The 71,512-nt window shown below is 47.5% G+C and overlaps 1 protein-coding gene across 3 annotated transcripts; it reads right to left on the reverse strand.

The window, feature by feature from the left end:
* Positions 1-8,330: 8,330 nt before the first annotated feature.
* Positions 8,331-32,672, reverse strand: OLFM3 (olfactomedin 3). Of its 3 annotated transcripts, XM_054711991.1 has the most exons (9): positions 32,563-32,672; positions 31,352-31,364; positions 28,492-28,510; positions 26,234-26,255; positions 24,122-24,257; positions 19,948-20,103; positions 16,156-16,375; positions 10,156-10,262; positions 8,331-9,008 (listed from the first exon to the last, which is right to left on the reverse strand). In XM_054711991.1, exons 1-9 carry the CDS (start codon positions 32,670-32,672, stop codon positions 8,331-8,333), a joined length of 1,461 nt encoding a protein of 486 aa, XP_054567966.1. The 3 variants fall into 3 exon arrangements, with proteins under 3 accessions (XP_054567966.1, XP_054567965.1, XP_054567964.1); XM_054711990.1 differs by lacking the exons at positions 26,234-26,255; positions 28,492-28,510; positions 31,352-31,364 and adding an exon at positions 30,037-30,075; XM_054711989.1 differs by lacking the exons at positions 26,234-26,255; positions 28,492-28,510; positions 31,352-31,364 and having other exon boundaries at positions 24,122-24,268; positions 32,544-32,672.
* Positions 32,673-71,512: the final 38,840 nt, after the last annotated feature.

Genomic DNA, 71,512 nt, shown 5'->3' on the forward strand with positions numbered 1-71,512 from the left:
TCTCTCTCTCTCTCTCTCTCTCTCTCTCTCTCTCTCTCTCTCTCTTTCTCTATCTATCTATCTATCTATCTATCTATCTATAGACACACACACACACACACACACACACACACACTGAGTGGCCAGATTATTATGCGTTCAGAGATCATAATAATCTGGCCACTCAGTGTATATACAGGGTGTCCCCAAAATGTATGCACACTTTGAATAATTATGAATTCAAATGGAAAGATGAAAAGAAAGAAACATCAATTGAGTTATCAGCTGTGAAGCGTGTATACAATTTTGGGGGATACTATATATATATATGTGTGTATGTATATATATGTATGTATGTGTGTATGTATATGTGTGTGTGTGTATGTGTGTTTGTATGTGTGTGTGTATATATCTATATCTATATCTATATCTATATCTATATCTATATCTATATCTATATCTATATATCTATTCTTCCTGTTTTAGGGTTATCCCTGTGTCTGTGTGAGGGTGAGCTGGAGGGGTGGGCAGGTTCCTGGACATAGCAATGGGTCTTTTCTTCTGTGTCATTGGCTAAAATGGAAATTGCTTGTTGTGGACTGAATTTTGTCCCCCCTCCAAATTTGTGGATTGAAGCCCGAACCTCTAATCCTCTAAGGAAACTATTTGGATATAGAGTCTTTGCAGTTAAATGAGGGCATGAGGTTGGGCGCTAATCTCATAAAGAGGAAGAGATTGCTCTCTTTTCCTGTGTGTGCACAGAGAAAAGGGCACGGGAAAACACAGCGAGAAGGCGGCCATCTGCAAGCCCAGGAGCGAGGCCTCACCAGCAACCAACCCTGCGGGCACCTTGGTCTTGCACTTCTCGTCTCCAGAATTGGAGAAAATAAGCTCCTGTTCTTTAACTCGCCCAGGCCTTGGTATTCCGTTATGGCAGCCAGAGCCGACCAGTACATTCCTTAACAGAAGGAAATAGCACATCCGGAGTTTACCCATTTGACCTTATTGGTCTCAGCATCTATACATGATGTGCCTAGATAAGACTGGAAGTTACTTTTCTCCAAATAGATGTTTCTAAAGATGCTATTTTTTGAAAGGGCTTATAGGCCCCTTGGTTGAAAGGTTAGCAAACAGTGGTAAAAAACCACCTTTGACAAAGATGGGCCGATTCCGTGTAGTAACTTAATATGACGAAGGCCTTTTCGCCCTTGAAAATGTCTAAATATTTATCCCCTGGATGATGACTACTTCCTGGGGTCTTTTTAACGTTGTTTGCTCGGTACACTTCTTAAGCCATGGGCGGCATGTGCTGTGGCTAACGCAAACAGAGCAGCCATCAGATTCCTTCCATTAAGGAGAGATTAGAGGAAGATCCTGCAGAATTTCCCATGAAACTTTGATGCACAAATTCAGTCCTTAATTAAAAGCAAACAGCCTTGCTTTCTGAGATTAAGCCACCTAATTATGAGAGAGAGAGAGAGAGAGAGAGAGAGAGAGAGAGAGAGAGAGAGAGAGAATGAATATGTTGGCAAAGGGAAGAAAACACCACCAGCATTTGCTCCAAGTGAGCGCCACCCATAAGGCGGGCTACAAGAATAAGCATCAGAAGCATGTTTGAATAATCTGTGCTTCCCTTTCCCCAGCTTTTAAAGGAATAAGCGCGTCAGTGGCCCAGCTCTAGGCAGGAGCTGAGGTGATGAGACTTGGGAAAAAGTGCAGGTAGCGAGAGAGACCATTGATCTGGGCTGCAGAGAACCATCTGCCCCAGGTCTCAGATTTATTCTGACCTCCTCCACCAGCTCACTGTGTCACCCCTGGCAAGTGAGTTAATCTTTCTGTGACTCCATTTAGGCCTTTGTCAAAAGGATATAATCACACCTACTTCTCCGGAGTTTAATTAAATTAGCGCTTTGAGCTTCTTAGATGGAAGTTACTGTAGAAATGCAAAGTGCAACGATTGAAGTCATTTTTCCTTCTCCTGTGTGCAATGTGATGACTGAAACACATTTATTTTAATTGGAAAATTGACTAATTGCCTTCCTGGTGGCATGCGATTCCTGGGACAGTCGGCCAAACCTCTTTATAATAAATTGGCTCGTAGTCTAATGCTTTATTTAGCAACAAGAGAAATCTGATCTGTGGCAAAATTTTAATTATTTCAGGAATCATTCAATATGTGAACATTCTAGTACCTGGAGATAAAAGCAATGGAATCTGATTCAGAAATGTGGTGTCTCCGTAGCCTCATCTGTAGGGTTGATTCAGTTCTCACGCTCTTCTTCTGGAGAATTTATTCCTTTTTGCTTTTTTTTGGGGGGGGGGTGGCAGGGAAGAGGAGGTTGGGGAAAGCAGTGCTGTTTAATCAGGAGGATACCATCTCCCTGAAGAGAGAAAGTTTCCACTAGAGCAGCATTTTGCGTGCGTGCACCGTATGGCCACGTGAGCCGGTTGCTCAGGATGAAGTCACGGGGGAGAGGAGGTCAAGGACAAAGCCCACACGCAATGGGGACATGGGCCCAGGGCCCAGGACACGAGATTGAATGAGAATCGATGCTGATGCCACATAGAGCCCTGCGAGCCGGTGCCTTCTTCACTCAGAGGTGTTCTGCCCCCTGAACCCCCTTAACCGAGGTATGGCCCTCGCAGTCCCTCCCTTTTCCGGCCGAAGCGGGATGTGGGCACCATCCCGGGATGTTCCGAGCAGCCTCCGAAGGCAGGTCCCTTAGGACGGCAGCAGATGGTGCTGGCTTTTAGGGAAATGCTAACTGGATGCCGTGAGTCTCGGTCTCTCTCAGGGAAAAACAGGGACTTCCAATAGCCTGCTAGCGAGGAGAACAGAAGGACTAAACAGCCTCCAAGAACACGTGAGCACGAAAGCTCTGACAAGAAAAAAGAGGAATGAGGCTATTTCAGTTCCTATTGGAAAGCAGATCCTCTCTCAGGACTTCATCGTGTGGGGAGGGCTCCACAGATGTGCTTAAAGGAAGAGAGACAAATTTTAACCCCAAAGCCCCCAAATACGCTGTCTCTGTTAGCTTAGTAAAAGAAAGGCTGAGTACAGAAGGGCAACGAGACACTATGAATCCATCTTCCCTACTGCTGCTGGTCTAGCATGGCTAGTAGTAGTATCGGCAGTAGTAAGAGTAGTTATAGGAAGTCATAATGAGCACACTTCAACTGGCACCTCTCGGCAGGCAAGAAAGTCAAGGTTTTAGCTTGGGTTACTACAGACTTAAGACTTGAAGTTTCTCTTAAATTCATCACTGTGTTTAAACAAACAACTAGTTAGTCCTATTACGAAGACAAATGCAAAAATAACTAAAGCAATTTAAAAGCCAGTGAGGAATGAATGACTTAGTAACATCAGAGGTTGAGCTATTCACTCGGGAGTTCTGGCTGAGATCATTGCTGAGTTTTTAACAATTGGTTGCTTTGTTCGTTCGTTCGTTCGGTCAGCAGTTCTTAGGGAAACTGCTCTCTGCCAGGCAGGCGCTCACGTGGGCAGCGCAGGCACAAACAAGAGAAAGGCAGCGTGGTCCCCGTCGGGATGGGGCTTACCTGCTGTTTGGCATGAGTAAGCAGGTTCAAGGGCATGACATTGAATCTTGCCTGAGCTCCATCAAGAAGCGTTTAAGGAAGGGGTCAGTGCCTACTCCCCACTCTTACCAAACTCCCAGCAAGGCTTGTTAAGTGCTGGGATGGCAGAGTTCCCCGCAGTCCTCAAGTCGAGTTACTTTCTGTCCGCAGCAGACAGCCCAGTTGATAAACAGGCCCGCCTGGTATTTCATAGGCACACTGTAAATATTTGCCAAACTAAGGAACGGGTCGTCTCCGCTCAGGATGAACTCCTCCCTGCATGCCACATTCTGACCTCAACTGGCCTCCCTCGTTTTGGTGGAACTGCAATGCGAGGTTTCCAGGGGACCTAGACGCTTTGAAATCGGCTGGAGAAAGCCCTGGGGAGGTTGTGGTGCGCGAGGAGGAATGTCAGCGTCGTCCAGGCCTGTTTCTACCGGGATACACGCTCCACTTTCCTTCGGGGATTCGTTAGTCCCGCTGTTTCTCAGAACCACTAGAAATGGTGTGGTTCCCCAGAGAAGCACTCAGTGGGAGCTGATGCAGTGAAACGCTGGTCCAAATGTGGGGTTCATTTGAGAGGGTTTTAGCATCATTCGTTAGCTGCTGACAGGAGTGTAAAGAGGAAGAAACCATGGATTTTGAACTGAGTTATGCGAACGGAATATCCCTAGTGAGGCAGCGGGGTTCAGTTCAGTGATAGGACAATATGAACTGTTCGTCTTAGCTCAAGCCAATTAGTAAGCTCACTTTCCCTTCTCCTTTCCCTGCGGTGTCTTCCCTTCATTCGGAGTGACACAAGCATCTGAGTTCCCATGCATGCACGTCCTTTATTGACCTTCCCGAATCACAGCTCAGGAGAAGTTAGAGCCGAACCCTGGGGACCACCTAGATAAGTAGTTTCTATACTTACAACAACAGAAACGCTTTCTGACAATGAAAGCGTGTAACAGAAACGTTCTAGAAAGTAGATAAAAGGGAGGAGGTTGCTCTCGTGGGAGGTGGTGAGGGACAGTTGGAGGCCCTTGCCCCACCTCTGTTAAGTTCTGCTGTCCCTCTGGTGACTCTGAGGGGACCCTAGAATGACCTCAAGCTCTAGAGGGGACTGTTGGGTTACTACCCATCCAGCCAACACTCTCATCTACAGAAACCGAGAAACGTTCCCCAAGACGGATAGTTAGACCTAATTTTAGAAACTAGACACTGCCTTGCGGAAGAGTTGCTTGCGCTCCTATGTATGAAGATAGGGTCCTCACTAGTGCTAGTTAGAAGGCGTTACAAGATGCATTTACTTAGGGAAAAAGGTTGACGAGCATCACATTGCTTATGGACGCACCCCTTGCAAACCCGGGATCAGGGAGGAGGATGACAGGTGAGAGGCCCACTTTAGCACATGCCCCTTGGGTAAAACCCAGTCTGATCTACCAAAGACAGAGTATATATCTACGCAAGTCTTTACTTACAGGGATAAAAAGGCAAAATAAGGAACCAAGAGTTGGGTGGGCAAAAATGTAGATTTTTTTCTTTTCTTTTTTTAAATATATTTTTATTAATTTTTTACAGAGAGGAAGGGAGAGGGATAGATAGCTAGAAACATCGATGAGAGAAACATCGATCAGCTGCCTCCTGCACACCTCCCACTGGGGATGTGCCCGCAACCAAGGTACATGCCCTTGACCAGAATCAAACCTGGGACCCTTCAGTCTACAGGCTAACGCTCTAGCCACTGAGCCAAACCGGTTTCGGCAAGATTTTTTTCTTTAAAAAATGGGTGTCAAGGAGAGAAATAATGCAAATAAGGACGGTAGCCCCTTTCAGCTACTCTGTTCTGCAATGAAATGGACCACATCTCCAAGGAACAACTGACCCAAGAGAGCAAAGGAAGCCCATTTCTATCTGCTTGACAGTCCCGGTCCGTGCATTAGGAGTGTTACCTTAGGACCTGATGGACATCTATTCCCAATAAAATACATTGGGAAAGTTAATTTCTCATGACCTCCAAGTGGAACAAAGTTTGTTTAGACATGGGAAGGTGGTGACTCTGCGACTCAGTCTTATGCTTCTTCGGTTATTGGACTTTGCTGTGGGATGATTCTGTGTCAGACCCTGTGCCAGGATATCTGAGGACAGTAACTCAGAGTGCAGGTGGACAGCTCCGGTGGGGGCTGGGTTGGGGTGGTGGTGGAGGAACTGAGCTAAAGAGAGAGAGAGAGAACTCATGGATGTGGACAACGGTGTGGTGATTGCGGAGTGAGAAGGGGAGTGGGAGGTGGAAGAAGGCAGAGGAGGGATAAATAGTGATGGGAAAAACAAAAGAATTTTTAAAAAAAGGCTTTCTGAGTTTGGATTTCTTTACTGATTGGATTATGTGAGCAATTGATAAATGCTCATCATTTCCCTCATAACATTTATTTTATTTTGAGATTTAAAAATAAAACAGTGATTAGAGTAAGTTCTTATTTATTTCAGGCACAAAACTGATAATTTATGAAGAAAAATGCTTCTGAACTGTGAGTGTTTAATGCAGATCACATTTTCACGCTCACGGTCCCGGTCCCAGCGACAGTCCCCGCGCCTGCTCGTCCCCTGGCTGTGCGCGCACTGCGGGTCCGAGAAGGTGACGGAGCCGCACGCGGCAGGTGAAGGGCTTTACAAGCCGCGTGTCTCACAAAAGGCTGCGGCAGTCCAGGGTGGGCATGTACGTGACACCATATCCATCTTTTTAAAAAATAAAAGCGAGGAATGACAACCCGGCTGTTCGGTAGAGGCCCTCGACTTCAAAGTTCGTTCATCTCTGCAGTTGACTTTCTTTTCTTCATACGAACTCTTGATGTTCAAAGTATTGGCTGATTATTCTTGTGGCGAGTGTATAACGACAAGCAGATCCCCTAAACTTTCTAACGCCCCAAAGCAGAGGAGAAATTAGATAAATGTTTTCAAAGAGAAGGACAATATCACCAAAGGACCACAGGAGGCAGGCAGACAGAGAGAGGGAGGGAGGAGGGAGGGAAAGAGAGGGAGGGAAGAGAGAGAAAGAGAGGAAGAGAGGGAGGGAGAGAGAGAGAGAGAAAGAGAGAGAGAGAGAGAGAGAGAAAGCTTTGCTAAACTTGGACACTTTCAAGATTGGGTTATTTTATCCTGCGTGTTTGACAGTGAGCTATTTGAGGATGATGGCTTACCTGTGACAATGGAAATGAATTTCTTAAGCATTAGCATTTCTTTACACAATGCTTCATCTGAATGGTTATATCCTTACTTTACGAAGGAAATTACAGTAGGATTTATGTGCGAAACTAAACATTTACAACCATTTAAGTTATATCTTATTTATTATACTCTATACTTTTTAAATTTTAAAACCAACCCATCCTAGTTTCTGTAAAATGGCGTTAGGTAAGGATGTTTGATATACGGAAAGTCCATCCAAACTCAACGACGTGCTCGATATAGTATATTGAGTATATGTTTTGGGAGTTAGTGACACCAAATCTGATTCAAGCTGTCTTTTTTGGCTGCATTGTTTCTGCACACAAAGAATCTGGGTAACCAGGGGTTGCCTTGCAAATTGGTCGTTTGCACATTTAAACGGCACAGACAACTCCCAAGTCTTCCCATCATTCTCTTTTGCACAAATCTTGCCAATAACCGCTCCCGAGTTTATCATGGGAATCTAGATGATATTACAGGATTCTTTTAACGACTTTTTATATGTGCTTCATGTACTTTTCTAGTGCTGGCACAAGGAATTACATTATTGCAAGTTGTGTGTGAAATATAAGTTAAAACACTGAGATATTTAATCACGAAGAACAAAATTTGTTTGGTCGTATCATAACTGATATAGTCAACTCAAGTTCAATTTGTGTGACTAAGGGTTGCGTTCAGCAGGGCGAGCAGACTGAGTCGCCCGTGCCGAGTCTGTGTGGCATTGCGTGTCCGTGGTCCAGTGTGTGTCAGGGGTCAAATAAAGACCAGATGGAAGGGGGCTGGTTTGCTTTCCTGTTGAGCTTACACTACCATGGGAAGGGGAAGCCGGGAAGATACTTCCTCTGGACCACACTTGGACATGGACCCAGGAGGATCACTGAGATTGAACTTCAGTGTAGTTTATAAAAAACATCACTTACTGTCACAGAAGTGAAGAGATACAATTGCACAATGGTGGTCACAATGGTAGAAATACAGGTTGCCCATCAAATGTTAGCAAGAGATTTAAAAATGGCTGTACAGCACCGCGTCGGAGGGCCGGGGAACAGCGAGATGGCGTGTTCTCTCCCGTGTAAAGCGAATCCTGACGTCTGTTTTAGAAATGAGTGGGGAGAAAGTGCTTTTTTTTTTTCCCTTTTTCTTCCTTTTTTCTTCTGATTCCTACCAGAATGTTTTCTGATGTGGAGCTACAGACAGTAAGAAGTGGCAGAGTTGAAGAAGAGAGAGAGAGAGACATTCATGCATTGAAGCTACCATTAGTCTCTGACACTAGGATAAGGCAGACCATTAATCTTTTGCAGAAGTATGACGTTAGCCACGTAAGCTCTCTTTAGTGCTTCTCATGACAAGGACATGATAGGCCTTGTGAATGGAGGAGTTCCGATGGGTTTCCATCGGGTGCATTGAGGCGGGCTCCGCTGCTCTTTCCCCGGAACTCCCACGTTGTGATAGAAATGCTTTGGAGGAGAAGTGGCGGGGGCGCTCTAATAAAGAAAAGCAAAACAAAGGAGGCCTGGGGAATGGGTCACAAATGACACTGTAGCTCGGCGGAAACAGGTTACCCTTGCTTATGTGTCGTCCTCGGTCTTGATGATGTGGAAGAGGGTGACATTGAACAGGACCTGGTGGCCATTGTTCCAGGCGTAGAGCGCCCTGTCCCTGGCGTTGTAGTCCAGCATGGAGATGTGGAAGTACTGGTTGTGGAAGGGGATGTCCGTGTACTCGTAGCTGGAGGTCTTGGTGGAGTAGGAATAGTACACCTTGGCTCCGGTCAAGTGGGAGTTGGTGACGTACAGGGTCCCGCAGATCATGAAGGACTCCCCGGCGCTCCTCTTGGGGTAGCCCGTGTTCCAGCTCTTCACCACCTCCAGGGTGTCCGGGTTCAGCTGGCTGATGACGATGTTGCCCGCGTTCTGGTTGGTGGCGTACACGGCCCACAGCCCGATTTCATCGGCCATCAGGTCGATGTCGGAGAACCCGCCCCAGGTGTAGGGGTAGACGTTCTGGAAGCCGGCGTACTCCAGGCTGCGCTGGGCCAGCACCCGGCCCAGGTCGAAGCTGTACTTGATGACGATGTTGCTCTGGTACTTGTTGAAGTAGAGCGAGCCGTTGTAGACCACGTGGTTGGTGCCCGCCCACTTGAACGGGAGGTTGTATGTCCTTGATTCAGCCCCGCTGACAAAGTCGGCCATGGATTTGTACTCACGGACTATTTTGTTGTTAGTGTAACTGTCCATGTACCAGACCTGGCAAGATGAGGGGAAAAAATAAGTAAATGGAGCACCCAAGTTCTGGACTTTCCCGAGAATTCCAAAATAAAGACAGTGAGAGTCAACACACATCAGTATTAGGATGCTCAGGCTCCGGAGACCACATTATCTTAGGGCGGATGGTACGGCGGGCTTTTGCAAAAAGAGTGGCATGGACTAGGTGGAAAGGAAACAGCTAAATTTGCTGCCTTGAAGTTGATTGGCTTTTTGTCCTTCTATTTTAGACCATTCAGTGCCCATGACTGAGTGAGCCAAACATGTGTCAGTACTAATCACATCACTTTGTTTAGTCACCTGATCGATCCATGCGATCAATAACTGCAAAAACACCGCCTTCAGCAAACTTATTTATTCTGCAACTCACTCTGAAAAAATGTGTGGTCTAACTTTACACCATTGAACGTATTTCTCCTTTATGGATGTCACAGAACCTTCTAGTTAACTAACCCTTGTTCATTGAACCTGCTTCTAGGTACACCTACCTCTTAACACAACCATTTCACTAATTCAGCTACAAGTATTATTTGGATGTAACCCTGTGAATCTTAATGTATAGTAAGTTCTGTAATAGCACATGCCAGAGCTATGGTAAGTTTGCGGTATATTGATTTACATAATATAGGTATTGCTGATTTATGAAAATACTTCCCCAACCCCAAAGTTTCCGTGCTATTTCTCTTAAAGTTAACTCTAGACTCCAGGAATATTTCAGCTTGTTTTGTGACTTGGTAAGCTCAAGTTTTTCCCTTATTTAGTGTGTGTGTGTGTGTGTGTGTGTGTGTGCGCGCGCGCGCGCGCGCACGTGTGTGTGTTTCACATTAAGGAGCACGTTTTAGTAGAAATATAGAGTTTTGTACTCTTATAATTTTTTCCCTGTGAAGTGCAAAACAAGGCTGAAACAAATAAAAATTAGATTCACTCTATTGGAGAATTACAGGACAGAACATTTTACTAAAATAAATTTGCCTTATATCTCTGTAGCTGTGTTAATATTATCAAACTGAAAATATTTACAGTGATGCAATCGTTTCCAAGTTGAAACTCAGAAAATGAATAGTCCAGTAGACAAAAAGGTATAAATAAAACATAATTCTAAGCAAAGGCATTGGTGGAGGCCACATACTCTGTTGTTTTTCTCGGATGCTAGAGGATCAGTCATCCAGGCACCGAATCGGGTTCCAGACGTCTTGACTGTAACTGGGCCTGTGATTTTCATCAACTTGCCACATGCTGAAATTAGAGAAACATAAACACACGAGGTGACCCCGGGCAATGATTCCAACACAGAGACTCACAAGAGCAAAACAAGGGCTACTGAATCATGGGGCTGACATCACGTATTCTGCATGAATGATCGTTCGTGTCGGGTGTCATGCCTGTAACTGCAGTTTGAACCATGAAGAGTTGCTTTCTCCATTCTCTAAATCAGCGGTGGGGAGCCTTTTTCTGCCAAGGGCTGTTTGGATATTTATAACACCATCCTCAGGCCATACAACATGATCAACTCAAACACTAGCAAGGAGACATAAAGCTCCCATTTCCCTTCGACCTGTGCATATTTCAGGTGTTGATTGGTTTCCTGGGTTTAAATGGTCTTCTGGATCCCGTTTATGTAGACGTAACGTCAACAGGAGTTGAGTTGGATGGGTTAAGTTAAAAATCTGCCTCAGAATTCTCTTGGGCAGTTATCTGTGCCACGAAATCTCATATAATCAACAATTTCAAAAAGCGACAGCACGTGGGTGGCGTGGGTGTCTCGGCTTCTGTGGTGTTTGGGTAGAATCCAATGTTGTGTCCATATGGCAGAGGGGTGCTGCTGAGCCTCAGGCTGTTCAGACCAGGAATGGAGACAGGAATTATACCAGCGGTATAATCCTTCTGGTGCCTAAACTGACAATGGCAAGGGGCATTTCCTCTGAAATAGGTCAGCGGTGAAACCAGCAGTTACTATTTAAATGTAAAATAATATATTCACTGAACAATCATTTACTGAGAACTTGTGCTGTATCAGGACTATGCTAAGTGTTGAGGTTGACAAAACAGGTTTATATAGATAGAGGCATGGCTACTCATGGTTACTAAATAGATTAAATTACCATCTCCTTGTGGGTTCATTTATGGTTTATATACAAATAGGTTTATATAGTGTAACTATTTTTTATTGTTTAAAGTATTACATATGTCTCCTTTTTCCCAGATTGACTGTCCCCTCCCCCCTTCTGGCCACTTCCCCCTGAGGGCAGGCCCCCACCACTCCAGTGTCTATGTCCATTGGTTATGCTAATATGCACACATATAAGTCCTTTGATTGATCTCTAACCCTCGCCTCCTGCCCCTATCTCTGGATCTATTTTTGTTCATCAGTTATGTTGATCATTATATCCACATATGAGTGAGATCATGTTTATCTTTCTCTGACTGGCTTATTTCGCTTAGCATAATGCTCTCCAGTTCCATCCATGCTGCTGCAAATGGTAAAAGTTCCTTCTTCTTTATAGCGGCGTAGTATTCCATTGTGTAGATGTACCACAGTTGTTTAATCCACTCATCTGCAGATGGGCACTTAGGCTGTTTCCAAATCTTAGCTATGGTAAATTGTGCTGCTATGAACAGAGGGGTGTATATATCCTTTCTGATTGGTGTTGCTGGTTTCTTGGGATATAGTCCTAGAAGTGGGATCACTGGGTCAAACGGGAGTTCCATTTTTAACTTCTTGAGGAAACTCCATACTGTTCTCCACCGGTCTGCATTCCCACCAGCAGTGCACAAGGGTTCCTTTTTTTCCCCCATCTTTGCCAGCACTTGTCGTTTGTTGACTTGTTGATGATAGCCATCTGACAGGTGTGAGATGGTACCTCATTGTTGTTTTGATTTGCATCTCTCGGATGATTATTGACTTTGAGCATGTTTTCATGTGTCTCTCAGCCTTCTGTATGTCCTTATAGTGTAACTTCTTAAACTACCACTGCTTATGTCCATCCTTTCTGTTTCTTTTCTTTTCCTTTTTGACTCAACTAGCACAAAACATTAAGTGAGGAAATTATTTCAGACCAAGCCTGAATCCTTAGGTCACTTGAGATTTATTGTGTTTTAAGCCACGTTTACCCCTACTCATCTACAGACATACCCATAATTGTCAACCTAGAAAGAACCAAGCACATTCAACTAATCTTCTATGTTTAGTTTTCTAGAATCTGTATAACCTAGCTCTCTATAATCTAGTAAATCATTATAACTTTGCAAAAATTCAACCGTTACGCTGATCTCATTGTTTAAGAAAATAATGTTTGCCTTTAGGAAAAATGTAATAGAGAGGGAGAAACTGATGATGTAAAAGAGAGAATAATTAAATAAATGAACTCACTAGTAGATGGTAATTTAATCTATTTTAGTAACCATGAGTAACCTTGCCTCTGTCCTTTGATATGGTCTTTTTTTTTTGTCTCTCTGTTCTTCCACAATTTCCCTGGGAATATTCTGTGTGTAGTACATCCCGTCCAGGTTGGAATGCTCAGGTGGGTGTTAGGAGAGCTGGTTTCTAATCTGAGGCACCACAGTCAGTCATCCTATAATACTGGATTGGGCAGTTCTTCTCTGGGATGGTCTCCTCATCTGTACGATGGACAGCCTGGGCCTTGACATTTTGTTAATCTCACTGAGAGGACGTTGAATGGATGGGGGATCAACACACTTTTAATATGCTGATGGGGAGAAGGTGGTATTTGTGGTTGTAGTAACACACACACACACACACACACACACACACACACACACACACTCCTCAGGATGATAAGATCGTGGTCATCACCATCATCTACTCTTATTCTCAGGAAGCAAAAACCAGAATCGTCTCTCATTGTTGTTGAGAGAAGTTCCTCCTTACTAATAGTTACTGGATTCCTAAGGTGAAATTCATCTTGTCAACTGAAATTAGTAAAATTGAAGTTTCAGGAATTTATAAACACTGGCTGTTTTTGTAGTTATAATCTTGTGGATCTCTGTGTTAAGTAAATACTGGTCTTCTCAGCTGCTGATGAAATGTAGAGATTGTAAACATGAAGTAAAATAAACAGTAAAAGTCATTTCTGCTTCTTGGCTCCCCCTCACTGGCTTTTGTTCCAAGCCATAATGACCTTTCTCACTTCCCTCTCGCTTTCCACGCGGACACGGGGAGCCAGCCGGAAAGGGTGATTTTCCCAAGCGCCGGGAAGACAAATGTTCGGCAGAAATGCATGGCAAAGAGCGAAGGGAAGGGTTTTGCTTCACTGGGTTTTCTCCCGCTCTGCTCTCATTGGCAGTGAGACACGTGACAATATTAGCATTCTATAATATATTGCGTGTGCATGGTTCTGTCTATTCAGAAAATATACTGACTAGGCAGTTGAAGAACGTGGCCATTTTATTTCTCCGATGCCTTCTAGACATTGGACTTGGTAATATCAGTTATAGCCCGTGCTGACCCAACGGTATACCGCTCAGGAAAAGGTGGCATTTGGAATTCAGCAGCAAGATCAGTTGTTTGGATCAACGAAGCATGGAGATATCTGTCTTCTCTTTTGTTTCTTTCTTTAATATATCCTTGTACCTTGCGATGGCCCAGACTAATGGCTTCTGACTTTGAATCCCCAGGCCATGTCCATATGAGTAAATTAAATGGAATCGTGACTATTTCTCCAGAATCTCATTTCTTTTTACTTACGGCCATTGGAGAACTCGTAGAAAGAAGTAGATATGATCTGATCTTTAACGTCTGTCTTTTGAAGCTACTTATAATAAGTTTACCTCTACCACACATTTGGTAAAATCTGTTTCTATTATTTAACCTTTTCTTTTCATGTCTAACTCACTTAACTGTAGTGCTGGGGGAAGGTGGTGATAGGGAGAACATAACAGTTGCCATAATGGTACGGGCACTAGAATGAGTTTTCAGTGGGTGTGTGGCAAGCGGGACCAAGAATAACATGTGTCCAAACCCGTCTGTTTTCCAATAAATTGCAAATGAGTTTAAGCTGAACAATCTGTGTGCAATCAATTGCATAATAAGGCCTCACCCAGAGTTCTCGCGGCGATTGGAACGACCACATGGAAGAGGCTGGCATGGTGCCCGTCGCGCAGCAGGCTGTCAACACGGCTGCACTTATCTGCTGTGTGTTTGTGTCCCCACAGAACGCCACCTCCCTGGCGAGGGAGGGGGAGGGCTGTCTGCTGCTCAGCCTTGTCTCCTTAGTACCTGGCCGAGGGCCCGCACACACCGGGGCTCATTCAATATTGGTTGACTGTGCAAACATGACTATTACCACCTGGATATTTTGTTTTCCCTTTTGAAACGATTTTGGCACGAACATGGCAAAGACAACAACCCAAGTGTCATTACTTGGGATCTGGAGTTTTGAACGCTGCCGATACTCCAAAGGCCGTGTTAATGGGAGGCTGCACAGAGAATTTCACTCCATGGCACCGAACCATTGCCCTGAGGTGGAAGTGGCCGGAGGCGGGGAGGGGCTGGGAGCCTGCTTATCAGCCACATTAAATGTCTGTCGGGGATCTCAGGGGTTGCGAAGGCTTTAACCATGCTTTGCAGTTAAATTCTCACATGCATGTAATTACAGTTTGCATGTCTGGGAATACAGTCTGACTTAATTAAGCACAGGGGACTTCTCTATTCAGGCTCTCGGAGTAGAAAACCGAGCGTTTAGGAGACCATGTCTGTCCCCCGTTCAGGCCACGAGGGTGCACTGCTGTGGGAGCATTTTTCTAATTTCTATTTTTCACCCAAACTTTAATTCTCTAGTAAAAGTAATCAGACACTTTATTTACTATGTGGGAGTCGCTGAGACTCTGCAGGTGAGGAGGCTTATTTGTTTTTTAATTATCTTAAAATTCGCATACTCACCACTGTCCACCTACTTTTGCTCCACCCTGCATATGTTAGAGGTGAAGTTCATTTCTAAAAAGGAGCCAAATCTCAAGAGTTTTCCCATGTTATTCCCACAAGAGTTCCACGGGCCCACTTCAGGTCGGGCTTACGGTATTCACCAGGTACGACCCTCCCGTGGCCTGGCTTTCCTTTGGTTGAGTCGGTTGGTATGTCATGAACAGTCCAGGAGAGAAAAGCAAGGAGGCCAGCACACGCCTGGGCTCAGCACACGCCTGGCTCAGCACACGCAGCCCAGGCTCGGGTGGACGGCAAGATGCAGGAGTGGCAGAGCGAACTGATAAGTGTAAAATGTTCTTGTCACTCATGCAGATTTTATTTTAATATTGAACGCTACCGATCCAGTGTTACATGTATCCTTGGAGATTTTCTTGACCAGGAATTATTTTTCTCAACTTCTTTACTCCTCTTCCCAGTGTATTTCCTCCTCCAGAAAGTGTTCTTGACCGTGAGAGAGCCCTGTGCTGTGGTTGAGTTGCCTCCCTAACCCCGTCATGTCAGCTACTAACATGCTATTCCTGGATGGGCTCCCAGCCTCTTCAGTCAGTTCCCTGCCACGGGCTCACGCCGCGCTGGTTGGACTAGTCCCCCGATGCCTCGGCTGCATCACTAGCTCATGGGTCCAGGCTGAGTCCGGGACTGCAGTCCAGGACCCTCACGCATGCGTGGCCCTTACGGTGCGTAGGTGCCGGTTTGGGAAGATGCCTCCTTTGATCCTTTCAGTGGGTTAGAGCGGCCGTGGGCAGCCCTGCATGCAGGGCAGGTGTTTGGGTTTGCTCTCAGCACTGCGGCTTCACGTTTTGGCCCAGGGCCACCTCCTTTCCTGCAGGCCCTACCTTTCTCCCCGCCCTGCAGTGCCTCCCTCCGCCCTGGCCCAGCAGTGACCACGCATCACGCACCGCCTGTCTGTAATAAAACGCATCTCCACTGGTGTAGCCAGTGGCATCGGCTCTATGGCCAGACTGCTTATTTCCACTGTAACAGGCTATTGGGGAATTAGGCAGCTGTTAGTCCAATGCCACTCCGTTCCCAGGGGCGTGTACGCCATTGAGGAACACTTACCTTGCACGTGGAAAGCCGGCCCTGGTTTCCCTGACACGAGACACGTCTGACCATTCCCACAACATAGGATCGCAGTTTCCACAGAACCGACTTAAACACACGACACGGATGCCGCGCTCTACTCACTGAGCTTCTTCATGCAGTCGCGGAGCCGGGTCTCCAGGCTGAGCACCCGGAGGTGCAGCTCCTCGTAGTCGTAGGCGCCCAGCTCCTCCTGGATCCCCGTGAGCACGGCCGACAGGTTCCGGATCTCCTCCTTGAACTGGGTGATGAGCCGCGCGTCCGTCTTGTACTGCTCCAGCACGGGGATCAGCGGCAGCAGCTCGTCCATCTTCTCCTTCAGGTCCTGCGGGGAGAGCGCGGGCCCCTGAGCGCCCGCACCACCCACCAGCGCCGCCCTCTGTCCTCGGAGACTCACGGGAGGTGATTAAAATGGATTCAAAATTCCCTACTGATTTTCGGGTGAAATTAGGTATTTCATGAAAATGTAAGTGGCCCCGGGGTCATTAGTAGTCACTCCACTAATATTTTCAATACAAGAACCTCTCCTTAAATGGCTACGAGCTTTTCCAGGAAACTGGTCGACCACCATAATCAAGGGCTTCCTACAAGAGCAGTATGGGTTGATGTATTATCCCACTTCCTGGTAGCGTTTCATAAAGTCAACAACGGCTTCTTGAGTTAGGAAACAGGAGCAGGGCCCATGTTCTAATAAGGAATGATGAGAAATAGGTCAAGCCCGGCCGGTGAGCCTCAGTGGTTGAGTGTCAACCTATGAACCAGGAGGTCACATTCAATTCCCAGTCAGGGCCCATTGTCGGGTTGTTGGATCGATCCCCGGTGGGGTGTGCAGAAGGCAGCCGATCAATGATTCTCTCATCATCATTGATGTTTGTCTCTCCCTTCCTCTCTGAAATCAATATATATATCAAATACCCCGTGCCTGCTTACTTAGGTCTCATCACTCATTTACTGACTATTCATGTTATTCGGGCCCTTCTAGGAAACAGGAAATTTGGGGTCCCTGCACAGCTTTTCCCTAATGGAGTTTTCCAGTTAAGGCCTCCTGCCACTCTGCCAGCCCATTACGCCAGATGTCCTCACTCTTCCTCATGGCCATCTTGGCAGAGCATCCTCAGGAAGGTGTTTCAGCAAGCATGAGCATTCTACCCTCTCTACACGCAAAGAAAGGGGTGTCGCTGTTTCCCATCGTGAATTAGGACCCCCACTGGGACTTCCCTTGCCTTAGCCTAAGGTCCTTCAGAGCTCCTTATGAAAGACGGGGCAGCTCGCCCGTGTGTGAACGAGCTCCTTCAGGGACCGAGGAACTCAGCTTACGTAACAGAGAGCTGCCCAGTCGCAGTTATGTGAGACTGATATGTTGACTCTTGTCTAGACAACAAGAAGGGCCTGTTGCCAAGACAGAGTCCCTCCCACCTGGCATCATGGGGCGGAGCCACACCTGGGACACAGCCACACCTGCAGTTTCACTTTCATTTCCTAGACCTGTCACCTCCCCTTCTTGTCCTTGAACTTGGTTGGTGGCCAGTGGAGTTTGCCTCCGTTGTGAGTTTATTGCAGATGACCTCAGTGGTGGAAGGAACGGTCACTGTTAGGGTCACTTGAGAATAATCCACAGGGGGCTGTTGGAAGCCATGCTGCCCACCAGCTCACTTAAGGAGCTGCAATTGGCATCTTAAAACTACTCGGAGAAGATGCCGTTAGCATAAATGCATTAAAACAGCAGGCGCCCCCATTGCTGCCCTGCTTCATGGGCTCCTGTTTCTTGGAGGGCAACTTCTACCTGCCCTGGCAGCTCGGGATTCTTTGAACTGGCCTGTGTGTCCATGCGGAGTGGGAGGGGACAGAGCCGTCCCGATGAGAAAGATTCATAAATATTACCGTCAAAAGGCAGAGCTGCAGAGCTCTGCTCCTTTCCCAGGCTCTTTGGAAAGGAACGGATTGGGCCGGGCATCGTGTGGCCTCCCTCCAGGAGAGCACCACTGCCTCGTTAGGACTTCAATGAGAAGAGTGCGTTCTGCTGGTACCACGTGCTGCCGATTATATACAGCAACTGCCCTAATGAAGGGTTTTCCATTCTACTGTGGGAACACTTAAAAGAGAACAATGCAGTGTCCCAATTTTGGTGGCAGTTTTTTCCCCCTGAACTTAAAAAAAAAAAATAGGTATTTATATTTTTGGATCTTTTCCAAAAAATTCCTAATTTGATTCCTAGCAGCCAGTTTGGAAACTCTGCATTTGTCAGAGAGCAGCCAGTATGCCTATCAGATATTTAAAAGGTAGGAGCAGAATAGTACAGATCGGTGCTCACCACTTCCTCCTAGAATTGCCCTTCCTACGGTGTTGCTCTGACAACAGAGGCTGTGCTTGCCTCTCTTGCCCCATCCTGTGCTCCTCACATGACACCGACAGTCTCAAGTATGATACCCAGAACAACTGTCACCTTCCAGGGCAGGGAGGAGAAAACCTCCTTAGTGGTTTAAACATTTCTTTTTATTTCCCTTTGTAATTGAATTTATTGGGGTGACATAGGGAGGCACTAGTCCAAAGTGGCTTTCTTGAATATTCCCTCTAACTCTTCTCTGATCTTCTCCAAACAAAATTAAACCAAGTTCTTCTCTCTGTGCAGCTAAGCGATGTTTATGCCTCTAATTACTGTCTGTCTCGCCTGCCTGTTGGTTAGCTGTCTTTCACAGAACTGAGATTACGTACTGCGCCCCCAGAGGGCCAGCCCTGTCTTGCTCACAGGACCTGCTCAATAAATGTTGGTTGAAATGAATTCATTTGCTCTCCAGCCTTTATCTTTCTCTGTATGTCATCCCCCTCCCACACCTCCTCTATTCTTCAGTTCATTCTTTCTCTTATTCCCAACAATCTCTTAAGTTCCTGGTAACTTCTAGGCTTTGCTCTAATTTGTTCTAATTCCTTAACCCCCCTGGCCTTGCGTACATCTTTCTTCCACTGAAACCTCATGCGTCATCCCTTTAGCCCAATTCTCCTGCCAATACCCTCAGCCTTCTTGCCCTCCTGTCCTTTCAGGTGAAATTTTAAATGCGGTTCAGTGCCAGACGGTTCCCTCTGCCCTCTGCCCGGGCTCCTGGGAACCCGTGCGAAGCAGAGGAGAGGGCCAGCTGCGTGTTCCTGGGCCGCACCCGGCCCGCACACTGACCCGTGGAGAGCTTCTGAGGCTCGGCCGAGAGCTTGTGCTCAGACCTGCTCCCTCGCCACCAGCACGACTCTCGCTTCCTGACTGGCAGGGAAACCGGGCTATGACCTTTATAAAACCACAGCGTGTTTCATAAAAGACGTGCCGTGTCTTTGCATCGTGGACTGTTCCTTTTCAATAGAGGTGCAGACGGCATCATCCCAGTCAGAGTTTATTTTAACCGATGACCCTGTCATTCATAGTTAATAAAAGCTCACATGCACCTCTTCTCCATTTCCAGTGTTTCTAAATGATTGCCCATAAACCACTGAAAGTAAAAAAAGGTCTTTGGGTCAAATCATAAAGCAACCCTCTTTCTATGGCTATTAGTAATGATAGTACTGCCTCATTGAATATTTCTCATATTAGGGCATAAAAAACTTCACCAGGGGGAAAACTTTGCTACATTGAATTATTACTTTTCCTTCCGGTTTCCCTTGTCATCGACATTGGAGTGCCTGTACGTCTATCCGGACACTCCCCGCGCTCTTGCAGGATTAGCTTTGTTATAACCAGCCTCCTGTGCGCCCCCACAGCTAATGGCAGGGCCAGTGGGAGATGCCGGGCGTCCCCAGCGAGCCCTGAACCTGGCACGGAGGGGCCAGCGCAGTTATTTCTAGCCGAGCCACGCCGGCTGCCCGGCCCACTCAGCGTCGCCCGTGGCTGGACAAGCTCGCGGGAGCGGAACGTACCTGGAAGTGCTTGGTCATGAGTGTCTTCCGGTCATCCTCAATCTGCCGGAACTTGGCCTTGAGCCCTTTCATCTGGGTTTCCATTTTCAGGACGTACTGGAAATCTCTCTGAGTCCTCAGGTTTAAGACTTCAATGGACTGGGACATATTCTGGACCTGTTTAATGAGAACACGGGCCATCAGTTAGCGTCTGTGCACAGGTCTACGCCGTCACCCCCGAGACAGCCAGAACGGCATCAGCATGGAGAACTTGAGTCCCAGGTCCTTAATCGTGTTCCCACACAACACATTTCTAGAAGGACAGTTCTCCCTGATAAACAGTCAAAGAATTCAGCGAGAGACAGGTAGACCGAGGCAGCAAGTAATGAAACGGGTGCCCAAACATTAGAAATGACTGGATATAAGTAAGGCCTTAACATGTCAGAAAAATACGTTTTATGAAATAGATTTTTTATTCCAGTGCCCCATTTTGTCAAAGGTTAAAATGAGTTGTTTCTGTAAGTATTAATGCTGACCTCTGATCTCGAGATCTGGGGTGCTTAGCCATTGTGGGTGTCAGGAGTGCCTAACAGACATTCAATGCACTCACTGCGGTGCAGTCACCTCGAGGCACTGGAAACACCCCCAGAGGTGAGGTGGACAGACCCAGAGGTGAGGTGGACGGACCCAGAGGGGAGGCTGGAGGGACCCAGAGGGGAGGCTGGAGGGACCCAGAGGGGAGGCTGGAGGGACCCAGAGGTGAGATGGACGGACCCAGAGGGGAGGTGGACAGACCCAGAGGTGAGGCAGCCAGATCCAGAGGGGAGGTGGACGGACCCAGAGGGGAGGCGGACGGACCCAGAGGTGAGGTAGACGGACCCAGGTGCGTGGTGGAAGCTCCCAGAGCCCCGCTGGACCCTCCTCACCGCAGAGCCTGCTCTCCAGACCTGGGAGAAGGCAGCGGTCGCTGGTGTCGGGCAGGTGGGCACACATGTTTGGTGGATGCACCGCCCAGGTTCCCTGAGCCCCAGGCTGTTTAGAAGAGGGCACAGATGACCCTACTCACTGCTGTGGCAGCGGCATTCTGGAAGCAGAATGAGGGACAGGGAGGGGAGGAGGGAGCGCTAGGTGAGCGGACGGGAGGGTGGGGGGCGCCTTTGGTACCCAGAGTACTGTCTCCAGGGCAGCACCTCCGGCCGGCATCCTCCCGGGAGCTGGTCCAGAACTCAGACTCTTGTCCGAAAATCCGAATCTGCATTTAATCAGGATCCCCACGCGATCCCTTTGTCTGTGAAATTTTGGGAAGCGACGCTTAACATGGAGGGGTTTCCGGGAGAAAAGTCAGAAAAGCCAGTCCATGTCTGCGGGGTGAGCTATCTCAGGCTTCCCGTGGGGGCAAGTGTGCGACTGCCTTTAACTTCAGAAGGAAAGACCGCAGGCCTCCCACGTGTCTATGAATTTACAGTCACCCCTGCGTTCAGAAAGCCTCACTGACAACCCAGCCTCAGGGCAGCACCAAATTACCGAGGCAACTTCGCAGCATCGTGGCTGCGTCTTGGATGAAGGTAATGCTCTCAAAACGCTTCTGATCTTCACACGGTTAAGCATGAAGAAAGAAACGCCGTTTATATGAAGGAAAGTGCACGCGTGAATACGGCGTTTGCATGAAGGCCCGCCCATCACTGCGTGGCGAGCCTCCCGGGGAGGCCGTGCCCGGAGAGAAAGCGATGGGCAGCGCGAGATCTGACGGATGGAGGGGGCACAGCCTCCCGTTACTGTGCCTCTGACTCGCCCCTCGAGCTCCGGGCAGCTTTCCTTGTGCTGCGGGAAAGTGCACGGAGAGAATGTGTGCCGAGGCCTGGCCTGGCCTCTGCACCGCAGAATCGTGTCCGATCACAGGAGCCGCCGGGTCATGGCTAGCGATAGAGCTGTCCGAGGGGACAGGCCCTGGCTCGGGCTGCCTTCCGCCTCTCCCGCTGGCGGTCCCCGGGACTGGTTAGCTTCCCACTGGTTACGGGGACCCACAGAGAGACGGGGTCCCCGGGATTCCGTGCGCAGGGAGGAGAGCCATCTGCCGTCCTGCTGTCCATCTCTCCACACGTGTCCCCGCGCCCACAGCCTCTCCGCAGGGCTTGGCAAGCTCGGGGGTCCCCCTTCGTTGATAACATGTTGGAACTCTCCATCCTGGTTCTTTGTGTGAATCAAGTGTCTGAGGGCTTTCAGACGGCAGTGCAAATTAACTTAGGTTTCACTGTCCTTCATCGGTGTGGCAGCTACGTGGGGAGAAGAGTCCAACCGTTTCGTATGTTTAGACGGCGCTGGGTGAACACAGATAAACAGGTTCTTCACTGTGGGGCTTCACAGAGCCTTCGTGTGACCTGCGAGGGGGAAATCTCCAGAGCGGAGACTCGTGTACAGTGTCTCTCAGACCCATTTCATCCTGAGGACGTCGCTGGCTCCTGTTCCAAACCCACACGTGGGGAATGCGCGAGCTGGCCAGCACAGGCGTGTTCACCTGTGCAGGGAACTGCACGCTGGAAGCTTTGCTACGTGACCAGCGTTAGGCTGGGCATGCTAACACCCGGAACATGTGAAGCCACTTGCAGTTCTCCTAGGACAGTGGTCGGCAAACTCATTAGTCAACAGAGCCAAATACCAACAGGACAACGATTGAAATTTCTTTTGAGAGCCACATTTTTTAAACTTAAACTTCTTCTAATGCCACTTCTTCCAAATAGACTCGCCCAGGCCGAAAACCGACTTCTGCGCATGGGCCACGAAGTTTCAATCGCACTGTACGTGCGCGCCCGCATGTGGTATTTTGTGGAAGAGCCACACTCAAGGGGCCAAAGAGCCGCATGTGGCTCTCAAGCCGCAATTTGCCGACCACTGCCCTAGTATTCACTGATACAACGCCGTTCAGCTTGCTGGGCTGCTGGGCAGGGCGGCACTTAATTAGGCGTGGGGCCCGCCAGGGGCGTCTCGGGACACTCGTGGGGTATTGAGGAAATGCAGAACTGGGGGGGCCGTCGCCACACCGTCTGCCGGTGAGTGACATCACGCGGTGGTTTCACCTCAGAAAGCACCAGCTTCCTCTTAGGTGAACCGAGAGAGGCAACCACGTCTGCCCTGAGGGTGGAATGGGGCGGACACGGAAGAACAGATGGGAGCTGTTGTTATGAACACTGCTGGTGGGAGCAGCGTTCTCGTACCGTGTGAGGTGCTTGGTCAACGGGGAATGCGAAGGTCGGGTCCCGTGTGCCATCGGAATGGCCTACATGGGGATGCCTGTACTCAGAGATTCAGCGCTTTCATTTTCCTGGCTTCCCGTTCTGTGAAGCTCCCATGGATGTCCAATTGCGTGGATGGATATGGCACCGCGTGAGTGGTTGAGAGGAATATCCTCCAATGGCTCGTGCCACCTGATGCATCGCATCGCCCCCGATGGCCTTTAAACTTGTAGCTGCTGCCACCTCCCCCTCTCCCCACCCCCATCAGCCTGGCCACCCCAGCTGTGCTGCTGTACCAGGGCCCCGCTCAGGCAAAGTCTGAATGAGAAGAATGGGAAGAACCGTCCATTGTTGCTCTGTTTTGTTTAGTTCTCCCCACACTGCACATCAATAACCGTTCATGAGCTGACTGGTGTCTGTAAAAGAGGAAATCAGGGCCACTCAGCAGTTGATTGTTAGGGACCGGCTTCAGGAAATGACACAGCAAACGCTATTGAGTGAAACTGAAGAGCGTGATGCTCAAAGGCGTGCCTTAGAGAGTGATGGCAAATACTTGGAATTGTTCGTTATCCGTCCAGAGAGCTTGCACAGGGCATGCCATTAGTTAGCTTGCTTGCAGGGTTCATAATGGAATCCCAAAGTAGGAGCTCAAGGAGCCTGGTGTGATTCTGAGAGTCGAGGCTCCATTTCTGGCAGCAGAATAAGACTTCCTACTCCCGCCCACCCCCCCCCCCCCACTCCCCCGCCATTAAGGAGACACCAACTGGATATGAAGATAGATGACAGAGAGCCAGTCTAAGCAGTGAAAAGCCATCGCAGTAGAACAGAGCAGGAAGCTGGGGGACTCCTTCCGGGAAGGGGCAAACACTGGGAGGACCCTGATCCCCACGTCCCGCCTCCCCCCACTTCCTTTCCAAAGAACAGTGGGTTTCAGTACACACGTGCCCGCGGCCCGGGACTCGTACCTTTTCCAGCAGCTGGCGCAGCTGCCTGCTCTTGGCATCCCGGGAGCACAGGTTCTGCTCCGGAGCCACCACCGTGCAGATGCATCGGCCGTCGGGGTCCTGCGCGGAGCTGTACACCTGCCACCCCTCCTTGGGGCTGACCTGCGTCTGGGGAAACGGGGAAGCACACCACACAGACCCGTTAGAGCGGGGAGAAGGCCAGTTGGTAGCATTTGAAGCAAAGCATCTTACAGTGAAAGTCTGGTTTTACTCTTTACAGTTAAAAAGCAAGTGTGGAGACAGGCTGCATGGACGGCACAGCCTCCCTCAGTTACAGCCTCCTTAGCAGTCCTCTCCCTCTAGGCTCCGTGTGACCGATACTCACCAGCCTGCCCTCTCCCCAGTGCTCTGTGGACAGACGAATGCTGCTTTAGGAGCATCCGATAACCACTTAGACACACACACACACACACACACACACACACACACGACCAGTCTTTCTCTGTAGAATCCGACAGCTTGCCTTTCTCAGCCATAGCGGCAATTAGTAATATATTCTCTTCTGATTTAATCACATGTGATATTCTGAAGCAAAGTTTTATCCCAAGGAGCTGCCCTTGCATTAAGGGCCCATTATTATTTTTTAAAATACATTTTTATTGATTTTTTGTGAAAGAGGAAGGGCGGAGGAGAAACAGAAACATCAATGATGAGAGAGAGTCATGGACCGGCTGCCTCCTGCACGCCCCCCACTGGGGATCGAGCCTGCAACCCGGGCCTGTGCCCTGACCGGGAATCGAACCGTGACCTCCTGGCTCCTAGGTCGGAGCTCAACCGCGGAGCCACACCGGCCGGGCCAGGTAACTGTTTTCAAAGGTCAGTCACATGATGTAGGAAAACCCCGACCGTCCAGGTTGCCTCTGACTGTGTGTTTCCTGCGGAAACAGCTCCATGGCCGCCTTTAGTGAGCGCTGGCTCACGCCCCCACCGGGACCCGACATTCCCAGCGTCCCTTCTCCGCTTTCCGGGACTCAGCAGGCCGGGAGGCGCTTCTTTTCTGGCCAGGGAAGAGGAGGACGGATGAGTCTAGGAAGGAAGGCGTCTGTATGGACGTGGAGGGGCGAGGCCCGGGAAGGCTGGGAGAAGGGCTGGGTGGGCCGCTGAGACGGGGCTGGAACAGCACGTGAATGGAGGCCAGCATCTCTCTGGGGTTCTCAGCGGTCATCTCCTAGTTCTTCCGTCCCAGGCCCCAGCTCCTCACGTACCGTCAGCCAGCACACCGATCTGTTTCTTTTCAAGGGATTCAGCGACACGCCCATCTTTTGGGGCTCCTTTCGCAAACGCCCTTTTTGGGTAGTTCATAGAAGTTTCCTATTGCCTCGCCTGTTTCTGGGGCATTGGATTTATGAGTATTTCTATCTTTTTCATCCTCCCTCACCACTGCCTCCTAGGATTTATACCTGAATATCCAGTTGGGATAGAAAGCTGTGTTCAGAATTATATATTATTACCGTCAGATAGGATCTCAAAGAATATTCCTTTTGTATTAAAGGAGAAAACAATGCAAAGAGATTACGTACAGACTGGAGATGGAAACAGCTTAGCAGTGGTTTCGCTGATATGATTAAAGGTTTAAGCTTAGGAACAGGATGGGATTAATGTATCCAGACATAGGTTTTGTAGATGCGGCTGGGCTACTGGCATTGGACTCAAATCTCAAAAACTGTCAGAAAATTCAGGCTTGTCACTCGAATAAATTTAGCTTTCGGATGAAGGAGCAAGGGCCAACTCAATTATAATGTTAGAACACCTTCAACAGCAGCGCCAACAGCAACCATGATGCCTGGCAGCATTCATATTGCTGTCCACCTGCCAAGTGTTGGGCTGACTGACGAGTGAGGCGCTGATCACGGCCGGGCAGGGTCAGGGGTCAGGCGTTGCCTGGAATGAGGAACGTGGGGAGGTGCATAGGTTTGGTGTTCACTTTGCATTTCCCCGGGGCGTCCGCTTCATCAAAGCGCAGACTGCAGCCTCGTCTGATCTCCCAGTTGTCTCCCTGTAAGAATCATTGTAAAGAGCCACGGCCTTCTCTACTACGGAGTGAGTCTAAAGGATCCCAATGCAACACATCACCTCCTGGGCAGCGAGAAGGTACCTGGAGCGTGAGGAAGGCTACTCTAAGAGGAGACTCCTGTTTCGGGGTTCGTGATGAGTCAAGGGGGTTGCAGGAGTGTCGCCTCTAGGGCACCCACACTCGCGTTAAAATGAGGGTCCAAATGAAACAACGAAAACCTCCCGTGCAACAAAGGAACTAGGTGGTTTTGCAAAACGACTGCTTCTGTTGTAACTTGTAGGAGCAAGTATTCAGGTGTCGGTTACACGCGTGTAATGGTAACAGCAGACTTTCCCGGAGCTCTAGCCATTGCTTGGCAGCTCACCGGTGCTAGCGCCTTTGAACATGGCAGTAACCTTGTAGACCAGGGGATGCTATTCTGCCCATTTTATAGACGAGGACACTGAGACTTGGAGACAGGAAGGAACTTGCTCCAAGGTCATGGAGGGTCATCAGCAGAGCTGGGATTGGTGCTTGCACAGTCTGAATCGGAGCCTGGAAGTTTACCAGGTAACCACCAGTTACCCAAACTTCCCTGTGCCACGAGCATGGCCTTGCTAGAATTTTCTGAACAATTGTGAAACCCTGAACTTGGACCTGGAGGGTGTGTGGGGTTCATTACCTTCCAAAACACTGCCAATCACAGTGATGGCTGATGCAGTCCTTTGAACCTTGTGTGTTAATTAGAACTAAATGAACTATTTAGCAGTTCTTAATATTACAAAAGTCATGAAGTATTTAAGAGTGCTCTAAATAGGAGAATGAAATGATAATTTCCACAATCGGGTTTTAAGTCTGCATTCCTTGCTTATAATCTAATTGCAAAGCCGTCTTTGTAAATGTAAAGCTACCATACGGAAGTTACCTCCAAACTTCCGGGCTCTGCACCGGGAAGGAGGGTCCCGGAGACCCGGCTAAAAGGAGAAATTAATACAATGTCTTGCATGGCAATAGGTTTCTCTGTTTAGAAAGCTTCTCACCTTGTGTTAGCTTCATTTCTTTTGAACCAACTTCCTTTAGAAACAGATGAGAAACAGTATCTTATTTTACTCATCAGGAAACAAACTCAAAAAACGTAAGCAACTCCCCCCACCCAAATCACCCATTTAGTAAACGTCACACGTGGGACGTTTCCTCCAGCTTTAGGCCCAGAGCTCATTGCATCCGTCTCTGCACGTAGATGCGGGGAGTGGTCCGAGGCCACGGGTCAGTACCCAGAAAGGCCTGTGCTCTGGGGGAGGCGCCCCAGGCGGGTGGAGGGCATTCTCCAAACAGCACGGAAGCACGTGGACTTGGCAACCCAGACGAGACGCTGGCAGTGATGTCCTGGCGACACAAGTGGGGTTTTCTGCATGGCAGTCACCTATCGGGGCCCAGGGGGAGGGCCAGGCAAGGGCCAGGATTCCCATCCTTGGAAGGGCACAAAATCAGTGGGTGGGACATTGCTGGGTCTTACGTTTTATGCTGAGTTTCTGGGCATTTTCCCTCCCATTCTTCACCAGAGGACATGCTTAGAGAAAGGGTGGGGGGAGGGAGAGAGAAGAGAGAGAGAGAGAGAGAGAGAGAGAGAGAGAGAGAGAGAGAGAGAGAGAGAGAGGCTGAGAGGCCACCCTCCACATGCCCCAGGCAGGGATCAAACCCTCAATGCAAGCGTGTGCCCTGACCGGGAATCAAACTGGCCGCAACCCTTTGGGGCACAGGATGATGCTTAAGCAACCGATCCACCCCCTCGGCTGGGCCTGGGCCTTTCTCAAAAGTGCCGATGGAGGCGAAAGGAGCAAGCACCCTGGTCCTGGGAGTGCGGGTTAGGGACACGTACGTCCGGGAAAATGTACTTAAAACCTCTCCGATGGAGAGTGGGGGTGATACCCCAGTGATGGAAACCCCTCCTGGTTCTTCTGTTCGGGGTGGGTTTGGCCTCAGAGTGGGATGTGGTTGGTGCGCTCATGGCTCTCGCTGTGGAGCGGGGGACACGTGAGGACAGGACTGGGAGCGAGGCTGGCAGACCGCGCTGAAGGGAGCTCTGTTTTGGAGGACGTGTTAATGCAGATGTCACTGAGGGCAGGTGGCTTCCTTTCTTAGACTAGTTGGAACGGAAATGCAACACGTTTATTCCTCATTCAAGAGAACCTTCAGGCTCTAAGGAAAAAACGCGCCTGTAAAAACAACAGAAACTCCAAGGCATCATCGAGGCGAGGCTGGCTGGTCCCCTGGGCTTGCCGCCTGGAGGTGGGAAGGACGCAGGGGTCTAAGGGGTCCTGTGCCTGTCCACAATGACTCTTGTCCTGTGTGCCCCCCTCCCCCCTCCCCCGTGTTTGTCCTTGAACTCCGCCTGGTGGGAGTGTCCCTGCCTCCTAGGCGGCCCTCCCTCCCGCCTTGGGTCCTGCTTCTGCTCTAAGCACTTACACGGGAGCCAGTGCACCCTCCCACCCAGCCTCAGCTCTGCTCTGAAAAGGCGGTCTCCCCATTCTCCCTGGCGCCCAGGTAGTGCACTCTGTTCTCTCGTTCCTCTCTCCACCCTTAATTGGCTGAGTGGCTCCTTCACAAAATGGACATTGTGTCTGAGGACTCCACTCGGAAGAAAACCAGTCCTTGCAAAGCAGGGCCTCCGGGCCCCTCCCTCCGGGAATGAAGGAAGGAGCAGGGAGATGTTGGGGTTCGCAGCCGGGCATCCTCCTTGGTTTGTGGCCCTTCGGGCGGACTCGCTCACTGGAGTCGCTATGTAAGAGGAGAAGCCAGCTCAGTATCTGAAAATGTAGCAAAGCAGCGCCAGTGCCCACAGGTGCCTTCCAGGCCTCGTGCCCCCAGCTGGCTGGCCTTCCTGGGGACAGCGGGCGTCTGCTCATTTGCTCTTTTCCAGGCCCTGCCCCCGTGGAGCCCCCAGCAGGGGCGGTTCTCAGAAGCTCAGCCTCAGGGGAAATTACTGGCCACCCGGAGCAGTGTCAGAGGAGGGCGAGCTGCTGCCCGCCCAGGCTCAGCCCCCGCAGGCACCAGCTCCTCCAGGGGTCGTGCCCAGCAATAGGTCTGAAGGGGGAGAAACAGGGATAGAAAGGAAACAGGGCCAAAGGGGAAGGAGGAGGGGGTTTCCAGGGTCTGAGAAAGATAAGAGGGAGCTTATTCTCCAGGTGAGGAGCTGGGTTCAGCTACTTAACTAATAAAAGCATCCTGGACTTCACAATCCTCACTCGGCTCTTGAAACAATCCAGTGGGCACTACACGGCCTACTTCAGAGACGCCCGCCATAACGTATTTCGTTGCCATTTCCTTGTTAATAGCTTGTCTTTCTTTCTTAAAAAAATGTTTTTTTCAGGTCACTTAAAACTACCCTTCTAAAGAAAGACTACGCTCACATTAGTGTAAACCAGCTACTTTTTTCTATCCGCACATTTCACAAACCCTCCTAAATCAAATTTTAAGGACTATTTTTAATTTTTATTATTTTTATTTTTGGTGTACACACACTTTCAGGCTCATCCCATTCATTCTCTCTTAAGTGAGAACCTTGAGTGAGAACCTTGGGAAGGGCTGGACCTCATAGCTCGGCCTACTGGGAGGGGACTGCCATCCCTCAATCTAAGGAAAGGGGGTCTGGGGTCCTGGGGAAACCACCTCAGCAGGGCAGAAAGTGCCCAGGGTGGTGCCGGGGGCCAGGAGGGCAGGGATGGGCCAATCCCAAGGCGAGGATGCAGTCAGGTGACTAGCTTCCACCCCTGCCTCTGTCACTAACCAGCTGGGGAGACCGATTTAGTTGCTTACACGTCGGGGTCTGCCTCCCACTCCTGGAATGAGGAAGCTGGGCCAGCTCAGCCGCATTTCCAGCTGCGCTCTTGCGAGCTCCAGGGTTTCTGAGGCCCCATCTTGACTGGGCCAAGGGGTTGATTGTGGGGGAAGGGGGTAGAGGGTGCAGGCCCAGGAAATGCCTTCTCCCATCACTAATTATTTGTGGGACTGATGACCTGTTTTACATATTGGATTTCCACTCCAAGTTTCATGCAACAAATACAGAGTGTCTCCCCTCTCCCCCGCCAAAGATGTATACACACTTTCACAGCTGATAAGCTCAATTTTTAAAATGAAATGTGTTTTGATAAGCACTGCCTTTATACTCATTCAAAGTGTATATACATTTTTTGGGGGACACCCTATATTTATTCAGTATTCAGCTTATGTAGGATTTGAATAAAATAGCCAGATAGTCGGGCATTGCTGCCAAAAATAGTGTGAAAATTCCTGGCTTGGATGGTTCCTAAGAGCCGTTCCAGCATTAACAATTGATGATCTTAATCTAGGAAGTACAGATTCATTCTTTTTCACCACGGGAATTCTGAAGTATGAGCAATTATCTTGAATAATTAAGGTAGGGAAAGGCCATCATCGACCTTGCTCTTGGGCAAGGTATGCCACTTCTGTAAAGGAGAAAAGAACCTTTGAAGCTAGTCTCTCCATCCATTCTAGTAAGTACCATAGCACAAACTTTCCAGAACTTTCTGAGATTTTTTTTTTTTTTATCCAAACGAATATTTGGTTGTGACGGCACATCCATAAACCATAGCGATGCTTTATTACTTTTCAACCAACAGATAACCAACCGGAAAGTAAAGAACATAAACTTACTTTAAAATGACAAAAGAGAGGCCCTAAGAGAATCATGCATTATTTTGGAAATTCAATTCTTCGCCATCAACATTGGAAATAACCAAGCCAATGTCTTGTCTACATACAAGTTGTCCATCTCAGAGGCAAGGTGCGGAGTTTGAGGGGCTCAGTGCTGACTTCCTCAGTTCAGATTCACTCCCGGACGGAGTTTATTACACAGCTGAGCTGGCGAGCACCCCCGGTACTCACACGCACAGTGAGGGCATTTGGCTCGGGGATTAGGAAGTGGTGTGAGTTTCTTTGTTTTGTAATTGTTTGTTGGTGACAGAATGCTTTCTTTTTTACAAAATGTTTTTATTGATTTCAGAGAGGAAGGGAGAGGGAGAGAGATAGACACATCAATGAGGAGAGAGAATCATCGTTCAGCTGCCTCCTGCAACACCCCCTACTGAGGTTGAGCCCACAAACCGGGCCTGTGCCCCAACTGGGAATCAAACCTTGCCCTCCCTGGTTCAGGGGTAGATGCACAACCACTGCGCCACACTGGCTGGGCTCCTGTGCTTTCTTTCTAACCGCAATCTTCGTTCCATCCCTCCAGCCACACACCATGCGGCCAGGAGGGGTCTCGGCACCTGGCGCTGAGGTTTCTTACGTCAGTCAAGGGCGGAGGGAACGTAAGGGCAGGTGACAGTGCGCCTCCCGTGCGCTCTGCTGGCGCCCAAGCGCCTGGCCAGTCAGGCTAATTATGTAATTAATTTGACCCCCTGGCTCTACTCAGTTCACTGCACATTGATTGATAGATTAATTATTAGTAGTAGCTGCAAACAAGTCTTGAAAATAGAGGGTTACGTGCCTTTTTTGCTGGCTTTTTCTGATTGTACTGCGGGAGTCCCGTGGCAAAAACAGATCAGATGAAAACATAGACCTTCAGGGGCAGCAGGGAACTGTCTCTAGAACACCCCCTCCACTGGGTTTCTGCACTTCTATTTGCAAAACCGATAGTTTTCGTTTTTGTTCGGAGGTTTAAGAGGATAGCTAACTAAGGTGGCTTCCAGCTATCCGAAGAGACTTGCTTCTAATCTGGGGAGGGGGAAGCCATTCATTTTAGGGAAGGGAGACTACAGGAGTTACACTTGTAACGGGAAAAGTCTTTATAAAAAATTAAACAGTACAGAGAGAGGGTTTTCATCAGGCAAGTTATCTGTTCTTGGCGTTTCTTAGCTTCTTAAGGTCTTTTTGGCAGGCTTTCAATTGCTGAGGTGTTTTTTTTTATTATTCATTTATGTTTAAAAGAGGTTGGTTTCTCTGGCTGAATGCATTGCAAAGTCACAGGAATTCAAGTTCAAGGAAGAACCTGCTATAGCACAGCTAGATTAGAAAGACTAGACTCTGTAGGGACAATTAATGGGATTTTACAGGCAATTAAAGAAGATTTAAAATACAAGAAACAAAAATTAAATGTCCTTCCAAACCTCAGGTTAATATCGTTAAGTGAACGCTGTCTATGCTGAAGCATTCAATGAGTCTAGCTTTTCCTTGCGCAGGTAATTTCTGGGGAAATCTATTTTTTTTCATGTAATTTTTACGTGTTCATTAAAAAAAAAAAAAGACTAACATTACCACCACCCAGAGAAGCAAAAATCTCAGCCTTCTCAATCGGCAGAAGCCAGCCCACTGGTTAATGCACTCACTTCCCCAGCGGCCCAGCCCACCCGCGCGCACAGCGTGACTTACTAAGGCGTCTGGCGTCCACAGCCTCGTGGTGTTGAGCCCCACCAGGGCGGGGAGCGTCTGGGACATCCAGTTTGAGATCATGGCCATGGAGCTCAGCAGAGCGCCCAGCTGCAGCAGGGGCGGGCTCATGGCTGTGCAGCTAACGAGTTTTCCGGGGACTGCCTGAGCCGCTGGCTTGGCTGGCAGCGGGAGGCGTGCCCACAGCAGCCACATCTCCGCAGGAAGAGAGATCCACTCCCCGGCTCTGAGGCAGGGCTGCCCTCTCCCCACCCGCCCGCCCGGGAAGTGCCTGCCCTGCCTTTTCCTTGCTCCCCAGACACTTGGATCTCTCATCCCAGGAGTGCTCCGGGCAGGGCTGGGCTGGCATTTACTGGAGCAGAGGTTGCAGGGAGGGGCAATGGAGCTCCCCCTGCCCTCCACCAGGCAGCGAGCATCCAGAGTCCATTTCCTCCAGGGTTTCCGTGCCTGTAATGGGCTGCTCTTTATCCCTCATAAAAAATGCACCTTCCCAGGGAGGGCCGCCAGCAGGCCATTGCAGACAGCACACAGTACCCGCAGGTTGCTCCGGGCACAGCCAGGGCAGGAGAGCAGGCCTGCAAAGGAGTTCCAAGATAGAAGAGGTTTTCTTAAACAGTCACTTAAAATGAGCTTTGTTGCCTCTAAAAAAATAGAAAAGAAAAGAGAAAACACTCAAAGAGGAATAGCTGTTGCCTATGGGGTCAGACAGCCTTAGCGGAAGGCTTCTGCTGTGGGAAGTTCACGTGTGTTTCCAGGAGATGCTCAGGCACCAGGCAAACTCGGGTAACTCTACGCTCTCCCTCCGAGGCATGGCCACGGATGCCTGAAGTCTGCCTCCAGGAGAACACGTGACTTAGCGAAACTGCACAGAATCGGAACCAGGGAGTTTGAGGTCTAACCTTTGTTCCCATGTAGTTCATTGCGTGGCTGGCCGGTGACTTAAATCTCCTCAGCTTCAGGTTTTTATGTCTCTGCCGTTTCTCCCCGCTCTCCCAGGCTCCCTTCAGATCTGTTCATTAGGGTTTTGTCCGCACATGTGCAGATGGAATGAGAGCCCCTGGGTCACTTCACTCTGTTCTCTGCAAATACCACAGATTGCCCACATCCAAATCTGAGACCCCAAATGGAATAAGATTGTCTGCATAATATATATGGTTTAAAATAAAAATAGAGAGATAAGACATAGGGAAATAAGGCTGAATGAAAATGACATGAAAAGGAATCTGTTATAGAAAGAAAGAAAAAATACTGTTTTCCTTAAGAGAATTCTGAAATTGTTTGTAATTGGAATTTGCAGCCAAAGATCTATATTTTTTCTGAAACAGTTTTGGCAGGCGAAATAAAGACAGTGGCTTTAAGAAAATGGAAGGAGGTTCATGTTTATGGAGGTGTGTGCCCTTTATTCTTGACAACAGCTTTAAAGTGGGGTGATTGCTGAGATACCCCCAAATCCTCCTTGCTAGTTCATAGGAACCAGGCTATGTTTTTCCCTTTAAAATACATCCAGAGGATTTCAACTGACTCTTATTTTTTGACCAAGCGTCCAGAAGACAAAATGTTACATCTCTTTGTCTTTCAAAAATCATACCATATATGAGAAAGCAATAAGGATAAAAGCACAATCATTTATATACTGAACTCGGTGTTAAAGAATGGAGTATTCCTAGAAAGGACTGTGAAATTTCACCTTATGAGTACAGTGTGGCAAGAACAAAACAGCCACGTGGATTTACAAATCTAATCCTGTTGAGATGCACCTGTAACTCTATCTGACTCTAATAAAGGAGGGGAGTATCTTTTCAAGAGATTAATTCCCCAAATTGAAAACTAATATACATGCAATTACTGGATAATTTAAGATGCAACATGGCAGATGGTAATTCTACTTATTAATGAAACTGTCAGTTGACAAAATAATAGTCTCTTTAGAAGAATATAGACTTTAATGTCAGGAGAAACCAGACTCTTAATTGCAAACCCAAAAGAAAGGAAGAAATAAAAATCCAACATAAAGGGAATGCTTCTTGCAATTTCCCAGAGATCAGAGATGCAAATCACCACACTAAAGACGGAGAGAAAACAACAGTGAAGGCTTGTGATTCGCTGATGTTGATGAACAACATAAAAGCGATAATGTGTTGTTTTTAGAGCAGGTTTAAATGGCACATGTTGAAATAGAAAAGCTTTCATTCTAATGATTATTAGTTGTGGGACATAAACGTAGCTACCATTTGTAAAGACCTAAATAGTTTCTGGTGCTCCCAGACTCGAGTGAAGTGATCATCATTCTAATTTCCATTTTGAAAGTTGAGTTCTAGTTTGCAAACAGGATGGTGATTATTCTTTGTTCAATAACTATAAAACCTACAAAATGCATTATTGCTAATGGAATGCTGAAAGATATTGACCAATGCACTTATTTATTAGTTTTCTTATGGTAATCTATCTTCCTATTATCCAGAGAGTATTTAATGGCAAACCTATATAATAAATAATTAGTAAGCAAATAAATAATAACCAAAAAAAGACTTATAGGTGATCCTATGTGATAGTGACGTGTTCCGTCACTGGAATTTTATTTTTCCCCTTTGATTTGGAGCACAGAAGTTGAACATTGCTTTAATGCTCAATGCACTTGCTAGTTTGGGGGCTATTTGCTGGTAGATGAGTATGGGTTTCTGGGGCTACTCAGCTGAGGCAGATATGAAAAAAGTCAAATACATGGAAAGACCCTATGGCCACATAAAAATATGGTAGAAAATCCCGAAGTTTGACCTTAAGCAAGACCAGAAAAAGAGAGTGGGATTACTTGTTAAACAAAAGAATATTAAAGAAGGAATCATCTATGTGTGGTTTATTGTAGTTTAAAACATTTAAACTTTGTGGGTGGTTTGAGGAAGAGAGGAAAATGGCATATTAGATGTAGTTGTGGAGACCAACTGAAAAAATTATTGGAAGAGGAGGAGGAGGAGGAGGAGGAGGAGGAGGAGGAGAATAATTGGGTAGAATAATGACATGAATTGTGGTTGGACTCAACAGTTGGACCAAAGTGATGTCAGGGACACCTCTCCCTCTCCCGCTCGCTGTCTCTTTAGAGCAGACCTTCTGGGAAGAGTTGTCTGTGCTCACCATCTTCCGTTTTTCTCCTCCTACTCAAGTTTTTGTCAGCACTTCTCTACTCCACCGATCGATACTACTTTTGTCAAGGCTGACAGCAACCCACATGACTAACGTTAGCAGCCAGTTCTCAGTCCTCAACCTTCTTGACCTCTGGGCAGTATTCATCAGACTTTTACTTTCTCCTCCTCAGAATAATTCCTTCACTTGGCTTCGAGGACACCACATGCACTTAGTTTTCCCCCGACTTCCTGACCCGTCTTTCGCAGACTCTTTTGTTGATTTTTTCCCTCATCTATATGCTAATGACTCCCAAATTCATTTCTTCCTCTCAGACCTGTTCTATCAATCCAGACCTGTACATCCAATTATCAACTTGACATCCCAGCTTGGATGTTTAATAGACATCTTAAATTGAACACGTTAAAAAAACTGAGCTCCTAGTATGCCGTCCCCATCTCGAGCAAACAAAACAGAACCCCAAAGAAATAAACAAAAACCATATACATGCAGTCATTCCTATGTAATCTTCCCCATTTCAACACCAAGGTTTAGTTGGTCAGGCCAAAAGGTTAAGTTTCAACCTTAACTTTTCCTTTAAAAAAAATTACATCTTGGTGGAGGGGTTGAGCAAAACAGAAAAGAAAAATAAAAAACTCATGGGTGCTGATTGCAGAGGAGAAGTGGGTAGTGCAGGAGGGTATAGGGGGGATAAACGGTGATGGAAGGAGACTTGACTTGGGGCGGTGAACACGACGTACAGTGCACAGATGATGTGTTATAGAACGGTGTGCCTAAAACCTATATAAATTTGTTAACCAGTGTCACCCCAATCAATTCAATAAAAATGAAAATAAAATAAAATTTTATATTTCTTACTGATTCCATCAGCAGGTCTTCTAGTCCCTACTTTAGAAACATATCCAGCGCTTGACCACTTCCTCCCACCCCACTGCCACCCTGCTTCTCCCAGTCACCATCCTCTCTCCCCTGGCTTACTGCAGAAGCCACCAGTTATTGACCATCTGTTTTTAGCCCTCCCACCCCCCATCCGAGTGGTTCTGTTACAATGTAAGTCAGATCATGTCATTTCTCTGCTTAAAACTCTTTAACAGATCCCCATCTCACTCTTGGCAAGAATCAAACTATTTAGCATGAACTGGAAGGTTCTACGTAATCTGGCCTCCTCGTATTTCTCTGACCTCATTTCTTACTACTCTTCTCTGGAGCCACTGTGGCTTCTCACTGATGCCAGATAATTTTCCATCTCAGGGCCTTTGGGTTTGCTCTTCTCTGGGGGCATCCCAGTCTCCCCAGTATCTTCTCACATCCATTTCGTTTGAATTCCAAGATCCCCTTCTCAGAAGGTCTTGGCTGACCACGCCATGTCCGGTTTCTCCTCTTTTCATCTGGCTGCTTCATGCTGCCCTTTGCTGCTTTACTTCTCTCCTCCCCAGAGCCTATTACAGGTTGGCAATCTGTACATGTTATCTATTCATCCTGTTCACCCTTTGTCTCCTCCTCTAGGAACAGAGCTTCATGAAGGCAGGGACCTCGCCTGGCTGGCTCCCTGGGGTGTTCTCAATACTCAGGAGAGTGCCTAGCACATAGTAGGTTCTCCATAAACATTTATTGATTTAATGACTAAATCAACACGTTACTGTTCTGCTCATGACCTGACCTCAGTTTAAAAAGGAGACCAGCCCTGACCGGTTTGGCTCAGTGGATAGAGCCTCGGCCTGCAGATTCAAGGGTCCCAGGTTCGATTCCCGTCAAGGGCATGTACCTTGGTTGTGGGCACGTCCCCAGTGGGGGGTGTGCAGGAGGCAGCTGATTGATGTTTCTCTCTCATTGATGTTTCTAATTCTCTACCCCTCTCCTTTCCTCTCTGTAAAAAATCAATAAAATGTATTTTTTAAAAAGGTATCAAAATATTTTTTAAAAAATAAAAAGGAGACCATTCTCAATGCGAAATTACAATATAACCCTATGTTTTTCCAAATGGGCCAGTGTAACATATTGCACTTTGCATGTGTGTTTTTGTGTGTGCCTGATGGATGTATATGTGCATGCAAAATATTGAAACATTCTGCTTACGGCTAAGAATGCTTTGCCTTGCAAGTGTCAGAGTCAGAATGCAAGCAGTTGGGTCTAAGCCTAGAAGTACTGTCTCCAGCTCTTGTTCTGTGTTCTCTTGATAAGCCTCAGGTCATCAAAACCTCAAATACACGTGGAAGCAATCTCCTCTGCCTCCTGCCTTTGGCTAATGAAGTTTGTCTCTAATAACGGAGGGAAGGCAGAAGGGACCGCAGGCGATGGGAAGGATGGGTTCCAATAAAAGGAGTTAGAAGAAGGTGGCTGTCTGTGTGTCCAATCACCAGACTCCCCCTGGTTTGGCCCTGGGCAGCTAATTAGGGACCAGGGACAGCTCCTGGAACTCCGTGCTTTGCAGTTCTTGCCTGGAGGTTTCAGGGGTGTCTTAATAGCGTTCACTAATGAAAGAAGGAGTTTAGAGTGAAAAACATGCACAGAGTTGTTTGGAGGAAGGATTTCTGTCTTCTCATCTCCACCTTCCTCTGCGAGGCCCGGGGGGATCCTGTGTTGGCAGCGGCTGCTGCTTCAAAGGAGGGAAAACGGGTGTGTGGGAGGAATGTATTCAGGGCAAACAGTTTCTTCCTTTCCCCTGACGTTCTTCTCCAAGCTGAAGACGTGGGAAGACATACATTCAGGATTAGGCCAGAGGGAAGGAGGGGGCACAGGGCTGGGACAGAGAGACCCTCAGACCACAAGGCGAAGGATGTAGACTTGGTATCAGTTTAGCCCCCGCCTTACTCTGGGTTCTTCAGCGGGAAATGAAGCTGTTAAAGCAAGTCTCCTATGTAGCCCTTTCCCTGCTATGGAGTCACCCGGAGGAGCCAACTGTGTCCCTGCAGACCCACAGACACCTCCCACTCTGCCCTGACACGCTGCTGGCGGTGCAGCTGCCCAGAGCCTCGGGTTCCTGTGTGGAAATTGGGGTTAACACGGGAACCCAGTTCCTTAGGCATGGGTAAGGGTGGAGTACACGTCTACCTATGAAGTGCTTGTCACGCACAGGCCCTGGCAGACAAGGAACTGTCTGTCCCTCAGTGTTGGGCATGAGTCCAGCACCCCGGAGGTGTCTGGGCCTTCTCTCATCACCGTGGTGGAAAAGAGAGAGGGAGACATTGCGAGTGATGGAGAAGGCCATCAAGCTTCGGGGTGGAGTACGCATATAAAGGCTTATCTTGAAGAGTTTTAGACGTGCAGCATATTCTTGATTCTAATGTGGTTGGTTCATAGGGATTGGCTGCTCACAGCATCCGAGGGCGGGTCTAAGCCATGCCCCTCCCACAGGCCAGCCTAGGGGAGCGGCCTATTGCAGCTTGTCTTCCCAGCACGTTCTAAGGACTTCACTTGTAGGAACTCATTCAACTCTCACACAAACCCTAGGAGTCGGCATTGTCGGCACAACCAATTTATACACGAGGCACTGAGGAACCGAGAGGCCCAATGGGCTAGTTGAGGTCACATAGCTAATCAATGGCAAGGCCAGTATCTGAACCCCAATAATCACATCCAAAGAATCTCCTTATTCACGTGCCCATGTGCACACAACACACACACAGACAAGAGCAATGTGATCATGGCAAATATTGACTTCAAAGATTGTCCTTTTAAAATAATTGGAATTACTTGGTTATGATTTAGCCATTGGCATGCTCTCGGGTGCTTAAAGCTGAGCACAAAAAGTACAAGTAAGGTGTCTTCCGTTCCCGAGTTTATCTTTGCTTGTGATGGGGCGGAGCAGTCACCGGGAGACCCCGAGTCTCAGGTGAGGACTCGGCCCCTGCTTCACCTCCAGTGGCATCTGTTTTTGGGTTTTCCCACCTCGCCCACGTCGCCCACGTCGCCGGGGCAGCCCGAAGTGTTAAATTATTGCCGAGAGCTTTTCGGAAAGACATTGCTTAGCAAGAGGCACCTCAACGCGGCGGGGAAATTGCCTGGTGATGGGGACGTGGGCCATCTCGTGGCAGCGGGAAAGGACACCCTCGCTTCAAATGTGCAGTTTTCTAACAGCGTGTTTCCTAAAGCTTATCTCCCTCGTGAAATTTGAAATGGACCTTTAGCAGGAACCAAAGACCTGTTGGTAGTAAATAACCCCAAAATTCAAAGCACGGAAGAAGAGGACATTTGTAGCCTGCTTTTGAATAAATCTACGTAAACAGCCTAGCTCTGCAGGGTTAGTTTCAGGTAGCGGCCTTCACTGTGTCATTTGTCTGCACGGCCCCTCGCCAGCTCGTGTCGTAAGGGTGGTTCTGTGATCCCAGTGTCGAGAGATCTGCACTGGAAGCAAACCAGGCAAGCTTTGTCCCTGGAAGGGCCGTGAGAATGACACGGTTTTGTAAAAGGGAGTCAGAAAAACAGTCAAGGCAGGTCATGAGAGCAACCACCCCGTAGACGAAGCTGCACAACGCTTACCGTATTTTCCGGCGTATAAGACGACTTTTTAACCCAGGAAAATCTTCTATATGCCCAGTCGTCTTATACGCCAGAAAATACGGTATTTCCTCATCCCCTTGTCTTTCTGTTTCCATACAATTAAGGACTATTAACCTTATGAAGATAGTTTTAGTAACGACATAAGTAGCGATACCCGAAAGAGATCCAATGACATACAGAATTACGAACTTGACAGTGGATAAGTAAAGGAAAAAGTTTTGACAAAGGTTGTCTAGCGTTATTGATGATTTTTTTTTCCTTTTTACTATCTTTTGTTCTCCCTACATTTTTCTTTTTCAGTATGTGTTGTTTTTTGCTGTTAGAAAAACACAAGCAGAAGTATGTCATTACCCTCTCATTGACCTATAAAGGCACTGATCTATGAAACATTTATTAAGTTCGTTTGCTGGGCCAGAAACTGTAGTATACTGAAAAATACAAGGCTAAGGTGGCACATCTTCATCTTTTGAGGAGTTTATCAGTCTGGGAACAGAACAGACCAGACCAGAAACAACTATGGCCATTTGAGCCGCACAGTCACAGCCTTACCGGGATGCACAGCGGAGGCGAGAGAAGGCGGGGCGAGTGCCATTGGCGAAGTGATGGGGAAGGACTTCATTGGGAAAGTGATGGGGAAGGACTTCATTGGGAAAGTGATGGGGAAGGACTTCATTGGGAAACGGATGGGAAGGACTTCATTGGGAAAGGGATGGGAAGGACTTCATTGGGAGAGTGATGGGGAAGGACTTCATTGGGAAAGGGATGGGAAGAACTTCATTGGGAAAGGTGCTGGAGCTAGTTGTGCATGTTCAGCCCTAATGCTCTTCATTTTTAACCTGCTCAGGGCAGTGGAGAGTACAGTGGACTATGGGCCCTACAATGGGACGCTGTGTAGGTTGTAAGGAATTGGGTTCTGTGTGTCCGATGGTAGAGATTTATATTCTTTAGCCCTTTCTGGGTCCATGTGCACCTCATGTCCCTGTGTGTCCCATGTTGACCTCTCTTTCTATTAATAAAGAAAATCGATCCTAGAGGGCGGCTGAGGGTAAGGAGACTGTGGAGCGGAAGTGAATGTTGCTGTGAAAACAGCCTTTTCTCGGGAAGGAAGGGAGCCGAGAGGAGGACCGGAGCTCCCAAGGGCCCGCGTTTACCAAGAAAACCGGCTTGCACAAGCACACGTCACGTGAGCAGGGAGTGCGGGACTACGAACACTTAGCCGCATGTGAGGCGGGAGGCATGCGGCCAAATTAACTCCAGCGGAGAGCTTCCTGTCAGGCTTCTGCACAGAGGTGTGCAGGAACAAATGACGCAGGCGGCTGAGAGAGAGCGGATGGAGGTGGGCTGTCTGCAGTGCATTCCCTCTCTCTCCCCCTCTCAGCCTCATCCCCCTCCTCTCTCCCTTCCTTCCTTCTTTCCTTCCATCTCCTTCTTTCCTTTCTCTATCCCCCTTCTCCTTCCCTCCCTCCCTTTCTCCCTCCTGCATCTCCTTCACTTTCACAAACCTGGCTGAGCCTCCTAGGAGCCCGCACCAGGTGGGAGCTGAGAAGGGTCGCAGGGCTCCCAGAAGCTTTGTTGTCTTGCCGAGTAGCGTGACTGCAGCTGGAGCGTGGAGCACCCTCACAGGACACTCACGTTCTGTGTGTTCCCTCTCCCTCACCCTCACAGGGCCCTCACGTCTGTGTGTTCCCTCTCCCTCACCCAGTGCTGTTGAAACAAAGCAGAACCAACAAAGCCCCCTTGCCCGCATTCAGCATGCTGCTTAGACTGGGATTCACCTCCGCCTCCAGCCCAGGGGTTCCAGGCAGCTATTGGATTAGCGCTGGGGCTGCTCGGACCTGCTGCTCCATAATTTAGCTGGCGCCCCACTCCTGTGGACCTCACGAATAGCTTTCTTCCAAGACTGATTCGTAAATACGTCCGTGAGAGATGATATGCTCCCTCTCATGTATTTTTGCCTTTCGATAATATGTTAGTCGATAGTTCCCCCCAAAAATTAGATTTAGAGCTATGGGGAGGAGCAGGGTTTGTTTCACGGGGATCACCTGTGCGTTCAGCAGGATTTATGGATCATTCTCTCCGTGCTGGACACTGCATGCAGGCCACCGGCGGTGAATAAAACTCCCTCTCACTCAGCATCTCACGTGCTGGCGGGCACTGACAGAAACAAGGGGAATGCGACGGGGAACCTAATTCCAATAGAACGAGCTGTGCCGTGTGCACAGAGGCAGCGGGACATGAACAGGTTACGGCTCATTCTGTGTGGCGGGGAGGGGGAGCAGGCAGGGCTCGGGGGACAGCGGTGTTGGGTGGGCCCACAGCGGGTGTGAGCGACAGGGCAAGCAGGAAAGGCTGCCCATTGGCAGTTGAACAAAAACAAAACGCCTCCTGTGATGGGTTGGCAGGTCAGGATCCTGGATACGGGTCCTACTTCTTCGCACCTTCATTTCCCTTCGGCTCCCACTTCCCCTGACTCTGTGCTCAGGGTTCAGAGTGTGGGTCGGAGGCTCATTCTGTCGCTCACCCTGTGGCCCTGGGTGGCTCTTTGTGTTACTGATGCTCAGAGGGAGGAGGATGCTCCCTCCCCATAGAGCCCACCTGGTGGAGAGCACGGGGCCGGCCCTGGGGTCCAGCAAGGGCAGCCTGACGCGCGTGTGGCACCAGGACAACCAGAGGCAGCACGGAGCCTCTCAGCAAGCAGAGGAGGAAGCAGGGTTACAGATGGGGCGGGGCAGGGCGGAGCTCAGACAGCATTCAGACAGAGCGGAATTGTGAGAAGGCCAAGACGAGCAAGGCTGGAAGGGAAGGGAGTTCGCCAACATCAGGCCCGAGTGGTGTCGAGTGTGGATTCTGTTTCCTTGGCAACTGCAAAGTGAAGTGCAATGTGGAGCAGGACGCCGAAAAGCCCTCACCTGAGTGCGGGCACCCGGCCGAACCTGGAGGCCGCGTCTCCGTGTCAAAGTGACTCGGGTCGTCCAGGCAGGAGCGGGCTGGCCCATTCTTACGGATCTGCTTCCCCGCGGCGACGTTTCTGATCATTGATGACTGCAGAGGGCACTGTCTCTCTCCATCCTGCACGTCAGGTGACCAAAGCAGCACCAGAGGCTGCCCCACGGCCTGGGCCTGCTGACCGGAGCCGGAGCCGGGCGGTGCTGGGCACGGCGCTGCCCACTGAGCTGTCATCGCTGAGGCTGGTGCTCCCGGCAGTGACATTGCTTAGCTGTCCCTGCACCGGGAGACCCCCGCAGCACAGCTGGCTGGTGGGTTAAGGCCCCGCCTTCACTCACTGAACAGGACAGTTTTGAAGACCTAACCAGCCACCGTCCTGACTCCCGGGGCTCCGGCCTCGGAGCAGTGGTCTGGATGCCACACGGTCACCTGTTGCCTCTGAGAACAGAGACCTCCGGCCCCCACGTGACCAGAAATGCTGCCCAAGGGGCTTGCAGTGGGACATGCGTTTTCACGTGTCAAAAGCTCCTGATGGCGATGGGCAACCAAATTCCAGACACGCGTGTGCAACCAGAGGCGCGTGTGGGGGCCTCGCCACGGTGCATGTGGTTCCGGGGTGAGGAGGACGCGGTAGAGCATCGGGGAGCCTGGCTCGGGGCCTCCAGGCCAGCCGTCACGCAGCAGAGACGCAAGCTCAGCAGCAGCCCCGACACATCGACCTTTCAGCTGGGACACCTACCCCCCACGTTGCTAAGATCTACCCCAAGCAACTCGATGCTTCGATACCGGACGTTTCCAATCACGAGTGAGTCGTGGGCACACGTATTCCGTTTGCTGTCCTCATCCTGCCCCCGGGGAGCTGCACTCTGTCACGTGACGGCCTTTACAAAGGCAGGCTCCCCGGACCTGTGATTTTCCAAGGAGAATATGCCCAGACCTGGGGACTGTCCCCTCTCAGCGTGCGTCCGGGGCGCCACCAGGCCCCTCTCGTCTGGACACCCTCTCGTTGGTCAGTGCTGCCCTGCCCGAGCAGAACGGGGTCCTCTGACGCTCCCGGGGGTGGGGGGTGGTCATTCTAGCTCAGGAGGGAGTAAAAGGCTCATTAAATGAGACTCTGTGCCCGTAGAGGATTCAGGACAGTCGCCGCAGTTCCAGTAGGGTCCTTCTCTCAGGTGGGCTTTACGAGGTTCCTTGTCTTTCGCTCACGGATTTGCATTGGGGCCTCTCTGGCTGGTTCCTTGTTGCTCCTGTCCTCCCTGCCCCAGGCCCGGCACGATGGCGCCCCCCAGCCAGGCTCTTTGCCAGCGGCTCTCTGGGTGGAGCAGCTGTCATCCTTAAGCAGTTGATTTGGAACGTCTTGGCCGAGGGAGCTCGTTGAGAACCAGGGAGCCTTCCAGCAGGGCTCAGCCTTTTCCCCTTGGTACGCACTTGAGGACTTCAGTCCACACTGCAGACCCCTGGCCTGCGGGTCTTCTGTTATAATGTGTGTGTGTGTGTGTGTGTGTGTGTGTGTGTGTGTGTGTGTGTGTGTGTGTTTATATCCTGGCGGATTCACCAAGTATGCGATTTGATGCTCCGGGGGGTGGGGGTGGGGAGAGGATTTCAGCATGGAAGGGAAGGCACATGATTCTCCCAGCTCAGGACCACGGGAGGGGTTGGGGTCGCTGCGCCACAGATCGCTGTCTGTGGTATTTAAAATCGTTAGTATTTGTCCTGGTGTATCCAACAGCCTCACCGAGCCACAGCGGCAGCCCCGGAGCCTCTGGCTGCGGTGTCATTGGTCCAGGACTGAGAATGGCACGGGACTCAGAGTGGGCAGGTTCAAGGGCGAGCAGGTCGAATTAGGGAACTCGGAAACATTCAGCTCTACCAGATGTGCTTTTAAAAAGAAAAGGAAGAGTTGGCAGTCAAGTCTTGAAGAATTCACATGCCATTTCTAGTCAGCTCAATGTTTATTTGGTCAGAATTTTTCTCAAAGAGGAAGTTAGTGCGGTGATTTGTCATTGTATGTAACAAAGCCATTTGCATCTCCAGATGCACACATAAGAAAAAACACAATCATATTTCATCAGCCGAAGAAATCTATCCAGATGTAGAGCGCTAATTTGCTTATTTAAAATATAGCCAGATGAAATAGAATGTCCCGAGTTCTCAGGAAATTGTTTCATCGGCCAAATGCATTTAAAGAAATATGATTAAGCAGCTTGGTAAATATAAGTGAATATGATAAAAGTTATTTCTACTTTAAAAATGTAATTGCTCTTTTGGAAGTAGAAGCTCAGTACTTCTCTGTTCTACTCAATAGAGTAATTGATTTGGATTAAAATGTATTTTTGTGTTGGTATTAAGTTGAATAAATTTTATTTATCCTAGTTCTATTTTACCAAAATTAAATACTTTCAATATCATTGTTCACATACTATAATTTGCACATTGAATCAATAAATAATAAAAATTTAAAGTATATACTACCACATCTCTTTAGATTATAGTGATTAGTATCTAAATATGAATAGTTGGCTTCATAAAATCGTAAGTAGTTTGTTAAATGTCCCAGCATATTAGGAACGAAATCTGCATTATGAAATCTGCTGGATGGTAATTTTTTAAACAGCCATAAAAGAATGTGGTGAATTAAAGAACATTTAACAGTACTTAATGTGAACTAAGTTAGCTTATGCAAATAAACATTCATCTACTCATATTAATGTTTTCGGATATGCGTTCTGCATAAAACATTTTTGCAAGTTAGCTAATCATTGAAATGCAATATGTAATGATCACTTATCATTTATTCAAATATTTGTAGGTTTTAAAATAAACAATAAACATAGCCCAGTAATGGAATATAGCTCCACTAATTTTAACTTCTGTGTGTATGTGTGTGTGTGTGTGTGTGTGTGCGCGCGTGTGTGTGATATAAAATATTTATTTGGTTTTACTGTGTGTTGTGCCGTAGAGAAAACAAGCTAGAATATTACATTTTGATGATGTTAGAAGATGAATACCATTCTTTAAAATTCAAGCACTCGGCTCTTTGCTGACAAGGTCTGTGGGGACTGTGGTCTGTCTGTCCCTTCAGCCACGGGGACAGCAGTAATTATAGGTCCTGGCTAGCCTGTGTACTGCTGGTCTCTTACAGCGGGTCTTGTGGTTGGTTCATATTGTTAAACCTCCACTCACGATGAATAATTGGAGGCCGAGAGAGGGTAAAAACACCGCCACATAGCAATGCGGCAGAAAAACCCACTACACTCTCTCTACTGAAATGTATAAAACACTACTATCTCAAATATTGTTTTTTTTCTGTCTGTCATTAGACCATTTGCCCCCCATTTTGAAGCTATAACAAGACACCTTCCCCCCCAAATGGTTTGCATGGGAGGGATTTAGAAAGTGTCCTCAGTTCTTCTTCCTAACTTCCCATAAACGAGCGAAAATGGTCTTGCCAACTTAGGAAGAACTGCGAGGGGAAACTTGACCCCCATCATTTGAGCGTCCCAAACCGGGTTTGAGTTGGACGGCAAAGCGATTTAACTGAGCTTGCAAAGCAATTTGCGCCAAAAACGAGGAAACCATTTACATCCGTGACTGGTTTCCCGTGCTGAAGAGCATTTATCAGACGTCGCCGGCAAATTCAGTGTTTCCCTCCTAATGTAGCTACTGTACTGCAGATGAAAGGCCTTCAGAAGGAACCTGAGGAGGCTCTAAATGCTTAAAGATGGTGCGCTTCCGGCAATTCTCCCAGTGTTTAAGATCTGCTTTTCCCTGACACTTAAACTGAGGATGGGGGCTGCTCATAAATATTCATTTCCTGAGGATCTTCCCACAACGCTCTGCTGGCAGCGGGAGCCACCTGCTCCGAGCAGCCTCAGGGTGCAAAGCGGATCAGAGGGAACTGGGGAGGCCAGAAGGCCTGGGGCCCAGTGTTGGATGGGTCCCCGGGCCCCGCCCCTCGTCCATCAGCTCCCAAGGCTGTGAACGCCGAGGGAAGCCATGGCTGCGGGGCCACTGGAAAACTCACGCCCTCCAAATGCTTTTACAAACTCACGTTGGCTGAAGCATTTCTGGGTCCTCTGGGACGAAGAGTGGCTGAAACATAAACGCTAGCTTCCGAAATTTAGGGCAGGCCACTAAATAACTCGAGCGCTGTTGTTTTGTTTGTGTTTGTTTAAGAATGAAGACAAGTTTCAGCCTGGCCAAAGGAAGAAGTGATTTTAACGTTAAAATTCCAAGTGGAATGTTGACATTGATGTAGTTTATTCGAGTTTTTTATAGTTTGGCTTCCCATGTTTTTCCATAACCGGCCTACCTTAACGCTGGATGTCAGAATTGTTTAGGGGACAGTGTGGGTGGGCTGCCTAAGGGTTTCAGTGTGGGCCATACACATCATTAGAGCTCTTTTTAAAAATATATATTTTTTATTGACTTCAGAGAGAAAGGGAGAGGGAGAGATACAAACATCAATGATGAGAGAGAATCATTGATTGGCTACCTCCTGCATGTCCCCCACTGGGGATGGAGCCTGCAACCCAGGCCTGTGCCCTGACCAGAATCGAACTTGGGACCCAACAGTCCGCAGGCTGATGATGCTCCATCCACTGAGCGAAACCGGCCAGGGCCATCAGAGCTCTTTAGGGAAATACTAGGTCCCTCTCTTTTCATCCACTTCCCTCCTTAGTCCTGTTAGGCTTCCTGACATGGTTACGGTGCCGGGACCCATGTTTTATAAGCTGGCAATCAGCAGATGTAAGTACAGAGCACGTATTTAGTTCCTGTTAAATTTGTTCAGTTTACTGACGCGTTTATCACATCTTGGAAACCCGTTTGTCAAAGAGAAACTTGTCCAGCACACTCTGAGGAAATCTAAACAGCCCTGAGACTGTGCTGCTGTGAGTCCCCTTGGGGCAGGAGGAAGCAGGTGGACAGCTACCACCGAGAGTCCATGAGCCCACAGGCATCTGTGTATGCTGGTCCGTTCCCCAAGCTACCACACCAAGGCTGACCCATTTGTGTCCTGTCCCAGCCAAAACGAGGACCAAGGATGCAGCCTGGGCACTGGGCCTCTGACATGGCTTGAGGTCGCTGGTTGTGAGTAGCATCAAGGGTTGAAGTACTAGAGGTAAGATTCCAGTGCCAACCCGGGCTCCTGCCAGAGCCGCCACCTGTGGGCTCCCAGCCGTCAGTAGCAATGCCCCTTCTAAGCCTGTCATTCCATCAATGGTCCCAGAGTTGTGGGCAGCAAACTCATGATAGCAGAGAACGTCACACGGTATACAGCGTTAGAAAACAAGGCAACCAGCATCCCCGAAAACTGATCATATTAGCCTCAGTCCCTATCTGTTGGCGCTTTGAGGATCAGGTGCAGTTCAATGAGCCAAGAGCAGTGATGCCACCTGCATTCAGATGGACCTCATTGTAGACTTAATCAGTCATCACTGTCCCTTAGAGAAGTCACATGAGCTGCAAATGTATATGCGTAGGGTTTGATCGTATTTGTTGACGTATTCCCCAGCAATGACTGTGCGAGTTCTGTGGAATGGCCCGAGGGAGGGAAATGTGGAGGAGTGATCTGGAATGAGCTGAACCATCCCCTCAGCCTTGAGGTTCTAATAGAGTTAAAGGAGAGCCATGAAAGTTCCTCAGAGGTCTCCGGGGTCCTGCTAGACCATGGATCCTTCCTTTTGTCAAGGGCTAAAGCACAGAATGTATGTCTCAAGATTTATCTATTAGCCTTACTGGTGTGACTCAGTGGTTGGGCGTCAACCTATGAACCAGGAGGTCATGGTTTGATTCCAGGGCACATGCCCAGGTTGCGGGTTTGATCCCCACTAGGGGGCGTGCAGGAGGCGGCCGATTGATGATTCTCATCCTTGATGTTTCTATCTCTCTCTCCCTCTCTGAAATCAATAAAAAAATATTTTTAAAGAAGATTTATCTATTAACCACTGTATTTTCCTTTCAGAGTTCAGTTTCATGGTTTTATTTGTGTGTTGCCAACTATACAACATAGTTTGAGTAGTGACCTTCCAAATTTATTCTTATTTCTTCCTATTCTTGATGATATCTCTGTCTTACATAAACGGAAAACTAGTCCTTAAAGTAATCACCGAATTCAATGTTAGCTGTGTTGCTGTGTCTTAATTATTTAATGCTGTGCTCTTCATGATTTCATCTTCTCTTTGTAAAAGATTGTTTGATATTTGTTAGGTGTTTTATGTCTTTCTTGACTTTAATGAGCTGTTTTGTTTTTTGATGCAATACACTGTGTCTGGTTCTAAAATCCTTTTCTTCTATCTTTTATCATGGCTGGATTATTACTAATTCACACAGTGAACTTGGGTTTATATAGAAGCCTAGATTTATCTATGGGCTGACTGAATGCTCTTTTAATAAATGCAATTCTGAATAGACAATAGCCAGTTATCTTCTATTTCATATTCAGAAAATTTTAATTTATGGAAGAATGATACAAAGACCCCTTGGTACATGCATTTTCTGAATTTCTGAAATATTCACAGAGTCAGCAGTAGAGTGAATTTGTAAGAGGCAAAAATCAAGTTTCTCTTCAATTATGTGCTTACTGGAAGGAATTAAGAGTTTTACAAATTAGCATACCTTTTATCTCATGAGTTTAATCTATTTGAGTCTCCCCAAAGTAAATAATTCTATCCAAGAACATTTTTAATTGCAAAAATAAAAACAATTTAATTTTCAATAAAAATGGATTTGAATAATTATATTCACATATGTTCAATGTGTAAGTAAATAATTTAAACTTGGGAATTTATTTTTATGTACAATGTGGGGCAAAAGTAGGTTTACAGTTATTTGTATGGAAAATAACACAATAATAATTCAAGAATAAACTCTGTGTTTCACGTGCAACTGTCAACCTACCTTGCCCCACCTTGTATGTTACTTAACATTTAATATGTTCATATTTTATTTACTAAACTTCATTCCCATCTTGGTTCTGTCCAGATTACAGGGATATATTTGAGGAGTGAATGAATTCTAAGAAAGTAGGGGCATCAAGATATGCTCCATTTCCATAATTTTGGCAGCAAGGTAGGGGGGCAGATGGTGCGGAAACTTGAAATAGAGGTGTCACAGAGAGGAAATGAGGAAATGGAGCTTGCTTGTTACCCAAAGAGGAAGGGACCCATGGGACAGAGGGAAGGATTGAAGGTGGAAATGGAGCTGAAAGGAACTAGGAAGCTTAGAATAGACAGAGGGCAGAGTACAGGTTAAAGGGGAGTGTTACAAGAATGTCTCAGTCGTCATCCGCTATGCAAAGAGAGAAGTGGGAATGCCAGAGAGAACCGAGGCGCAAGGAACCCCTCCAGTCCATTGGTCCTGATGGCAGTAATCAGTGAACAAGAATGCCTACTGTTTGTTTAGGGGCTGCTGTTTGCGCTTAATGGTTCGCATGAGCCCCTTTCATCTTTCCAAGAGCTCAGGGCAGGGTGGGCTGCAAACACTCTCGTTTTCAGTGTAGGGAATGGAATCTTCAGGGAATAGAGCTTGTTCGTGGGTCTCAGTGAGAAGTAGGTCTGTGAGTCAAACCTAAGACTCTCTGGCTCCGAAGCCCATGACCTTGACCTGCAGGCCAGGTGGGTGGATTGGGGAATGGGAGGATCAAAGGGATTTCCCAGCAGCCCTGGTGATTCACTCAGACAGCCTGGCTCTGTATTGTATTGAGTCTGGTTTTGGGACATCTCCCAGCAGTATCTGGCAGCCTTAGGACAAGAAGGCAGTAGAGAATTGGAGGCATTGCAAGGCAAACATTGCACGCAGACAAAGGAGACAGAAGTTGTGACGTGAGTGCTGGCCTTCTTGGGAGAGAAAGAAGAGAAGCCCATGAGGGTCGCTAATTGGAAGCTCAGGGCATTACCAGGGACTTGAACTTCACAAGGACAGGGACAGGGTTGATAGGTATGAGAGGCGGAAAAACTGGTTTCAGAGAGGAGTTTCATTCCTTCAGAAACATCGAAGCGCCAAACAGGCGGCAATGTGATGAGCCCTGGGTATCCAAAGGCTGACGAGGCATAGTTCTGCCGGGGAGACAGGCTTTCAGGTGCTGAGATGGAGTAGAGATGGGGTCGCTGCAGCCGTGGAGCTGAGGACCTGAGACCAAGGGTCAGCAGGGACTGTGGTCTGGAAAGGTTGGACAGGATATACAGCACTTGATTAGTGAAAGGCTGGACAGGATAGACTGTACTTGATGATTAGTGCTGCCTACAATTCCTGATAAAATCTATGCATTCGCTCATGTCCTATCAAAGCAAAACAACTCTTGAAACAATTCTGAACTTAACCGTTTGATATATTTTTGATGCATGCCCTTCTTAAGGGAATTTGATATCCGAAGAACTCTTTGAAACAAAATATTATGAAGAAAAAGTTTTTGCACAATAATTTTTATTATTAGAATGATAATTTTTTTGTGTCCTAATAAATTATTTCTAGTTATTATTTTGAAATGATTCTCTGGTTACAATAAAGAGAAATGATTGCTTTATTTATTAGCATGCTGCTGGGCATATCTACTTTTTAAGCCACATCTTTGGGTTGAAATTCCTTGTTATTCAGAGGGCTCTGGATACAAGAACGAGATGTCTCCTCAAGCCTTCCCCTTTGTATAACAAGTGTTACCTACTGGAGAATAGGGGTGATTGTGGAGTATTTTTACTGTTGATTCAGACATTGGTATAGTTTGCCACGTTTTCATTCTTTATGTTATATAGCCCACCATACACACTTGCTTGAAGAAACCATTAGGATCATCAAAAAATAAATGGGAGAAGTTAGGAAAGAAACAGTCTCCAGTGGCTGAAGACAGGGGAGGATGTGGTTGGGGCAAATTGCAACAGAGCCTCAGAACTCATCATGTCAGGAAGGAGAGAAAAAATCTTGACTTGACGTTAGGAACCAGCTGGAAGTTATCCGTGACCCTGAGCAGGAGGGGAGCAGAGGGCCTTCCATTCCTCATTTCTGAGGGTGCAGCCGCTGGCCGCGTGTGCTGGACTGAAACCTGGTCCTCAGTTCTACGGGAAGAGTGGGAGAGAGTGACTTTGCCAATTTCTAACTTGTACATAACTTGGGACATATTGTTTATCTTTTAATATATGAGGGGGAGCCGAGTCTATGTGGAGGGAACTGAGTCTATGTGGGGGGAGCTGAGTCTATGTGGGGGAAGCTGAGTCTATGTGGGGGGAGCTGAGTCTATGTGGGGGAAGCTGAGTCTATGTGGGGGGAGCTGAGTCTATGTGGGGGAGCTGAGTCTATGTGGAGGGAGCTGAGTCTATGTGGAGGAAGCTGAGTCTATGTGGGGGGAAGCTGAGTCTATGTGGGGGGAGCTGAGTCTATGTGGGGGGAGCTGAGTCTATGTGGAGGAAGCTGAGTCTATGTGGGGGGAGCTGAGTCTATGTGGGGGAAGCTGAGTCCCCGCTAGCCCCCAAACACAAGGCTGATGCATGCAAACAGCATCGCACAAGACACCTGCCCAGAGCTGGTGGCCAGCAGCACAGTTCAGTGATGACAAATGACTCTCCCGGAGACTTTCTTGGAAGGTGAAAATGGATGGCCAACAAATCAGGGCGAGTTACTTCTCCCTGCGACTGAAAATAACTTACAATTTTAGAGACCAGCCATCCAGAAAACATGAAACCGCTGACATCAGTCCTGCTCGGACCTGCCTACCTCTGCCCCCCACAACATCCAGATCACCACCAGCCGCCGCCATGTCTCACATAACTCACTGTCAGCGTGTGGTCACGCACACACACGTCATCTGTGGACACGGGAATGGAAAGCAGGAGGAGGGTGGAGGGAGTGTCTGTAAAACATTCTCGTGCTGCAGGAGGATGAAAAGGACCTTTCCCAAGGTTTCTAAAGACGGTTTGGGCTGTGAGCTATGGCAACTAGGGATTTGATGGTGTGCGTATGTCAGAAATACTTGGCATATTTGGGGGGTTTTGTTTTCTACTGGGCAGCCTTCAACCATCTACATTCTTCTCTGTTGTACCCAGAATGGCCTCCTGCCTTATTGCAACACTGGAGTGCAACCCTGGAGGGAAACACCTCCCCCAGTTTATAAACTGGGAGGAACCTAAAGACCACCCAGCGTTCACCCTTTGCAGCTGGCTGCAGCTAAACTTCCTGGAACATCAAAATCTCATTAGCTGCAGCCCCTGAACGAGAATATCACTTAAGATACACTCAACGATGGCCTCCGGCCAAGTGTAATTTAATCCAGACTGGGTATGGGAAGCCGTTAACTCCCCTGGTGTTATGCTGCCCAGAGTTATTTTACTCTAGATCTGTTGACTTGTGGGGGTGGGGGAGCCTATCGGTTCCCCTGCTAGAATTTAAGGAAGTTGTAAGTTAGTTTCTCAGTGGGGAGTGATGTGGGAGCCAACAGCCGATTTCCAGGGAGGAGCTCAGCCTCTGAGCTGGCACTGAGGACCAGGAGGAGGAGGCGGGGTAAGCACTGTGATCACCGCGGTCAGAAATGAGACTGGCCATGAATGCCTGCTCGGAGCTGCAGTCGGTCTTCAAGGCTGAGTCCCAGGCAGCCGCCAGGATCTACGAGGACACTTTAACAGTTAGCTGAGGTCCCCTTTACGGGCTAATTAATAATTCAGAACCAGCAATAATCCGGCTCTGGCTTGAGCGGAGGACTCCATGTCCCAGCATTGCAACCCGGAGGCGATCTGTTCCCAGCACAGCAGCTTTGCCTGGGCTTCCTTTGCCTTAGCATCCAGTTAAATCAAGAGTGGCCAGTAGGAGGAGGGAAAGCCCGACCCCAGCTCCTCCATTTGTCAGTAGAGTGGGGGTGGGGCTGAGTCAGACTTCCTTCCCCCTGAGCAGCCAGGGGAGGAAGGCTGTCCGTCCTCCCTCCTCTAAATCGGAGGTGTTTTCCTGATTGGCAAATCCTTCCACAGAAACCAGGGCGTAGGCCCCTTGGAAAAATGACTTATAGCCACAGTTTCTCCTAACACTTTGGTGTTCAACACACTTATAAAAATACATCTGATTGCTTGCATTATTGCTAAACTGTTGGTTGAAACGAATGTACATTTACGAGGGACACGGGCAAGTTTAATTCAGAGCCTAGCGATAGTGAGAAAGTTTAAATATTTGAATACACATGGTGGGTTTTGATATCTCCAATTGTGCATCCCTGGTTTAATGTCCTCAGAGTTTCTCTCACTTGCTTTCTATCACCACGGAGATCATGTTAGCGGTAATGTATTCCAGTGCCCTTATTATACATGGGAGACAATGCCTTTCTATTTTCAGCTGCCAGGTTTGTGGTCATTTGTGATGGCAGCCACGGCAAGCCAGTAGAGGAGGGGAGCAGACAATCTTTGGGTCCCGTTTCTGCATTGCCTACCTCTTTCTTCAGCTGCCGGGTAGATGTGCTGCCTCCATTCAGCTGCACAATGCATTTCCTTTTGTCCTGGGGTCTCCCTGCTGCTGGTGGTGGGTTCCACTCCTCATGCTGATGCTTCAGGTGGCTGCCTGGCAGTTGGGCCATGGGTCTTGCAGATTGAAGGATAGTCCAGATTATCCTATATAGTAAAAGCCTAGGTGGCGTCACACAATGGCCGCTGCGACGTCATCACAAGATGGCCACCACAAGATGGCCTGCAGGGGAGGGCAGTTGTGGGTGATCAGGCCAGCAGGCAGAAGTGGTTAGGGACAATCAGGCAGGCAGGCAGGCAGCCGAGTGGTTAGGAGCCAGCAGTCCTAGATTGTGAGAGGGTTGTCTGACTGCCAGCAGTCAGACATCCCCTGAGGGATCCCAGATTGGAGAGGGTGCAGGCTGGGTTAAGGGACACCCCCCCCTCCCCGTGCACAAATTTCGTGCACCGGGCCTCTAGTATACACACACACACACACACACACACACACACACACACACACACACACACGAAAGCCTAAGTGACTGACTGAATGACTGGTCAACTTGTCGCTATGATGCATACTGACCCTAGGGGACAGACACTCAATATACAGGATTGGGCTCCCTCCTGTCTAGATCGGGCCTACGGGGATCAGACTTCCTCCTGTCTGGATTGGGTCTGCGGGGATCAGGCCTAAATTGGCTATCCAACATCCCCCGAGGGGTCTCAGATTTCGAGAGGGTGCAGGCCAGGCCGAGGGCCTCTAGTTAAAAATAATTTCCTGGATTCCTCAAATCATTTACACCTTCAAAAAGACTTTAACATAGGCAAGAACTCCTGTTTATGATTAGTTAACCCAAGAAAGCACATTATTTTCTGGTATAAATGGAAAATGTTTTTAATAATAACCAGGTTTTCCAGGAATATATTCACCATGTAATTGAAGAATGAATTTTAGTTGGTTTGGAACTTTACCAAGATTATTTCACCATTTTTCAAATTGTCCACTAATTAATCCAATGTGTTGTGTTGGCAACAATATGTGAGTTGTTAATACCACACATTTGGTGGCTCTTCATTGTAATTTTCATACTTGGGAATATTATACCCATAGAAGCAAGCACTTGATTACCTAATTATGTCTTTTAATATTGAAAGGCCCATTATTCCATTACCATTACTTGTCATATATCTCAACTAGAATACAGACAGCTCATTATATTGAGTTTTTAAATTCTTGGAATTTTTCAAAGCACTGCTTTGGGAGCATTAAAAATACTTCTAATGAGAAGGGTATATGTTGGTTTGGAAAATGTTAAGATCCCGAGCTAGATGGATGTTTTTAAAGGCAGAGTTGGTGTCGGGTACAATATGGAATTGTCCAGTAAGATGTTTTGTACCATAGAAACAAAGCACATCCGGGAAGACTAGATCAAGTTTGATCTCCATGCATGTCATTACGACTCTTTTCTTTTATCCTATGTCTCAAGGAAGCTTCAACTCTACAATGAAAGAACCCTCTTGATCATCACTAGGTGTCTGTTGAGTACCTACCATGTGAAAATACACCCTGAACAGATTATAGCAGCAATTTTCTACCTTTTTCATCTCATGGCACACATTACTAATTTCTAAAATTTTACGGCACACCAAAATATATATATATTTGCCTATCTTTAAAAAATAGGTGTAATTTTGATTTGATTTACAAAAGAAATAATAATAGTAATTACCTACCCTTCTTGCTCCAAAGTGACTTTTAAAAAAAAATCAGATGCCTATACTTGTATATAAGGATTTCTGGTATCAAGAATCAACCAATCAGACGTAAACTCAATATGTGACGAGACCAATAAGAGTCAACTCTATTATATGGACTATATATTTAAGTTTCAAGACCGGCCATTCACCCCAGATGGCTACAGTTGTGTTGGCTGTTGTCTATTTTTTATTTGACAATCTAAGGGAAAAGAGGCTAGTGCCCCCGACTAAAGAGTCAAGTCGTGCATGTTTTAAAAAGTCTGTGGCACACTGGTGTGCCGTGGTACACCTGTTGAAAATCGCTGGACTATAGTATAAGTTCAGACTTCTGCCCTCAAATTCATTGACAACATGAACTATAAGACATATACACAGAACCTGGACTAAATTCATGGCCATCTGTATCACTTTCCGGGCTTTCTCCTCTGGTTAATATTTCACATGTCTTTTTATGATTTTTCTTGCCAGTGTTTCTTAGACTGTGGAGTCCTGAGGGCTTGGGACCATGTTTAAATAATTCTCTTTGTACAAACCCTGAAATAGCATGGTACAGAATTAGCACTTTACAATTCTTTTTGATGAGGGAGTGCAATTATGCCCAAGTCCCGGATAGAAATCACCGCTATTTCCAAATTACATAACTGCGGTATTTAAAGCTTCTGAAATGGAGCAATTAGTAAAAACTAAGATTCGGTGACATCTTTGGGGAACTCAGAATTCCAGGGAGTGATTTTTTCCCCTCAGTCACCACCCAGAAAGGATGTTCTGTCCACAGAATTGTTGGCACTGTGTTGTTAAAATATTTGAAAGGAAAACAGTGCAATAGCATAGCAACTCCTATGGGTAATATTTTATGAATCTCATTATTATTTCATGTGTAGCTGCCCCATGATTAGAGGCGTTATAAATCCAGTCAATGATTTACTAAGGAATTTGGGGGAGGGTCTCCTTTAACACAGTGGAAGCGGATCTCTGCCATGGCAAGGGCATAATCTCCTGCTATCTATAATAATAAAAGGGTAATATGCTAATTAGACTGGACGTCTTCCGGATGTCCTTCCTGATGAAGCCGGGACCAGCAGGAAGCCAGCCCTGGTCCCGGGTGCCTGCGGGCAGCTGGAGGTAAGCCAGCCCGGGTCACGGTGCCAGAGCGAAGCCGGTGCCGGCAGCCCAGGTCCCAGGTGCCGGAGGGAAGCTGCTGCTGGCAGCCACAGGAAAGAAGGCCTGCCTACTCTTGCATGAATTTTCGTGCATCAGGCCTCTAGTTAATAAATAAGCTTATATTTGGCGGGTGGCAATAGACGCTAGGGTGGTGGGGTATTACAGTGGGATTTTTAACATAAACAAAGAATTAATTTTAGAAACCGGGATGGCCAATACCAGAAGGCCAAAGCTGAAAGCGGGAACTGTGAGTCCAGGCCTCCTGGCAAGTTCAGAGGCGCGACTAGACTTGTGTAGACGCATTGCCTGCCTCGGGAGGGAAAGATGGCACTTCCTTCCGGCTCTGATGACTGCCTGCTTACTCACTGTGACTCGGCGGCAGGAACGGAAATGAAATGAGTGTGCTCTGGGTTTTCACTCTTACCCCTGTTCCTCGGTTTAAACTCGCAACGGTCCCCCACGGCTGTCAAAGGAGGAACCAAGTACTAATTGGGCATTTACTGTAAAGGGACAGTGGTGAGCTATACGGAGACCGTTACTGTTTTGAGGCGCTACTAAAGCAATGCCATTGCCCAGTTCTTAGAGAGGGGGCAACACAGCCTTCGTCCGATGAAGGAGCCAGCACAGGACCACCCACCTGTGACTTGCCGAGGGAGGATTTCATTCGAGTCTACAGTTTTATTGGAGTCCACACACTAATATTTCAAATTACTTCCTTGAACTCTCCCCCACAGTTTGACTCTCTACTCTTGCTTAACTAGGTACTTTCAGAAGGTATGTTATTGAAAAGTCCAGTGTTTTGTTATTTCATATGGAATACAGAAGTTATTAATATTAAAAAGTCTCACAAGTAGAGAAGCTTTGGCAACGAGGCATGACAGGAGGGGGAGAGGGATTATCACACACCTCCTCGTTCTGCCTGGCGTTCTCTTGGCCCACAGGTGTATTCTAATTATTCCTCTGGCAGTGAGCTGTGCGGGTGCAACCCAACAGCACCTTTACCACGTGACTTCTGTGGCTTCTCTGCTTTGTGGTTTCTCTGCTCCTATCATTTGGATTGCCTATGGGGACCCACCCAGACATTTGCTCTCACATATGTGCAAATCCAAACCAATGGGGGACCCGAGCCATGGGATGGGTCCTCCTCGCTCCATCCCTTGTGTAAGCTTTGGAGGTGCGTTCGGCATGGCTTCCCAGAGGGGCTCCAGCCAGGTGAAGTCCCAGTCGCCATCAATTTAATCTTGACAACAATCCTATGGAGGAAGTTGTACTCTTACCCCTACTTTATTATTTTTAAAAAATATATTTTATTGATTGTTTACAGAGAGGAAGGGAGAGGGATAGAGAGTTAGAAACAGCGATGAGAGAGAAACATCAGTGAGAGAGAAACATCGATTCAGCTGCCTCCTGCACACTCCCCACTGGGGATGTGCCCGAAACCAAGGCACATGCCCTTGACCTGAATCGAACCTGAGACCCTCCAGTCCGCAGGCCGACGCTCTATCTACTGAGCCAAACTGGTTAGGGCTATTACCCCTACTTTAGAGACGAGGGGACCAGAGTTTAGAGATATAGAGCAACTTGCTCAAAGTCAGTTTCCTAATGGAGTACCTGAGATTTGAACCCATGACCATCTGATTTCACAGTAAACAGTCATTCCCTGAAGCAATGCAGGAGGGCTGAATCATCTGTGTGAAGGGATATAGGCAGAGGTCAAGAAAGCCTTGGGGACGCCTGCAGTGAGAGAGAACTGCGACTGAGGTATGCCAAATCTTGTATCTTCCAAGTCGGTATAATTTGAAGAAGATCCAGGTGCTATCTTCTCCCTGCAATCTCTCTTCTGCCTCCTCCCATGATAATACACACTCCCTCCATTAAATATTTATTCAAGCTTCAAGATGTGTTAAAATGCAAGTACCTTTGGAAAGTCATCGCAACTGAATCTCTGCAAGGAGCTAGTTGTCAGCTCTCTGAGAGCAGTAGCTCTGAGACTGTGGAACCCTTAAGAGCGTGGCCAGGACGCCAGGACACAGGGAAGGGACTGAAACTAAAAGGAAGTAGGAAGCTACAAATCAAATTTCCTTTTCCTTCATCTTCTTTAAGGCTTGTCCAAACAGTGACTACAGGGGAGAGAAAATTCCAAGCAAGGATTCCACTGAAATCGCTCCCCCGCCCCCCCCCCCCCCCCGCCCCCCTCCTCCCACGCTGTAATGCCAATCTGAAGATTAATTAGTAGGAAGGCCTTCTCATTTGAACAGTCTTGGAAGTATTTGAGCGAAGCGATTTCTAAATCAGTGCTCTGAGTTTAGCTCTCTAACTTTAGTTAGAATATAAAGAAATAATTACATGTCTGGCGTCCTCATAATTGCACCATCTTCCCTGCCATAAAAGGCTACAGATTATATAACTGCAGCGATTGATTTTCTACATCAGACACTTTAATTGAAAGGTTAAGAAGAAGCTGGATCAGCAAAGTTGGAGGTTACTAATTCTGCATTCGATAATTTGGGACTTCAACGCCCCTCCATGGACTAGAGGCCAAGAATTTTATAAGAATAATTTCACTTCTTGGAAATGGCGTATCACTGTTACAAATGGACAAAAGCTGTTTATATGCCCCATCAATGTGGCTCAGTGGTTGAGCATCGACCTAAGAACCAGGAGGTCACGGTTTGATTCCTGATCAGGACACATGCCCGGCTTGTGCACGCTATCCCCAGTGGTGGGGCGTGCAGGAGGTAGCCAATCAATGATTCTCTCATCATTGATGTTTCTATCTCCCTCTCCCTCTCTCTTCCTCTCTGAAATCAATAAAGATATATTTACAAAAAGAAGATCATATTTACAGCCTGGTCAAAATAGAAGACATGAACTTTGTATAACTTGATTGCTGTTGCTGATTGTTTGGGTTGTAGACTACCAAAGACCCTACCTACCGCCACTTAGTAGCCACCATTGCTCTTCATTGACGATGGCATTTGGGGTTCTCAGGTCGAGAAGATGATGGCAGGACAAGCGTGGAGGAGCTATCGGCATCCAGGGGTTACAAAGTTCAGTCCTAAAAATTCTGCAGAAAAATATCAATACCACTAGCCACTGTCAAAAATACTGATACCCTAAGACCGTAAAGCAGCAGTAGAAACAGTAATTTCCATGATCATTGGAATTGGAGATCCACTGAAAATTTATCACCAGAATAAAATGATCTCCATGCTTCACGGGAAGAGAAACAGTGAATTGGATAAATAAATGTAAAATGAAAGGGTCTAGGAAAGGTCAAAAGATAACTAAATCTAGACATTGCTCACAGGACTTATTGTAGAACTCTAGATATATTTATTCCTTATATATTGGGTTAATTAATGCTACATTTGAGGCACAAAACTGAAAACCAAACATATAAAATATTTGCCCTCACAAAGACGTCCAATGAATTTTTGTCAATTATTTCCCACATAAGCTGTATACTAGGTCATTTCCAAAAAAACATGGGATCTACATACATCCCATATAATAAAAGCCTAATATGCACATTGTCCCCTCGGGAGTTCAACTGGGAGACTGGGAGTTCGGTCGCTCGCTATGATGTGCGCTGACCACCAGGGGGTGGCGTGGAATATGGCGGGTGACCAGCAGCGGCAGTGGGTGGGGCGCTGAGGGAGCGAGGAAAGGAGGAGGCGGGGAGGCAGGGAACCTGATCGGCCCTGATTGCCGGCCAGGCCTAGGGACCCTACCTGTGCACGAATTTCGTGCACCGGGCCTCTAGTAATGAAATAAATTGCTTATTACGGATGGTGGTGGAAGAATATCTACCAGCTCTAAGTCACTCTGCAAGTCTGCCCGTCCAGGCAGCGTCTTGATGCTGTTCTCGATGCCTCTGTCCAGTTGGATTTTCCATCCTGGCCCCCAGAGCCTGCTGCCATGTCCAGTGTCTTAGCACCTATCACCTTGTTTTCAAAATTGTCTCTTTAGTGTCAGTCTCCCCCCTCTCCCCCCCAGCACACGGGGCACATAATTGAGGGTAATGACGGTGTTCTGTGTGCTATGTCAGTCTTGCTTGTTGGATGGCAGTGTCTGACATCCCACAGTCATTAAATTGGGCCAAGAATCACACACTCAGGGTCTAACCCACCCAGTTCCCCATTCCTGATTACCCAGTTTGAAGAATACAATTTTGATAGAATTAGGTTAGCTCATTGCTTTGGAGTGATATTCCAGGGGCCTGTGCCACCACAGGTATCACTTCAAATAATGCCAGGGTGTCAGAAACTGCTCGGGTGAGAATGTGCTGAGGCAGGATCATGGGGCAGGATTTAATACTGTGTAGGTAGACAAAGGGTGACGCCTGCGTGGGGGTGCCTTCCAACCTATAATTTACTGTAGTTGTCAAAACAGTAACGGAATTTTCAAATGATCTGAAGCAAAAGCATTGACGTGCCAAGAAAAGCACACATACCAACACTACATAAACTAGGTCCATACTACGTGGTATGCTGTGTGTCGTCTATGTGCACAACACATGTTCTTGATGAAGTAAAAGAATTGTCGGAATACAAAGTACAAAGTTGCTTAAAAGAAAGTTAATTTTGATTTTGAGTGTATTGGGCTGATGCTCTAACCAGCTGAGCTACCCAGCCAGGGCTAATTTTGATTTTTAAGTGGCAAGAAATATAAGTGAAGGTCAATATTTTGCGTACAGTTAGGCCAGTATATTATCAGGATGCAGAAAATAGTTGTATTTTTTTGGTGTCTTTCCTTTAAACACCTGAAATCATTATTTTCCAAAAAATGAGGTCTAGTTTAGCTTCTTAAAATTTCCTTTGAATAATTTTTACACTGTAATTCTCTTAGGACTTGAACTTCCCAAAAGAAAGCATCTTTAAAAGAGATGCTGGTCAAGGGGGTTGTTATCTTGATGTAGATGATAAGGTATGTCCTAGAAACAATGGAACCCTTTATCTTAAAATCTAAGCTTATTCTTTAAAGCTTGATTCTCTATTCTTGAAGAACTTAACGATAATGATCATAATCATTTGATAGAACTAACAATAAAATAACCCTCTTCTCTTAGAAATAGCTCAAACACCCTCCAAGAAAATAAGTTGGCAAATATTGAGAACAGGAAGAGATGGATGGATGTAAAAATAACGATCGTCTTTGCCAGGTAGATTGGTTTCGCTTCCTGTGGCTAGAGACTGCTAGGAGACAAGGCTATGCCAGCTTTGGCTGCCTTTGTGAAGTCTGGTTCTACACACTTGCCAATTCATTGGGAACTTTCTATCGTGAAAATAGATCATTGTAATATCCTCAGTAAAACAGCCCGTTGTGGTGAATCAATGCCAGATTTATCCGTGCTATTAAAATGGTTGTGAGTATTAGCAGAGCCGTGAATAACACCCCTCTGTAGTGTTCTAAGGGCTTTCGTCTGCGTTGCCTCATTTGACCCTCTCAGCAACTCGGAGAGGTACAGAGGGCTGGTTATTACCCTGCGCTTTGTAGACGCGGGAACTGAGTTGTAAGGACCGAACGGTCGTAGGCAGGTTCACCGCTGGAGACTGGTCCATGGGCCCAGACTCTTTCTAATTTACAAAGCGATGGAAGTATTGATCAAACATATGTTCTGGGCAGTGACTGTCACCTCCCGAAAATAATAGCTGAGTACGGTGTTTACTTTGTCTTGGACACTTTGGCATCCTTTGTCTTCAAAAGTCCAAACACATTTCAAAGGTAGATAGTGCCGTCCTCTTCCAAGTCAAGATGCAGAGGCCCAGAGAGGTGTCGCCATGGTTTCGAAATTGAGGTCTGTCTGACCCCAAGTTCAAGCGCTTCCCTCTGGGGAGTATTCCATTTAATCCTCTCTCTGCCTCTCGGAGGTGGGTGTGGTGCAACTATTCTTATACATCTGGAGGTGAGCTCAGGGAGCAATAGCACAGGGAGAGACTGGTTGGGGGGCTGGCATTCTGGCTGGCTGAACTTCTAGTTTTTGTGATTGTCAACAATGCTTTTGAGATACTTAGTTAAATTTCCTGCTTTACTACATCTATTGAGAACAACTGGGATTTTTTGTTGATGGTGGTTACATTTCAATTCCTAAGGACCGTTAGTTTTATTCATATTTTGCATTATTTTGGTAAAGCGATCAAAGGGAGCAATTTGGCTTGAACCTATACTGGCTGTCATATATTATTGAATTTTGTGGTGTTTTTTTTTTTAAATAAATCATTAATGTCGAAAACTTTTTGAGAGATATGGGTAATTGGTATATTATTGAGCACCCACTATGAGCCAGATATTAACCCTTTGCACTCGCTTGCTTTTTTCTCGATTCCTTTATTCTAATGCTAACCGTGTCGAGTCACACTCGACATCTGAGTGCAAAAGGTTAAGCTAGATACTGAGTAGACCTACCTACTGAGTGTGTACTGAGCATACCTACCTACCCAGTGTGTACTTACAGATGAGAAACCTGCAGTTCTGAAACTAAGTGGCCCAAACAAGCAAAGTTATAAAGCCTGACTATGACCCAGGCCATCTGACGACTGGGCCCTGAGGCTTAACCATGACCCTGAGGGTTCTGCCCAGCACCTTCTGGGTGCCAAGCAGCCTCCTGGAGCGGACGGCGCCCTTTATTTCCATGGTATTTCTGTAGAACGACTGGCTTTAACCTCACTGCCCCCCACGAATGCTAATTTTAAAATTTACACAAGGATCCACTCCTTCCTACGCGACTGTTCCTGTATGTTTGAATATTTGCACCTGAATATCATATAAGGAGACTTGGTGGGATTTATAAGTACGTCAGGATTCTCCCGTGGCCATGTCCTTTTAAATCTGTGCATTTGTAATCTCAGTCTAATGACTGCTTTCCAACTTTATTCTTGCACTAAACTGCAGGGGAATTTCAGCGTTTCTGAAGGCTGAACACCCTGGCAGTAGGGTGTCTGAAATACATTCTTGGCCTCATTTTATGAGCGGGGTAATTAAGGCAGGCCTCAAATCTGTTTCAAGTTTATGCAATTAGCAGCACGTGGTGGTGGGGGCGGGGGGAGTCCTATGTCAATCTAGCAAATGAAATGAGTATATTTTTGAGGTAGTCATAAACAAGGAAGAGAAATTGAGTCAATTATCAAAAAAACCTAAGACTGTGAAAGTTCTTGACATCATTATCTCGGTCTTCTCTACCTGCAGTTCCCTAGACAGTTCCTTTGATTTGCTAATTCAGTTTATGCCTCTACGCACAGCACTGAGGAGCTCTAGTTATCCTGGTTTCCCTTCCAAGTAAGGCTGGGCCTGTGTTGTCTGGCTGTTATACACAAAAATATTTTCTCTCTCCACATTTTCATACATACTTAAAAAAAATCTGCAAATTGATTCCTTTCTTTTCTCCACGTACAGATAAAACTACTAATAGAAATTTTGAAAAATACCAGTTGCGTTTAATTAAGAGTCAAAATTTCCCCCTTGATATCTTTAATGTTAACCACCTGTGAGGTCAGAGTATCGTACCAAGTGCAGTAAAAAACTGCTTGGAACTGAAGATTATTTCCATGAGCTAAGAAATATACCCAAGGCAAAGCATAACATTGCATGCGATGTTCCCGCTGCACATATGTAACTTAGAGAGTCAACCAGCTTTGTTAACCTGAAACATCATGGACAGGAGTCTATTGCTTTTGCATCGATGATAAGACTCCTTAGAGGAGGGGCTACCACGTGCCTGCATTGACTTTTCAGCCAAAGTTGACTCAGAACCAAAGAGGAGTTCACAGTTCTTCCAGCTTTTCTTTCAGTCCAGTCTGACACTTGGCGTAGCCCACGGCGGATGCCTAGTAAATATTTGGTGACTGTGTAATCACATTCGTTAGGGCAGTGATCGGCAAACTCATTAGTCAACAGAGCCAAATATCAACAGTACAACGATTGAAATTTCTTTTGAGAGCCAAATTTTTTAAACTTAAACTTCTCCTAACGCCACTTCTTCAAAATAGACTCGCCCAGGCCTTGGTATTTTGTGGAAGAGCCACACTCAAGGGGCCAAAGAGCCGCATGTGGCTAGCGAGCCGCGGTTTGCCAACCACTGCGTTAGGGTAATACGTCTGACCCAAGTGTCAAGGATGCAGAGGAGTGAGGGACACGGTCATCAAGGAAATCACAAAGTCTGGGTTGACCCTGCGTGGTTACTTTGTAGAAGAGGGTCATAAATATACTACACTCCTGCTCATAACAAATAGGTCAATATTTAAAGCCTTAGGTTAGTTCGATAGAACCACACCATAAAAACAGACATTTCTAGCTACTGGCTTAAGCTAATTAAACCATATATTCAACCACATTGAACTATGCAGTCATAAACCTTTTCTCTATGGCATTAAGATGGCACTAAAATCGAGATGATCTCTTTTCATTATGTAAAAGGGGAGTCTCTATCACAGGCAAAACGCTGTTTATAGGAGCTGGTCTTCAATCTCTTAGTTTTGACAGTGTGATTCAGTTCCTCACATCCTTTCTATTCAGGTTGCCATATTCAGGGTGGGGTTTCCCGTTGTGAGTATTTTTGTGTTCCACATGAAAATACAATAATTAGACCCACTTTTGCCCCACCGTATATTCCTGATATGTCAGCGATACAGGCAGCCGGTGTAGCAGGAAGAGCTCTATATTAAGAAAGAAGTCTCCAGGCCTGACCGTTTTGGCTTGGTGGATAGAGCATCGGTTCAAGAAGGCAAGGACACATCTGTCCACGGACTGAAGAGTCCCGGGTTCAGTAAGGCAAGGACACATGCCTTAATGGCAGGCTCGATCCCCACCAACCAATTGGTGTCTCTTTCACATCAGTGTTTCTCTTTCTCTCTCTCGTCTCCCTTCCGCTCTCTCTAAAAGTCAATGGAAAAATGTCCTCGGGTGAGGATGAATAACAACAAAGAGGATAGAAGTGTCCAGAAAAGGTCTCAGTTTCACAATTAAATCACCTGGTGACGTTGGACAGGTCATCATTCACTGGGCCTGAAGCCTCCGGTTTCAAGCTGGCTGTCAGATGTAAGTGGGGTGAAACAGGGAAAGCGCCGTGAGAGTAATGGACACACTAGGGGCACCCGCTCCCCCTGGCAGCTCCCCAGGTCCCTTCACTTACTCACATACGAGGATTAATTGTGACCATTTTGGAGTCTTTATGAGTCTTTAAGTCTATAAAGGTGGGTTTTGAGTCTGTCTGGTGCAGCTCAGTGATTGAGTGCCAACCTATGAACCAGGAGGTCACAGTTTGATTCCTGGTCAGGGCACATGCCCGGGTTGTGGGCTCCATCCCCAGTAGGGGGCATGCAGGAGGCAGCCGATCCATGATTCTCTCTCCTCATTGATGTTTCTCTCCCTCCCTCCCTTCTTCTTCCTCTCTGAAATCAATAAAAAATATATTTTAAAAAGATGGGTTTTAAAACTAGCTGTTTACATTTTATACCTGATAGACATTTATCTTAAGTCCGGTAGAACTTAAAAAAATAAAAGCTGAGCACAGTTTTCCAACTTTAGATCGAAAGGAAGTTCACCCATTTTACTGCATTTTTAGAAGGTAGTCCTTCAGTTCCCTCGTCGCCTTCTACAAGATGACAAGGGCCACAACCGGAGACTTGGACACGGGCTGGAATCGAGTTTGCCCATTGACAAGTGAAAGCCACCACGTGCCTTGGGATTGAAAGGCATGCGAGAGGCACGCTTAGCCTGAAATCTTTAAAACATTATGCAGCCTCATTTCCACGGGAAAATGGCTTTCATTTTTTACATATAACCACTTTTCAAGTTTTATACAAAGAGCTAGAAGGACCGAAAATGACAGTCCTCACTAACCCAACGCTGTAAAAGTCTGGAGAGGAATTGTGAGAAAAGAAGTAAAAACCGCCTTCCATGGCTTGACATAAAATGGCACTTTTCTTCTAAAATGATTTTGACTTGTCTTTCCATTTCCTTTGAATGAGACAGAGAGGAACTAATCTAGAGTGGGCTTATTTTTTTTTAAAAAAAGTCCTTTGAAAAATAATCCATTCAGATGGAGGAAGATTCATCATGTCGCTGGGAGTCTCCTTTAAGAAGCCCCGTCTGATCAAGTCAGCCCATCGTTCAAGATCTGGGGAGTAATGGCCATCGGTAGGAGGATAATCGGGTCGGAACTGGCAGCTCTACATAAAATCTCCTTTCATGATTCCACAAAGACAGTTGGACTTTTTTAAAACCTGAAGTCTTGTTCCCAGCCCTCCTTTTTCAAGTTAAAGTTAATTCAGGGCTTGCAAACTTTATTACAAGGAAATACACTGAATAACAACTGTGACTCAGTCATTATGCTAAATATTAAAGATTGTATAATGTAATACTACTTTTGAAAAAAGTAGTGATCTATGAATATATGTAGAGAGAGAAATTAGAAAAAGTAGAAAAAACACATACCAGGCTATGGATGGTGGCAATTTTGTGGAGAATAGGATGATAACATTTTCATCCTATTCCATATCTTTTGAATTTTTAAAAAATATATTTGTATTGATTTCAGAGAGTAAGAGATAGAAAGATCAATGATGAGAGAATGTCATTGATTGGCTGCCTCCTGCACACCCCCCACTGGGGATGGAGCCTATAACCTGGGCATGCGCCCTTGTCCGGAATCAAACCGGAGACCCTTTAGTCCGCAGGCCGATGCTCTATCCACTGAGCCAAACCGGCCAGGGCTATCTTTTGAATTTTGTACGAGAATATAATTGTCTTACGTAATTAGGAAAAGCTGCCATTAAAACATCATAGGCCAACCTAAGTAGCGAGTGAGTGATGGAGAAGGTATCAACCCCTCAAAAGGCAGGGCTCTCTGCTTTCACCATTGCGTCTCCCAGCGCCTGCCTCGCAGAAGGCACTTAATGCCTTTTTCTTCAACGAAGAAGTAAAAACACTAAAGGAAGCCGCCGCCACTAATTTCAAGGCTGCCTTAGGGACCACAGAAAGTCTTGGCTCAGAGGGGAGCGTTAGCACCGTTAGACCAGAATCCCACATCGGTGGCCATTGCCATGGGCAATCCACACGGTCAAATGCTTGCAGGTGCGAGCCTTTGGAAAGGCAGCCGTGCGGTGGGAGAGAAACAAACAGAACGCGCGTTCACGGCGTTTGCTGGAAGGGCTCTTCCTGCAGGGTTATGGAGGCTTATCCCGCACGACTCAGCACACACTGAGCTCGGCAGGACCCGCGGATCCAGGGGGCCAGACCGCCGCCTCCTCGCTTCCCGCGTCTGTCTCCCTTTCCTGGGGACTATCTCACTGCGTCTGCCCAGTGCCATTTGCATGGCCCGGAACGTCCCCTGGGTGCTCCTGAATACCCCCTCGTCCTCCGGCTGGATGGGAAGGTCCTGTCCGCTCATCATGAACAAAATGCCCACTACTCAGAGGGTCGCAACTCCAGTAGCTCCTCAGGTCCTGCCCGTGGTGTAGCCTGGTTCGCGCTCCCTCCAGCCCTCCTTCTCTGCTCAGATCTGAGGCTCCCCCGAGCTTGTCTCCAGGGCTGCATTCTCCTCTCCGTGCCATATCCATCCTAATGTGGAACAGACTCCTACCCCCTTCAGCCGCTCACAGCAACAGGAACACAAAACTGTGCTGATGAGAGGCTGGGAGGAGGGCTGTGGAATACACACCCCTCAATACACAAAACGAGCAACGCAACTGAGTACCAGACAGTTAGCTGCGCGTCTCTAAACTCCCTCAGACCGTCTACGCTCCTGGGGACTTTCTTGTGTTTCATGTTCTCCGCTGGGTTCAGCTGACGGACATCTTGGACCGCCCCCTCTCCAGCCTCACCTCTCACATCCCTGTCTCCCCATCCTCTCGCTCGCGCTACTTGGATTCAGGTGCCAACTCCCAAATGTGTGTCGTCGTTCTCTACTGAGAAAACACTTCTTTCTCTTTGCTCTGCTTTCATTCCAAACCATGCCCTAGTCTCGGAAGGTGGGGGAGTTGAAGAAGAAACGAATCCAGGTTTGTTTTATTTAAGGGAAGCTATGATAGAATTTTTAAAATAATATTTGACATGTAACAGCTACTTAAATGTAAAAAGTTGGTGGATCGATGGATGGGCATGTCCCCATTTTCTATTACATGTATATTTTTAGCAGATATTTACCCTTTTTGCTCACCTTCATCCCTGTAATGGAAGGTTTGGGTTGCTTTTACATTATAATAATAACTAGAGGCCCGGTGCATGAAAATTCGTGCACTTGGGGGGGGGAGGGTGCCTCTGCCCAGCCTGTGCCCTCTCGCAGTCCAGGACCCTTCAGGGGATGTCCACCTGCCGGCTTAGGCCTGCTCCCCAGGGGATCAGGCCTAAGCTGGCATTCAGACATCCCTCTGGCAGCCAGGGAGCCCTTGGGGGATGTCCACCTGTCAGCTTAGGCCCGCTCCCCGGGGGTTCGGGCCTAAGCCGCAGTCCAACATCCTTAGCGCTGCCGAGGAGGCGGGAGAGGCTCTTGCCACTGCCACTGTGCTCACAGCTGTCAGCCTGGCTTGTGGCTAAGCGGAACTCCCCCTGTGGGAGTGAATTGACTACCAGGAGCAGCTCCTGCATTGAGCATCTGCCCCCTGGTGGTCAGTGCATGTCATAGTGACCGGTCGTTTGGCTGTTAGGGTCAATTTGCATATTAGCCTTTTATTATATAGGATATTAATAGTAATGATAATAACAGGTAATGTTTATTGCGTGCCCACAGTATGCAGGTACTTTAAACTGATTTATGTCATTATGACATGGGGCTCTCACTGCCCCCCTTACTCATAGGAACATGAAGAGCAGAGGTTCAGCTTTTACCCAGTGTTACCCAGACAGTAGGGAGCAGATGGTTTGAACTTGGGAAATGAGGTCCTGGACTCCCTATTTATAACTTCATGTGCTCATCTCCACACGCCTACCTCATTGCTGTTGCCTCCCCGCTGGCCTGCTTGCGGCTCAGCCTTTCCCTGGCCGCCGAGGGCTGACCTAGGTGTTGCTGGTCCCATCAAAGTCATCGCTGCGCGCATCCCAGCACCCGCTGCTTCTGCTGGAACAGAGGGAGGCCTGGGCCCACTTGTGTGAAGGGTTATTGGGGCCCCTGCTGGGCGTTCCCACTCACTGTTCTTATGCTCCTCCCCGGCACATATAAGAGGAAACATTTACGAGGCCCACACTCCCAGTGCGTTACAGGTCCCCCCGAGGCTGCAGAGAATTGGAGTGTCTCTCTCAAGTGCTCCCCCTAAGCACTCTCCTGAGAACTGGCACACCTGAGAACCGGCACACCTGCCAGGAGCGGCCCCAGCTGCCTTGTCTCTCTATCTGGGTGAACCTCCCGCCACCTGGAGTCCTTGTGTGAGAGCAGGACTCGGGAGAGGGGGTTCTTTCTGTCCTTATTTTAGTCTATAGTCCCAATTTTACTATTTCTTGTAAATCATAACGCCAACGTACACCTTGTTTTGTAAAATTGCTGCAATGTTAAAAAAAATTAACAACAAAAAACCCAGCCCGACTGGCATGGCTCAGTGGTTGAGCATCGATGTATGAACCAGGAGGTCACCAGTTCGATTCTGGGTCAGGGCACATGCCCAGGTTTCAGGCTTGATCCCCAAAATGGGGCATGCAGAAGGCAGCCGTTTGATGTTTCTCTCCCATCGGTGTTTCTTTCTCTCTCTCTCTCTTTCCTTTCCTCTCTCTCTAAAAATCAATAAAAAACATATTAACAAATTTAAAAAAAAAGAGAGGGATGAAATCACACCCTAGATCACCTAAGTATTTGGTTTCCAATCACAGCTGCTTAGCTCTGAGTAGAGGCTTATGCCCACATGCATCTGACTCATTTCAGGGCAATAGAATATTTGGGGAGCTAGAGGAAATGGTCAACCGTCTCCCCAGGAAACCACACAGGCATGCACATAAGCAACAGTGGAATATTCTTCCTAAAACACTTTCAGGGGTACCTCACATACCTAAAACCCCCAGGAGATGAGCGCAGACTAAGGTTAGTAAGGTGCTGAGGTACTGTAA

Source organism: Eptesicus fuscus, chromosome 22 (genome assembly GCF_027574615.1).
Source record: "Eptesicus fuscus isolate TK198812 chromosome 22, DD_ASM_mEF_20220401, whole genome shotgun sequence".
Lineage (NCBI taxonomy): Eukaryota > Metazoa > Chordata > Mammalia > Chiroptera > Vespertilionidae > Eptesicus > Eptesicus fuscus.

Bases quoted from the DNA above. Each gene is read 5' to 3' on its own strand.
- OLFM3 (XM_054711991.1), bottom strand. From the start codon at position 32,672: ATGAGCCCGCCCCTGCTGCAGCTGGGCGCTCTGCTGAGCTCCATGGCC. The intron at 16,376-19,947 runs GTACGTTCCGCT...CTCTCCCCGCAG, and splicing joins TCATGACCAAGCACTTCCAG to GACCTGAAGGAGAAGATGGA. The intron at 10,263-16,155 runs GTGAGTAGAGCG...CTCTAATTTCAG, and splicing joins CGACTGCATGAAGAAGCTCA to CATGTGGCAAGTTGATGAAA.